The sequence below is a fragment of the Hibiscus syriacus genome, unplaced genomic scaffold (assembly GCF_006381635.1).
Source record: "Hibiscus syriacus cultivar Baekdansim isolate YM2019G1 unplaced genomic scaffold, ASM638163v2 tig00117040_pilon, whole genome shotgun sequence".
NCBI classification, from domain to species: Eukaryota; Viridiplantae; Streptophyta; class Magnoliopsida; order Malvales; family Malvaceae; genus Hibiscus; species Hibiscus syriacus.
Genome location: NW_024063535.1, coordinates 365,190 through 437,278, shown reverse-complemented (window position 1 = coordinate 437,278; position 72,089 = coordinate 365,190). Strand labels below are relative to the sequence as shown.

Sequence of the window (72,089 nt, the reverse complement as noted above, 5' to 3'; positions counted from 1 at the left end):
TCAACCCTGTATAGGGCCTAGTGGCAGGGTACAATAAACTTATCCTCTTTTCAAGCATTTCAATATTTTAGGTAAGGAGTGGGGGTATGACTTGTTATCCCTTGTTCTAGCATCTCAACGTCTATAGGTAGTATTTCTGTTATTTTGTTTTCGCATATATGTAGGGGGTGGACAGCCGGCAGAGTTTGGGTTGATCCACAGGTAAAGGTATGTGTCTTGTGAACACTATCAAGGGCTGCCCCTATGGCCTAATCGATGATGTGGGTGAGTCTTCTGTAACCCGATGTTTCTTTTTATTAATAAAACATATTTCTCTTAGAGAAGTCCGGGGGTTGAGAGGTGCATCCGCTATGCCCCACGGGCTCAGATTATTGGTCGAATGACCATATGGCTACAAAGATCTAACGTGATGTTTGTTTCTGTTTGATCAACTATACAAGATAAAGGATGACTTGGTTGGGAAGCGTCCCTTTCGAGTGTCGCACGGATTACCAACCGAACCAACAAGGCTAAGTCTGTGACACTTGGTATCAGAGCACAGAGGTGCGTGTTCGTTTACTAGAAGCACAGAGGTGCTCATTTTGTTGAGTCAAGCATGATAGTGCTTGTTACTTGCTTGTTGCACAGTGGTGCACAAATGCTAAACCTAGCACAAAGGTGCGTGGCTGTAGATCGCAGCACAGAGGTGCTCGGTCGGTTGTAAAAGCATGGAGGTGTTTGAGTTAGATTATAGTACAGAGGTACTCAATCATTCTAATGCACAGAGGTGCCAGATTTTAGACTTAAGCACAGAGGTGCTCAGTCTTTTTTAACTGCACAGAGGTGTCAGTTCTCGATTGAAGCACATCACATAGGTGCTCAATTAGTCTTAGCTACACAGAGGTGTCAGCTCCTGGCTGAAGCACAGAGGTGTCAGCTCCTGGCTGAAGCACAGAGGTTCTCAGTCTTTTTTAACTGTACAGAGGTATCAGTTCTCGATTGAAGCACATAGGTGCTCAATCACTTTTAGTTACACAGAGGTGTCAACTCTCGGTTGAAGCACAAAGGTGCTCAATCGTTAATTCAAGCACAGCGGTGCTCTTTTCCTTCCTAATTTGGGCACTATTGTGCTTATTTGTGTTGCAGGCATAGAGGCGCCAGTGAGTTATAGAGAATGGTCCGCACACAAAATGGTGGAGCAACAAGCTCTCACAGAGGTATAGAGCAGGAAGCTACTGAGCCGATTGTACCGAGAATGGTTCGCACACGAAATGGAGGATCGACAAGCTCTCATAGAGGTGTAGAGCAAGAAGCTATCGAGCCGGTTGTACAGGAGACTGGTTCAGTTGATCGACGAAAGCTAGAATAGATCGAAGCCGCACTAGCATCCCTTAGAGCTCATATGATCTCTGGTGATCGTATGAGGAGAGTTGAGGAGACCCTAGAGGATTTGCTCAAGATAGTGACTGATTTGGGCAATGAGGCAAGAGATGCCATAGGTGTTATACAACTTGGGTATGATGAGCTGAAGGCTCAAGTCAGTGTGCTTCAGGCAACTGTAGCTAGTTTGACCGAAAACCTATTGAAAGAGTGGGCGTACGAGCCAATATCCACAATCCTCAACGCTTTGATGGAGCGAGGGATGCTAAAGAGCTTGAGAATTTCTTGGTTGACATAGAGCAGTATTTTTGGGCTATGCGCACGGATTCTGATGAAGTTAAGGTGGCGATGGCTTCGATGTATATAGGTGGTGACGCTAAGTTATGGTGGCGATCCAAGTTTAAAGATGGGGTGTGCTCCATTACGACTTGGGATGCGTTGAAGAATGAGTTGAAGACCTCCTTCCTCCCCGAGAATGTAGATTACAACGCTCGTAAGAAGTTAAGGGAGTTATCCCATACAGGGACTATACGGGAGTATGTGAGAGAGTTCTCAACTTTGATGTTGGATATAAAGGATATTTTGGAAAGGGATAAGTTGTTTCATTTCCTTGAAGGACTCAAGCCGTGGGCTAGACTCGAGTTACAGAGACAGAAGGTTCAAGATTTTACAGTAACGATAGCTGCTGCTGAGTGCCTTAATGATTACAATGATCATCCTGGAAAGCGCAAGATGCCTTCTACGAGTGGAGCTAACACCCAACAGGTTAGTGAGAACAAGTTGGCTCGAGGGGAGAAGACATCGAGTTGGGGAGCGAATAGAAGATTCCCTGGAAGGGACCCCGCTCAAAATAGAGTCCCTACTAGTCCTGGATCGAGCAATTGAGGGAATAAACCCTCATTGAGGTATTTTATTTACAATGAACCTCATCGGGTTACAGAGTGTCCACAATGAAGTACTTTTAATGCTATGGTGGCAACAACAAAGGACGGAGAACGAGTAAACGCTCCCACGGGAGATATCAAGCCTAATCCAGCTAGAACGGGCTCCATCCGATTCATAACTGCATTACAGTCTCAGTTGAGTAACTTAAGGAAAGATCCAGAAAGGGGATTGATGTATGTGAACATCTCAACAAATGGGAAAACCTCTAAAGCTCTAGTCGACACGGGAGCCACAGATACATTTATCTCTCCAGAGGAAGCTAAGAAATGTGAGTTGATTATCACCAAGGAGGTGGGACAAATGAAAGCAGTTAACTCCGCTGCTTCAATGATATGTGGAGGTATGAAGAGGGTCAGTATCAAACTTGGGGCTTAAGAAGGAAGTGTAGATTTCACTATTTCCCACATGGATGATTTTGACGTGGTCTTAGGGCTCGATTTTATGATGGCAGCCCAAGTGATTCCTGCCCCGACATAAAGTTGTTTAATGTTCATGGGGGAGCAACCATGTGCGGTACCAGCTACGATTCTCACTCGTCTTGGGAAGAAGATATTGTCTGCTATCCAATTTAAGAAAGGGGTGAAAAAAGGGAGCATTCCTTCTTAGTCTTTCCAATTTCCAAAGAGGATGCCAATCATGGCACGGTGCCAAAGAATGTTCAAGAAGTGTTGAGAGACTTTGAGGATATAATGCCAGGTGAATTGCCAAAAGAGTTGCCCCCGAGACGGTTGGTGGACCATGAGATTAAATTAATCCCGGGAGTAAAACCTCTTGCGAAGTGCCCGTATCGGATGAGTCCTCCAGAGTTGGCAGAGTTGAGGAAACAATCGGATGAGTTACTCCAAGCAGGATTTATTCGACCCTCGAAGTCACCTTTTGGGGCGCTTGTGTTATTCTAGAAAAAACATGATAGGAGTTTGAGATTGTGTGTTGATTATAGAGCATTAAACAAAGTGACTGTCAGGAATAAATATTCTATTTCGTTGATCGCCGATTTGTTCGACCAGCTGAGTAATGCTAAGTATTTCACGAAGTTGGATCTCAGGTCGGGATATCATCAAGTGAGAGTGGCCGAAGGGGATGAGCCAAAAACGATATGTGTAACTCGGTATGGAGCATTTGAATTTCTTGTTATGCCTTTTGGACTAACCAATGCTTCTGCTACTTTCTGCACGTTAATGAACCAGGTGTTCCATTACTATCTCGATAAATTCGTAGTCATCAACTTGGACGATATAATGATATTTAGCATTTCTATGGAAGAGCACCTGGAGCATATTCGGTTGGTGCTGATGAGATTACAAGAAAATCAGTTGTTTGTGAAGAAAGAGAAATGTGCTTTTGCCTAAACACAAGTCCAATTTTTAGGCCACATCATTGAGCAAGGGCGCATTCGTATGGATAAGGAGAAGGTGAAGGCTATCCAGGAGTGGCCGACCCCACAAAATGTTAGTGAGCTTAGATCTTTCCTCGGTTTGGCCAATTATTATAGACAATTCGTGGAAGGTTATTCCCGTAGAGTAAAATTACTCACTGATTTGCTAAAGAAAGGTTGTGAGTGGGTTTGGTCCAAGGACTGTCAAGAGGCCTTTGATGATTTAAAGAATGTGGTAATCAGTTAACAAGTTCTTACCTTGCCGGACCTGGAAAAACCTCTAGAAGTAGAGACAGACGCATCTGACTATGCAATTAGAGGGGTACTCTTACAGGACAGACATCCTGTGGCGTTTGAGAGTATGAAGCTAAATTAAACTGAAGCGAGGTATACGTCTCCAGAGAAAGAACTTCTCGCAGTAATTCATTATTTGAGGACTTGGAGCCACTATTTGTTGGGTCCAAATTTGTGGTAAAGACCGATAATACAGCAGTTAGCCACTTCCTGACACAACTGAGATTGACAGCAAAGCAGCTACATGGCAAGAGTTTCTAGCCGAGTTTGACTTTCGCTTTGAGCATAAGGCGGGGGAAAATAATCAGGTCGTTGACGCATTGAGTCGCAGGGCAGATTTGGCAGCACTCCGATGTGTGGCCCATATATCCACTAGTAGAGTGTCCAATGAAATTCGTCAACTCATTGTGAACTTTTCCAAGCAAGATCCGCAAGTGGTGGATCTCATGGAGTTGGTTAAAAAGGGTGTTTCGAAATGCTTTTGGATAGAAAATGGTTTATTGATGACAAAGGGGCCACGAATGTTTGTTCCTCAAGCTGGGAATCTGCGACAAAAGTTGTTAAAGGAATGTCATGATACCCCATGGGCTGGACATCCCGGTTGGAGACGTACTGTTGCTTTGTTGGGACAAGGGTATTATTGGCCTCAAATAACAAGATGTGATGGATTACACCAAGACATGTCTTATCTGTCAACAAGATAAGGTAGATCGACAGAGTACTGCCTGGTTGCTCGAGCCACTACCGGTACCCACTCGACCTTGGGAGAGTGTCTCCTTGGATTTTATATCACACTTGCCTCGAGTATGAGATCTTGGATCAATTCTGGTGGTAGTGGGCAGGTTCTCGAAGTATGCCACTTTTATACTGGCATCGAAGTATTGTTCGGCGGAAGAGACTGTTAGGTTGGTGTTTAAACACGTGGTGAAATATTGGGGCATTCCTCAGAGCATAGTCAGTGATCGAGATGAAAGATTTATTGGGAAATTTTGGAAGGGATTGTTCCAGTTAATGGGGACACAACTCAACTTTTCGTCAAGTTACCACCCTCAAACAGATGGACAGACTAAGCGATTTAATGGACTATTGGAGGAGTACCTGAGGCACTTCATTCAGGCCAATCAGAAGAACTAGCATCCATTATTGGATGTGGCGCAGTTATGTTTTAATTCACAAAAGAGTTCATCTACTAATAAAAGCCCTTTTGAACTGGTGACAGGTCAGCAGCCAAGACTCCCACATATTATGGATGAGACCTCTCAAGGAATATGCCCCCGTGCCTCAAATTTTGTGGGGGAGTGGAAGCAGAATATAGAGATTGCCAAGGCTTCCTTGCAGAAAGCAACGAAACGTATGAAGAAATGCGCAGATCGTAACAGACAAGATCTACACTTTCAGGTTGAGGATTTGGTGCTTGTCAAGTTGATGCCAGAACAACGTAGATTTTTACACCAGAGGGATCATCGCTTGGTGCGAAAGTACGAGGGTCCAGTCTCGATAGTAGTAAAGGTAGGGAATGCTTCGTACAAGGTTGACCCTCCTACTTGGATGAGAGTTCACCTTGTCTTCCATGTGAGCAATCTGAAGCCGTTTCACACCGATCCTAATGTCACTAATCAGAGTATGCCTGCCAGAGAGTCGATTGGTACGCAACCACCCTCACAGCGTCATGTTGAAGAGATTCTTGCAGGAAGAATTGTTAAGGTGGGCGGAAAACAAAGACGACAATATCTAGTCAAGTGGGGAGGCTTTGATCAGGAAGAGAACACTTGGGAAAGAGAGTATGATCTCAGGGCATTCAAACAGAAGATTGAAGAGTTCCGAGCCATGCAGTCGATGAGAACGTCGACAAATTAGGTGGGGGAGATTGTCGTGGCCGTCCCTTTTATGGGTCCACAACCGTGTAGGCACACCAAGGCCAACCCTGTATAGGGCCTAGTGGCAAGGTAGAATAAACTTGTCCTCTTTTCAAGCATTTCAATGTTTTAGGTATGGAGTGGGGGTATGACTTGTTGTCCCCTGTTCAAGCATTTCAACGTCTATAGATAGCATTTCTGTTATTTTGTTTTCGCATATATGTAGGGGGTGGAAAGCCGGCAGAGTTTGGGTTGATCCACAGGTAAAGGTGTGTGTCTTGTGAACACCATCGAGGGCCACCCCTACGGCCTAATCGATGGTGTGGGTGAGTCTTCTGTAACCCGATGTTTCTTTTTATTAATAAAATATTTTTCTCTCGGAGAAGTCCGGGAGTTGAGAGATGCATCCGCTATGCCTCATGGAATCGGATTATTGGTCAAAGGACCATGTGGCTACAAAGATCTAACGTGATGTTTGTTTCTGTTTGATCAGATATACGAGATAAAGACTGACTTAGTTGGGAAGTATCCCTTTCGAGTGCCGCACGGATTAGCAACCAAACCAACTAGGCTAAGTCCGTGACACTAAGGTCACTTTTACAATGGTCCATAGATTAGAACTTTTGATTTGGACCTGAGAGAAGTGGAGCCTTTGATAATTGTTCCGTAATCATTAATTTTTCTTCTCTTTATGTCTCTCTGTGTCATGGAAATAACGGCGGTTGCACCGACGGTGCTCATTTCACTTCCCGAACTGGAAATATGTCGGTCAAACACATTGACCGGCGTGTTGGAGTTCGAAACCATATCTAATATAGATTCGTAGCCCTCCTTCGCTATCTTTTGCACCGAATTGAAGCATTTTATCATGTTTTCCTGCAGCCAATTAGCTGTTAACCCATTGGGAAAACAAATCATGATCTTCATGTTCAAAGCAATGTTTAATGGAAAACTATATTATTTACCTTATTTACATATGAACAACTGGAAATTGCTTTTCTAAAGCTTGGGAATTGCAAGGGAAAGAGTTCATGGCTAGCAAAGAGAAGTGCAGATGCTGCAACTATCGATGACTCGAACTCCAAAAGTTTTGTATCTGTTAATTAAACCCAATGGCTAAGTACAAGTATAGATTTTGGCATATTAAGTGAAGTAGACAAACATACCGATTTGAGCTTTGAAGATGAGTTGAAGAGCACGAGCTTTAATGGCTTGACTTACTGGAACTTCTTTGAGCTTGAACAACGAAATGAAAAAGGAGACGAAAGAGAATGGAGTAATGGAACGCATTCGCCATTTTAATGCTCCCAAGATCAAGTACTCCATTCGCTCTACCGCCTGTGCATCAAACGCGAAGCCCCCATCTACCTGAAAATCGTCGAGAGGGAACTCTAGTTTGGTCATCTTGGCGGCTAAAGAGAGACAAGAGATTGAAACAAGTCTCAAAATCCATGTCTGAGGTTGCTGCAGAACCAGTTTTGTTTGGCTTGATAAAAATGGGTCAAGATAATTGATAGCAAGATACGATGAAAAGAGGCCGAGCTTGCAAGAAAACTGAAACCAGAAAGCAAATCCAGCATAAGTGAAAATGAACACACAATAACATAGATGTTTAGTTATTTAAATACCTATACCTGTGAGATTGAAGAGATAGCTTCTCGTCTGAGCGAAATATGAAGATGACAAGCTTCCAGAGTGTTAATGTAATTCTGTGTGGGCATATGATCAGGTTCAAGCAGGAAGAGGGAAGAGTTGAAGTTTAACAAAGGGTTTTCAAGATCCAACTCCATGAATTGAAGTGTTAAAGGTCAGCCTAGTGGCGTTGAAGAGAGCCCAGCAATCTCTATATATACAAATTCCATTGTTAAAAGAGGTGCAACAATGAAGAAAGTTTACGGGTAAGTGAAAAACAATTTCATTATTTTAATTTCTAATTAACTTCGGGCGCGTTTATCATGTGTATAATAGAATATGACAAATATGGTAAATGCTTATTATATTCTGTTTTCGTGTGTGATATATATATATATATATATATATATATATATATATTAATTCTAATATTAATTTACTTAAAAGAGAGGGAAAAAAGACTTTTGGAGAAGGAATGATATTACTTTTAGTAGGTCTAAAACCATAACCTAAAAAAAATATGAGAATAAAAATAAACTTGATCAACCGATCAAATCTAAATATATTTAGTCTCATGTGTGTGATTTTTAAAAGTATTATTTAACCGCTATATAATATTTTATGTATTAATGTATCAACAAAATAAATACTAAAAGCTTAAGAATTTGAATGCGCTATATACACACCTTATACGCTTATATTCGACGTATACCATATAATTATACATTTTGACACCATGTTTATAGCAAAATTACGAATATATATGAACTCATCGAGTGACTTAAATGGTTAAGGACAATGTTTTTTTTTTTGTGGTCACGAGTTCGAACAACTGTTTTTGCATGGTGTATATGCATTGTTAAGGGTTAAAAATGATTTTGAATAAATATTATCAATATATATGAACCCATCAAAGTGGCCTTAGTAGTTAAAGTGAGTATTTTTGAACAAATATTATCGTATAATTACTTTAGATTATTAAAAAAAAATTACAAAGATTATTAAAAAAAATTACAAATACATATGTTACACGTTTAAAAAATTATGGCTAATTGACCTAGGACGCGGTAGGCCCAAGGAGTATAAATACTTATAGGACACAAAGTCTTAGAAGATTTGGTATTTTGATTTGCAGTAAGATTATTTTTAAGATATTTTTTTAAAATGTAAAATTATTTAATATATTAATAGAAATATTACATTACATTATTGGGTTTTTTTTCAAAAATATAAGATTATAATGTTTGACCAAGCTAAAAGTAAATTTTATTAAATTGTTATTACGATATCTACTGTTGGTACACCACTCCAATTTTATGTTTAATCTTTTTCACCCAGTTTGGTGGCGTTTGATAATAATAATAATAATAAATAATAATAATAATAATAATAATGCAAAAATAAAAGAATATTCGAAATCTCCATGTAAATAAACAGAGAGACGGTAATTCATACAAATATTCAAGATGTTTTATACTTTTGCATTGATTTATTTTCATCTCTCTATACCATAAACCCTAATACTTAATAACCCTTTAATTAATGTTGGCAAGCAGGTCCTCCTCCCATAAAAACAATTTAATACACGGTGTTTAATTTCCCAGTAGAAAACAAGTCCAGGTGAAAAGCATCAAATATTTACTATTCCAACCGTGGTCCTATTTACAAAATTAATTTAGCCATGCAATAATTACTGTGGGTAATCTACCATGGACCTACTTTGATTATATATCATGGCAGGCTAGCTGTCACCGGTGGTCTGCTTCGGTAAAATGCACAATTAATTGATATAAAAAGAAATAATAATGATTTATACTTTCAAATAGTATGTGATGTTAACAGAAATAGTACCCCGAATAAATCATTTCCATATATTGTGTATATGAAGATGTAAAATAAACCTTAATTACATAGTCGATAATGTGAGAGATACAATCAAATCTTATTCGTTCCATTTAGTTGGATCCGGATCCCAACTGACGTACCAATATGTAAAATCCTGAATTTTTGTGTGTTTGGACTAGGCTCGAAAATGGGTTGAGCCCACTAGCAAGAAATGGCGACAAACATGAACCATGGGCATGTGGCTTTGCCTGTCGCTGTATATATTACGTAAAATTAAAAGAATTTTATATTGTGTAAGTAGAATTTTTTTAAAAAATATTATATTGTATAAATAGATTCTAACTCTCTCTCTCTCTCTCTCTCTCTCTCTCTCTCTCTCTCTATATATATATATATATATATATATATGAGTTAATTGGTGGATGCAAAGCTTCTACAATTTGATTACATGCACATCTTAAAATCTGAATTTCTTTATGTTAATTGTTCATTTTATTGTTGATGTCCACTAGCCACCCTAAAATTTTATTTATATCTACAACATAAAAAAAAATTTTGTTATTGTCGCAACCGTCTTTCGGTTGGGCCTCGGAATTGGGCTTCGACTTGAAAAATGTGGATTGGAGTCGCCACCGATCATTTATTTAAAAATAAATGGGTTGATCGGATACCCTATTTCTTACCTGATCTGCGTCTTACCAGAAATATGTCGGGCTCGGGAGTCGGTTACGGTCAAGGAAGGATTAGCACCCTTGAACCGCCCTTTCGGTACTACGTAATTTCCAGTTGTCTTAATTAAGAAAAATAACAAGTTAAATTAAAAGGTAAAGTTTCGATCCTAATTACTTACCCTTGATTGATTTGAAAAAAAAATCGAGAAATGTGTTAGATAAACAAGGTAAAGAAAACAAATAAGATACAAGGGAAAAATAAAATAAATAAAATAATAAGTAAGATAAGAAAAAAAATAGTAAAGTAATAATTATATATAGTAATATTTGAAAAAAAGAAAAAGAAATATAAATATATATATATATATATATCAAAGTATTAATAAAATAAATAAGCTGTACGTGTACATCAAATACTTAAAAATAGAAAAGTTACCCTCCCAATTCACCGAAAGTGGGGGCTTTAGTAAGAAATAAGACAAAAATTGGGCCCTCTAGGTTAGTATATAATATAATGTTTAATAATAATAATGATAAAGACACAAGGTTTTTTTTAAAAATAATAATATAATAATGAATAAAAAACGAAAATAATAAAAATAATATAAATATATAAAGTTATAAGATATATTACATAAATAAAGAAATAATCAAATAAAATAATTAAGAATATATATTTAATAATATGTATATAAATAAACTATTAAAATATAAAAAATACATACGACTAGATAAAGATAATTATAATATATATATAGTAATATTAGACTTATAAGTAAAATATTAAAGAAATATATATATAATAATAATAATAAAATATAGTAAAAAATCGAATGAAAATAATTTAATATATATATATATATATACATATAATAATAATAACATGAATAATAAAAAAAATGAATAAAATATCCATATAATAAATAAAGGGACTAATATAGATTTTAAAAAAACTCTTCCCCTCCTTTAACCGAAATTCAAATCGGTTTTTAAAAATAAGCCTCGGGGTAGATCTAGGTTCGAAACATCGAAACCCCACCCATTTTGGTCATCGGCGCAACCCACGTTTTGGGTTATTCGAACCAAATTTCAAGAAAAATAACGTGCACATGCAAAAGAAAGAAAAAAGAAAATGCTACCTTTTATTTCCTTTTCGAATCCTTTACAATAGCTTTGCCTTTGTATCTTCCCGTGCTTTCCTTTATGTTTTGTGTCTAAATCGTCTCTTCCAATGGTGAGTTACAATGGCTATTTATAGTGGAGAAAATCGCCTCAGTGACAAAAAAAAAGTTATAATATACGATTTTAACCAACTTTTTTTGGATTTGCCAAAATGACCAACAAAATCGCAACGCGAAATAAAAATCGCAACGCGATCCCCAGAATTGCAAATCAGTGTCCAAAATCGCAACGCGATTCTTGAAAATCGCAATGCGATAGTCAAATTCGCATTGCGATTTTCCAAAATCGCAACGCGAATATGAAAATCGCAACGCGAACACATAAATCGCAATGCGTATCCGTAAATCGCAACGTGTATCCGTAAATCGCAACGCGTTTCCGTATATCGCAACGCGTATCCGTAAATCGCAACGATAATCCGTAAATCGCAACGAGAATCTGTAAATCGCAACGATAATCCGTAAATCGCAACGAGAATCTGTAAATCACAACACTGAAATCTTGGGTATATAACACTAAAATCATAAACTAAATCCCTAAATCGCAACTCATTCCATCTCCATCTATCACTCTCTCCGGCGACATCCGTTCCTATATCCAACGACATCCTTCCCAATCCGGCAACAGGTTTTAGTTTCGCAGCTCGTCTGTTTAGTAAATTAATTTACAACCATGAAATCATCTAATGTTGATCATGTTTGGATAGATTTGTGTTTTGGAGGGTCATGGGATAATGTTCATGGTGTTTTACAATATATGCCTTTACCCATGAATCTTCAACTAAAATTGTCTTTACAAAAGTTAACTTATGAAACTCTAATGCTACGTGTTTCAAATAAATTGAATTTAGAGCCCCTAAGTGGATTTAGGCTATCTTATCAGAGAAATGGTAAAGTTTATTTGTTAACCGACAATGAAGATGTTGAACGATTCATTGCTTACATTAGGGTTTCACAAGATGATGTTACATTGTATGTTGTTGAACCTAGAAGTAGTATTGTTGGGTCAGTAGCGGGTAGTAATCAACTAAGTTTTTCTCAAAACCCACAACCTTTCTCTAATCCAAATCCCAATCAACTTTCAGCACCAAATTCCGGTTTTCGTATTGACCAGTTAGACGATGATGAGCCAACAGAAAAAATTGTGAGTACTAGTCAGTATTCGAAATTTGGTCTTGGTCAATATCCGGACTTTGATATTGGTCAATACACGGATTTTGATGATGTTTCAGAAGAAGAAACAGACCATGCGTGTAATGATATTGATATTGGTAAATACCCGAATTTTGATGATGAAACAGCCGTTGCCGAAGAATGTAATGTTGATGATAATGAGGAGGAAGTTACGACTGTGAATGAACATGTTGAACATCCATTCTGTAATTCATATAATCCTGAAGAAGAAAAAGAAGAAGAAAAAGTCCCCGAAGAAAAGAAAATGCCACGGGCGTATAACTGGAATATGCCAGAATTACTTCAGATACCGGAAGAAGAGTTGATAAAGAAAGCAGTTGATTGTTACACAAAAGTTATTCGTATCAAGAAAGATGATTGTTTTGATACAAAGGAAGACTTGAAGATAGCTTTATATACGAAATGTGTGGAAGATGGCTATCAACTAAAAGTTAACAAATCAAGCAAAGATCGTTTCGAAACAAGGTGTATGATTGACAAAAACTGTACGTGGCGTATGATTGCAAAGAGAATAAAAGATTGCAAAATGTTTCAAGTTAGGACTTTTATTGATAAACATACATGTTCAAGAACCCAAGTTTTTCCTCACCATAGACAGGCAAACAAAAAGGTGTTGGGTGGTTTTCTGGCTGAGTTAATGTTTTTGAATGGCAGGGTATATCGGGGACATGAAATTATGACTGACATGAATGCTCGGTTCAAGATTAGTATATCATATTCTCAAGCTTGGAGAGCCAAATGTTATGCCTTGGAATTGTTGAGGGGGTCGCCAGAAGCATCGTTTGCCCAACTGCCGGCTTATTGTCACAATTTAAAGCTGAAAAATCCTGGGTCGGTAACTCATATCAAAACAGATAGAGATGGACGCTTTGAGTTGCTGTTTATCGCCATTGGTGCTACGGTTAGTAAATCAATATAATTTTGTTGACTCATTTTTGTTAGTTACATGCATTTCACATTTAAATGATTATATTTCTTGTGTATATTATTTTGTAGATTCGTTCGTTTATTACTTGCATGCGCCCAGTTATTATAGTTGACGGAGCACATTTGAAAGGTCGATACCTTGGAGTAAACTTATTAGCAGTAGCCATGGATGCTAACAATGGGATATTGCCAATAGCTTACGGGGTTGGCAAATCTGAAACCTCTGATTCATGGACATGGTTTATGGGGCATCTTAGGGATTGCATAGGTCCTATTAGCAATCTGACAATCATATCCGATAGGGCAAACTCAATTGACAACGCTGTTAGAAGGTGTTTCCCAGATGCTTTTCATGGACTTTGTGGTGTTCATTTGTATAGAAATCTAAAATCAAGGTCTGCTGGTATAAAAAAGCACAAATGGACATACTGGAAGGCTGTAAAAGCTTATCGGGAAGTGGATTTCAATAAGCATATAAATTGTTTAAGACGTGTTTTGCCTCAGTGTGCTCAAACACTAGAAGATGTCGGGTTTGAAAGATGGTCAAGAGTACATCAACTTGGAGCAAGATATGGTTTCATGACGTCTAATAGTGCAGAATCAATCAACGCTCTAAGTCGTCATTCCCGGAAATTACCCATTACTATGTTAATGGAGTTTTTTCGAGCCTCTATTCAACAGTGGTACTACAAGAAAAGAAACCATGCAGGTATTATTTCTTTGAATTCGTAACTTATCATATTTATATTTTACTAAGTATTGTTTATTTAAATTTACAGGAACATTGGAACATCGTGTTACACCATGGACTGAAAAAAAGATAACGAAACGTGTTGTGAAGTCAACGTCATGGAGAGTTGAACCATGTTCAAACACTTTGTTTCAAGTACTGGATAATAACTTAAATGGGCTAGTCGATCTAAATGCAAAGACGTGTAGTTGTATGAAATGGCAAACATCTGGTTATCCGTGTGGCCATGTTATAAAAGTTGCTCTTCATTTAAACCAAGATGATTCAAGCGCATACGCTATGGATTGCTACACTACAGAAGTTTATCGACAGACTTATGCCGAGATTGTCTACCCTATTCCACATCCTTCTGAGTGGGACATACCAGATGACTTACAAACAGTTTTGCCACCAGCCATGGACAGAAGGCTACCTGGCCGACCAAAAAGTCACGATCGTATACCGTCTAAGGGTGAAGAGAAGAAGAGATCGACATGTAGTCGGTGCAAGGAAAGTGGTCATACAAGGTTGACATGTGGATCACCAGTGCCATCAAAATCATCTTTTCCTCTACCAAAATATGGATCCTCATCAAAATCCAAAGCTCATATGGTGTCAAGCAAAAGGCAATCATCTTTAAAATCCCAATCACAATTGGCTTCACCTTTTGAGACTGTTAACTTAGGTGATTTTTAAATGCAAACGTTGTATTATGTGGATTTTATGTGTGAACTTTTAACATTTTCAGTTGAATTAATGACTCAGGCCAACCATTTTGACTTAACCAACTCTTGTTATTCAGTTGTTATCACTATTAGGCATGCATTTGACTATCGCAACACGGAAATTACAATCGCAACGCGAAATGAAAATCCCAACATGAAAATCGCAATGCGGAAATGAAAATCGCAACGAGAGAATCGCAATGCGAAATGAAAATCGCAATGCGAAATGAAAATCGCAACGAGAGAATCGCAATGCGAAATGAAAATCGCAATGCGAAATGAAAATCGCAATGCGAAATGAAAATCGCAATGCGAAATGAAAATCGCAATGCGAAATGAAAATCGCAACGACAGAATCGCAATGCGAAATGAAAATCGCAATGCGAAATGAAAATCGCAACGAGAGAATCGCAATGCGAAATTATAAACGCATTGCGATTTTCATTTTCGCATTGCGATTTTCATTTCGCATTGCGATAGTCATTTTTGCCTTCAACATAATGCAGATTGAAATCAACAAAATCAACCATTACATTTCAATCAATTAAACAAGCACAAATAAGAATTATGTTCGCATCAATTACACAAATCAACTTTTACAAATCATCTTTTACAAATCAATTAAACAATCAAAAAATAAGCAATAATTCTTATTTCCGATCATCTACTATTGAATCAACTTTTACAAATCAATTAAACAATCAAAAAACAATCAATTAAACTATTGAATCAACTTTGCAGCTCGACATCATTTTCACGCAGTTCACTTCTGAGATTAACCTGCAGAAACCAAACATTTGTTCAAACAACACTTTCTACACATCTAAAACCTACAAACAGCAAATTATTGAATTCTAGTTACTTAACCAAACATTTTCAAACCAAAAGTATATAAACTTACCAATTGTTTATGGACATTTTTATAACGCGGATGCAGGTAGGCAGCGTCTCGTATATATCGATTTAGCCATATAATGCCGAAACCACAAGCCTACTGCAGCTTTATCTCTATCGGTGGGAGGTAGATACTTGATGCTTCCCGTCGTCAAACGCTCCAACGCCAAGCATACGAGAGGACCACAATCTCCTCTGGCTCCGCTCGTTTGTTGTGGCGCGGTCTCGTCTCTAATAACTGTAATATTGATCTTCTTTGGCTTCTTGTTTCCAGAACGAGTCCAATAATTGATCGCATCCAAGAATTTAGCCAAATGAGAGCTCCATCCCTTAATAACATCTCTTAAATCAGCCAATGATATGTAATTTATCATGCTGTCATACACTATTGTCTTAAGGGATGGGAGCTGAAGCTCGACGAGAATCCAATGTTTACGTTCCAAAACAGGGATAAACACCTGCAATCATAAGTAATAATTCATTCATTTGCGCACTTATTTCATAAAACCTTTAAACTCAATCTAAAATAAATACTAACCTTATCGACCTCCCACCATGCAGGATAAAGTTTAGCTTGTCCATTGCCCAAATCAAATGATTCATCTCGTGCATTCTTCAAGTGAACGGCGTGAAAAGACGTCGGCATAATTGTATATCGTATATTTTTATTTTTCTTAAGTTTTCTTATTATTAGAAGACGTGTCACCCACGCATCGATATGCTGTTTTACAAAAAAAGACATATATTAGTGACTTACATAAATTTAAAAAAAAAATTAATCAAATTGAAATATAAGAAAAATATAAGACTTACCCCCCCATCGAAATAGCCATTGTCTTCGACCCCTAATAATACGCCCCACCAAGACCGATCAAGCAACAAATAGATATCATCGGTGAGCTTGCATATGTCAGTGAAACACCCCTGGCTCTGCTCATGTAGATAAAAATCAACAGCGGTCTTAGCCCAAAGGGTGTTATCCAGAATTGTGTCCGGTAGTTGTTCCCTCTCCTCTTCAGATACCGGTATGGTACTGGCCGGTAACTCATACGAGAGCCAACTTGAATCCATCATGTCCGGCACGTCAGAGGGTTTCTCAAGAAGCCTACATATGACGCCATGTAAATCGGGCTCTTGAATGGTGGGAGGGACCTCTTCAATGATGACAGTGGCCTCTTGAACGGTGGGAGGGGACTCTCGAGGAATGATAGGGGGGGCCTCTTCAACGATAGGAGTGGACTCTTGAGGGATGACAGGCGAGTCGGGCTTCTTCTTGCGGTGTCTTCGCACTATTGGGGTGTACGGAGACTTAATAGCACGTGCACGCTGTCTGATGCGTGAACTCCGTCGTGCAAGCATAACCCGACGTAAAGCATCCACTCTATCGGGCCGCTAAATAATTAAATACAAAAATCAGTAAATAAACAGACATGATATTTAAACAGTGAAAACAAAGACAATATGTTTCAAACTTGCATTGTATTCACCCAAGTCATTATTCTATCATAGTTCACAAAATGCATCAGATAACAAAGAAAAATATGTTTCAAACTAATACCCTGAAGTTAGTATTTGTCTTTGTTTTGTCTATTGGTTGAAGTAATGCAATCCATTCAAGTTTCAATTTGCAGAAGAAGAAATAGTTTACTTTCGCAACACGAAACTTAAAATCGCAACGCGAAACCAAAATCGCAACGCGAAATGAAAATCGCAACGACAGAATCGCAATGCGAAATGAAAATCGCAACGAAAGAATCGCAACGCGAAATGAAAATCGCAATGCGATTTTGGTTTCGCGTTGCGATCTTGTCGTTGCGATTTTGGTTTCGCGTTGCGATTCTGTCGTTGCGATTTTCATTTCGCGTTGCGATTTTGGTTTCGCGTTGCGATTTTAAGTTTCGTGTTGCGAAAGTAAACTATTTCTTCTTCTGCAAATTGAAACTTGAATGGATTGCATTACTTCAACCAAAAGACAAAACAAAGACAAATACTATTTCACAGTGTTAAAGAATACAAAGTTTAGCAGAATTGGCAGCAACCGAACAAATTTACTTTCAACCAAAAGACAAAACAAAGACAAATACTATTTCACAGTGTTAAAGAATACACAGTTTAGCAGAATTGGCAGCAACCGAACAAATTTACTTTCAACCAAAAGACAAAACAAAGACAAATACTATTTCACAGTGTTAAAGAATACACAGTTTAGCAGAATTGGCAGCAACCGAACAAATTTACTTTCAACCAAAAGACAAAACAAAGACAAATACTATTTCACAGTGTTAAAGAATACACAGTTTAGCAGAATTGGCAGCAACCGAATAAATTTACTAAGCAATCTAAGTGAAATGGCTAATCTAAGTGAAATTACGAGTAAATTTATCATTAAGTTAAATATGGAAAATCTTAAACTTACCTCGTTGCGTAGAGTATGAACCTCATTCTGCAACGATACTATCATCTCACGTAGAGCGGCAACCTCACCACGTAAAGTTGACACCTCCACACGCCATGCACCATCGTTATCGCGTAGAGTACCGATCTCCTCACGCAAGGCATTGACCTCATCACGTAACTCCCTTGACTCATCCCGTTGAGGTGGAGGTGGAGAACATGGAGATAGGAGTCGTGGCATCTTTGCCGGTCGCCTATCATGAGGTGATGGTGGAGAAGAGGCTCGATGATGTGACGGGATAGGTGATGGCTCTCGTTCTAGAGGTGTATAGTCGGGTCTATCGGGTGATGGCTCTAGGTGAGGTGATGGCTCTCGAATTGGAGGAAGTGGATGCTGCTCATCATCCGTGCCATCAAAAAAACTCTGACTAGCTTGCCACCAATCAGTGGCAAGCTCTTCCTCCGTGGGTGTCAGTCTTTGTAATGGAATGTTGGCCTCCTAAAATATAAAAACTCAAACAAAGTTAAACGTCTACTATTAATAACTTGTTTATATATTATATGAAAGTATTTGTGTTAACTTACATTATTTATTGTCGCATATGGTATTAAGTCTTCCCAATCCAACAGAGTTTTCCTCTTCCAGGAAATAGCCCTGGGAATATCATTTGACGTTTTTATTGCATATGTACGCATGCTGGGGAAAGCCTCGAATATCCAAATCTACAAACAATATAATAACAAAATTAGTAATTGTTAAATAATTAATTATAATTTTAGAAACATTATATAGAAATTCTTACCTTAAAGACCCAAACAAAGCCTGACAAAGTGTATTTGGACCCATCGCCCCGCAAACTTTTGCGGTCATCAAAGGCAGACGACAACTTAGTCCAGGTAGCTTTCCATATATACGAACCCCACGGAAACAGATTCCATGCATTCAGGTCCTCTACCAATATTATTAGCTCCCGATGAATAGGTTGTATGGCCTCTCTGCCTAAAAAGCCGGCATACACAAGTAGTAGAAGGCATACTCGGATAACATCGACGTCATCCATCCGAGTGAAACCAGCTTTCTTATTAAACAATTTCTTCAGGTCGTCGACATGTAGGTTCGGCTTCTCCATTGACTCATCCGGAAAAACCCGGGATAACCATGATGGGCGGGCGATATGACGAGTGTACCGGCCTACATCATCGTGTCCGAATCATAGACCAGTGATTAAGCAGAACTCCTTCCGCCCAAAGCAAGTATACGCTGGTGGAAAATGAAACCATATCTCTTCCTCACCACGTTGTATACTGTCGGGTAGATTTGATGTCATGGTCTGAAGCCACAAATGGGTCAAATTAGCATCTCCACCCGGATGCTGTACTCTCAGCCATGGCCCGAAGCAGGTTTCCTCAAACAATTGTCTTTGAGCAGGTGAAAGCTTCGAAGCAATTGTAGTGGCCAGGCTGACTTTATTTCTCAAGGTCAATTGAGCCGAAAAAAATTTCTACAAAAACAATAAACATACCAAGTTAGATATACCAAAAACTACACTGTGAAGATATACCAAAAACAATAAACATAAAAAGTAGTAGTTTATTCTTGAAACTAAAATTTGCAACACTGTTTTGTCTTTTGGTTGAAATGAAAATCGCAACGAGAGAATCGCAACGCGAAATGACAATCGCAACGAGAGAATCGCAACGCGAAATGAAAATCGCAACGAGAGAATCGCAACGCGAAATAAAAATCGCAATGCGATTTTGGTTTCGCGTTGCGATTCTCTCGTTGCGATTTTCATTTCGCGTTGCGATTCTCTCGTTGCGATTTTCATTTCGCGTTGCGACAGTCATTCTCTCGTTGCGATTTTCATTTATCTCGTTGCGACTCTTCTGCAAATTGAAACTTGAATGGATTGCATTACTTCAACCAAAAGACAGAACAAAGACAAAGACAAATACTAACTTGAAAATCACAACGAGAGAATAGCAACGCGAAATGAAAATCGCAACGAGAGAATCGTAACGCGAAATGAAATCTAAGTGAAATGGTTAATCTATTATTGAAATGACCAGTAAACTTATCATCAGTTTCAATATGAAAAACCTACAATAATGCAAACATTTCAAAATAAAAATAATTAAAAAAACTAACCCTCGGAGGTTGATTTTCCATTTCTGAATATTGTGAGGGATTTCTGACCGTGAATGGTTGTGAGGGATTTCGCCGGAGATGGGGACGGAAATCTTCGGAGATGGGGACGGATTTCTTCGCCGTAGAGAGTGAGAGATGGAGATGGGACTGAGTTGTGATTTTAGGTTTTAGGTTATGAGTTGCGATTACGGGATTTTGTCTTAATATTCGTTTTTGTAATTTGAAAATAAAATACGCGTAGCGATTATAATGGCGCTTTAAATATCGCGTTGCGATTTACGGATACGCGTTGCGATTTTATGTATTATCGTTGCGATTTACCGATACGCGTTGCGATATACGGATACGCATTGCGATTTACCCATACGCGTTGCGATTTACGGATACACGTTGCGATTTACGGATACGCATTGCGATTTATGTGTTCGCGTTGCGATTTTCATATTCGCGTTGCGATTTTGGAAAATCGCAATGCGAATTTGACTATCGCATTGCGATTTTCAAGAATCGCGTTGCGATTTTGGACACTGATTTGCGATTCTGGGGATCGCGTTGCGATTTTTATTTCGCGTTGCGATTTTGTTGGTCATTTTGGCAAATCCAAAAAAAGTTGGTTAAAATCGTATATTATAACTTTTTTTTGGTCACTGAGGCGATTTTCTCTTTATAGTGCTTGTGGATCCTATCTTTAGGAATTTAAATAATAGTAGAACTCTATCCTATTTTTAGGAGTTTGAATCCTAGCAAAATTTTATCCTATTTTTAGGAGTTTGAATCCTAAAATTCTATCATATTTTTAGGAGTTTGAATCCTAGTAGGACGAAAAATATGTGTTGACAGTTATTAATGTATATATGTCTAGGGATGGGCATGGGACCCGAGTCCGACGGGTTCCGACCCGACCCGATCGGGTTGGGTTTTTTTTATAGGTTTGGGTCGTATCGGGTCAGATTTTTTTAAAAGGTGATGCTCAGGTCGGGTTCGGTTTTAGGGTGAAAAATACCCAACCCGACCCAGGAAAAAATAAATTTACCTTTTATATTTATAGATAATTACAATAATACCCCTCTATATATTATTTTTTCAATTAAATCATTGTTTTATTAAATAAAAATAGTATTTTTATTATTATTTTGGGTCGGGTCTTTTCGGGTCGGGTGAATGGTATATATTTTCGGGTCTGATGAAGGATGTAAAATTTTCAGGTCTGATTGGGTTAGCCGAAACCCAAACCATACCCCTGCCCATCCCTATATATGTATACCCTAAAAAATATTTCTGAATCTTGTACCAGAGGTGATGATTTAATTTAGACGAAAAATAATAGATTGATTTTGTTATAAAAGTAAAGTATAATGAATTTCCTCTTTAATACGGAAAGAGAGAGACCTCTCTCTATTCGTGGTGTTTTATTATATCCTTCGAATATTCGATGATCTCTTTTGATGTGCAGTGGTTAAGTTGGATATAAAATTATAAGATACATGTTTAAATCCTTAGTTTAATAGTTTTACTCCATGACTCGTTATATAGATCCATTAGATAATATGGTGATTGGTTATTATGGCTTTACAAGGTCTGTTCAAGGCATAATCCCTCCGAAGTAATGGAGTACGTGTGGCATTAGTATTCCTGTTTTGTTTTTTGGTTTTTACTGGATTAGGGTTAAGTGTTAATAGTGATGGTTTCTCTTTTTATTTTCTTTCATTTATCAAATGTTAATTCTTAAAAGGGCAAATTATATTGATAGTCAATGAACTTTTAGGACATTTTTACTTTAGTCATTAAAACTTTTAGAACATTTTCACTACAGTAACTAAAATTTTAATTCGTTTCTATTACAATCCCTATCCTTAGTTTTATATTCAAAAATGTTGATATGGCACGTTAAATTATTCTTCAAAAAAAAAAAAGCTTTAATTTTCTAAATTGGTAGCCTCTAAAAAAGTTCAGTTTTCAATGAACAAAACGGTCATCAATCAATCCTAACGATGGAAAGGCTCTGTTTGACCAAAATGCTAACATAGTTTGGTTCCATGCTAATCCAACTGTTAATAGTGGTGGATCGAAAAATTAGCTTTTTGTTTTGTACTTCAATTCCAAGGCTTTGCCATGACTAATCTGGACCGATCCGCGTCGCACACCTGGTTTTGGTGGGTGAGTCTCCCAGCAACTCCTAGCAAGGATTTTCTGCATACACGATGACTCGAACCTAAGACCTTGCTTAAGTGTAATCAAGTTGTTTACCTCTTTTTTGTTGTTCATTATGATCTGTCATTCTCGACCGTCAAATCAACTTAAAATTGAATTATATTAATCTTTTGACCAAACGAAATCTTCCCACTATTGGAATTGATTAGTTACTGCTTCATTCATCGAAAACTTAACATTTATAGTTATGACCAGTTTGAAAAATTATAATTATTTTGAAAGAAGACTTTAATGTGTCATGTCATTATATTATAACCACAGTGATTGTAATGAAAGTGATAAAAGTTTGAGTAATTATGATAAAATTAAAAAGGAAGAAAATACTTGCTTGGTGTATGTGAATGTCAGGAAAGGGGAGCATCATCCTTTGGAAGATGATACCGCAAAGCGCAAAGCGACGACATTGGAACCGAAATCCACTCTTTTGAGTCTCCTCAACATGTTATCTCTTCTATATATTTTAAACATATTTCTACAAAAACAATCCGTCTTTTCTAATTACATAATCTTTTCCTTTGTATTCTCCAACTAGAGTTTACCCATTATCAAAACTATGCTGATCTAAACCCTTGTTTATAGTTGTTTAATTAATATTACTAGGCGACCAACATGCTTTTTCCTAGGGATTCCCTTCTTTGTTAACTTGTTCTCCATTCGAATCACTCTCGTTTTGAGAGTCCCAGAAGGCATCAGCCTTGAAAAATTATTGATTTCCATCACACGAGGTAAATGGTGCAATAATGTATATATTACAAGTAATGAAAGCGATTCAAAGGGATAATGGTGAAGTTGTGGGATGAAGAAATGACAGGCAAAAGTTGAATAATCATAGCTACATATTAATGGAAAATCGCTCCTTCACCTCGTCTGTTATATCATTTCAGACAAATCTGAAAACGAGCTGAAATTTACAGTGGAGAAGAAGACAAAAACCACCCCGCATTAGCCAGTTTCTGTTTGTCTGCTAGCTTAGAAAGCTTCACGTGATTCCACGACAGTCTCAGACGACTACCCAGAAAAAATAATACTAAACATCACCAGTCGAGGCTACCCGAATACTAAAACCAATATCATAGGGGGCAGAATCAGGAACGCAGAAGATTCCCACGACGGTGGTGACATTGGTGCCGACGATTGAACTTTCTCGAACTGAAGAGAATCAACGGCTAAGGGCATGTTCTCTTGATCCGGGCTGCACTTGGCCTCATGAGGGTGCGAGCTGTACATTATGGCCCTCAGTACGGCCGAAACGGTGGGTATGTACGCCGTTTTGTTGCGCGCGAGGAGCCAAGTGAGCCCCATCAGCTGGCAGTCTCGGTTGAACATCTTGTTCGCTCTCTCGGTCGTGCTCCTGTCTTGCGTTCCGTTCTTGTTGTGTCCACCTTTGAGCTGAAAATTGCAAAAACAAGGGTGTTTTAGAGATTCGGTTGAACTGAAAACTAGGCTAAGTTGGTGCACCAAAGGGGAAAGGCGATGGAGAAGTAAATCATGGCCGAAGGTCTAATTGTTTGCAATGTAAAGGGATAATAGCCTCATTCATGCACATGACAATGTCACTTTCTTGGGTCTACAAGAATGGCAAAAAGTATACCCTCTTTTGCCTTGTAAAGTCCATCTTCAACCCACTCCTCAAGTCATGTGGCCATCACAAATTTGCCCATCGCCTCTGAAGTTCTCAACTTTGAAGTTTTGGGTTGTGAAAAGTTCATTGCAACACATTTTTGTAGTATCGACCGAGTATCAGTTACTTATTAAATGCAAACTCATGCAACAAGAGGAGCTGTAAGACAATATTCCTAGAATTAATGTATTCGCATGAATGGGTTGTTGGGTATCATTAACTACGCAGCCAATATATGGACCCAAGAAAAGGAAACAACTTCCATTAATGATGACTTACCTTTTGAAGAGCGCCGAGGCATTTTGTACACCCAGCATACGAAGAGTTCCTGCAATTCCTCTCCAAATTCTTAACGGCAGCAGTGGGCGTCGCGTTCCGGTGACCGGAAATGTTAAACGCAGCCGGGCAACTCAAGGAACTAATCTGGTGTAGCCTTATCCCACAAAAACACAGAATCGCATCACAACTGGCGTTCGGTTGAGGAATCCTCACGCGCTTGCTTAACAATGCGCTTTGTAACGAGTTCACACACTTTTGCGAATCGTCCGGCCTCATGGGCTGGTCCGGCAGCTCAGATTCTTCTGTAGCAGGAGCCGAGACCTGCAAAGCATACCTGGCGTGAGCAGCAAAGAGCCACGCTGCTAAGACGGGACAGCAGCGGCTCCTATCTAGGTTGTGGCCACAGGCGTCGTTGACACCGCCGAATAGCTCGGCCGACAAGTCAAGCCGGCAAATTTGAGCTTGGGTTTGAGCAGGGAGTGCGGGGACCGTGTTTGGGGATGTGTCGGCTATGGGTACCGGTTGAGCTAAGAAACCGGCGAGGGAATGGTGGACTATAGCGGTAGCGAAAAAGAGTGAAAACGTGGAAACGAGGGAAAAAGAAGCCATGGGTTATTTTATCCGATTTCTACGTCTAAATGATGAGGCTTTTACCTTTTGAGAATATATTTTTCAAAGGAAAGAGAAGGTGGGGAAGGCAATTGCAAAGGAGACGACTTTGAATGGCTTCAATAATAATGCTTCTCTTTCTACATAGGAGAGGATATCTAAAAAAGAAGTGGTGCTTTGTGCCTTGTTCAGACCTAAAATTTCAAAACTAGCAGCAACTGCCAGGCTATTCAAAACAAAGCGGAAGTGATTGATAGGGAAAGAGCCATGAAGAAATGGAGATGGGATTCGGCATATCTCTTCTCTCTCTCTCTTTCTGCTGTTTAATCAGGTATTATAGAGCATCCTATTATCTTTCTGGTGAGAGGGAAAAAATTATGAAGTCCAAATTTTATATATTTAACATTAAACTTTATATTCGTGAATGAGTATAAGATTGAGTGTTGAAAATAAAGGCTATATTATGTGTAGTATGAGGATTTGGCAGGTGGTGTGATGTTCTTTTCCATTTCGTTCTCACTGTTTCCTTTGGCCCCGTAGCATAGTGCATGATACGAGACTAACTGCCCCCACTCTATCTCACTCTCATCCTTTCTTTTCCTAATTACTACTACCATTTTCTCATATTTTCTTATGGTGATATATAAATATCATTATTAATTTTTTAACTGTGAGTGAAAAAAAATTAAAATATAATATTAAATATAATTTTGAAACAAAAAATAATAGAGACACTAAACGTTAGTTTACCCTTTTTAATATGGGAATGGAGAGCAATAGCCAATAGGGCATGAGTTTGGGGAAACAGAAAAGACACAGACACTGTAAAAATGCAGAGGGAACGTTACCCTGTGGAAAGAGGCAAAAGCATCCTATGGATTTTGACGTCTCTCTGTTCAACTCATTTCGCCCCCACATTACCTGTATCGAACTCATAACCTATTATCAACATAAATAAAGTGATATTATTAAACAAACAATAATTATAAACACTCTTTAGCAAAATATACACTACCTTGTGGGAACTGGACATAGCAGAAATGTCCAAATAAGTCTACCTCAATATATACCTGTCAAAACTTAATCTTCCTTCCTTTGTTTATTCTGTTTACACATATTGACAGCTTCAAATTTAAAATTGAAAAAAGAAAAAACGACTGTCGAACACTCACAGCAGGGCAAGATCCATAGACAAAGACAAACATCCACGTATAATCAATCAATCAATCGTAACACAATTCAAACGAAAAGTTACATTTTATAATCCAAAAACCTACTAACAAATCTCCTTCCCCTATGCTTTTTCTTATTTAATTTGCCATGCATGCATGCACTTAACAGGCTTATGGAATATGCATATTTTATCTAAGACTAGAAAGTGGGAGATATCTGTATGTGGCCCAGCAAAAGCTTTGGTAAATGAGCTCTTTGGAAGTGAAAAGGTGTAATCATGCCCTTGCAATATAGGCTGACATTTCCCCACCATTACCAGTTTTATTCCAAGTTATGACCTGTGTTGAGTTTTAGGGTAAATTCCAATACATGCTAGTCAACTATGACTAATATTACATATAGGTTATTAATTTCCAAAGATTATAAACTAGTCATTAGATAGTTAAATATTAGATGTCGTTCTAACGTTAAATATTTTGTTAATTAAAAGTTTAGATTCAAAAGTTACAGTCACGTTAATTAATTATTGTAACAATCAAGCCACTCAAATAATAGATTGTAAGAATCTAGTCATTTATCATTGTATGTTTGTATATAGTGGTCCCTAAATTTCACTATAAGATTCATGTTAGTCTCCTTGTTCAATTCATTGGATTGGATTAATTAGAGTCTCTCTCAAAAGCCATTAACTCACCCGAAAACTTTTAAACTTGTTGAACTTCATCCACTATCAGATGGTCTTTGTTTCGAGAAATATTATTACTCTCACAAATGACAGCCTCTCTAGAGTTTATATCCTCATATGTATCCCTCGATCTTCAAGAAGCCCAAAATCCAAAATGACTTTTCCTTTTGTATTAATTAAGTGACTCATTTGTAACTGTTTGAAATTGTGTGACCTATTTGTAATCTTATTAATAACTGGATGACTCATTTATAATCTTACTAGTAATTGGATGACTTATGGTATAATTTATCTCATAAAAAATTATTTAAAAATATTTTCTAACTCTGTCTTATAAGATTTCCTTTTTAATGACCTAATGAAGTTGGGAGAGGAACCCCATGTTAGAAGAAGAAGAAGAAAATTGAAGCACGAGGGAATGAACGCCAAGACCTAGGAATACCTTCAATACACAACCACTACAGTGAACCAAAAACCTTTGTTATGTGATTACAAGTAAATGATTTTTTAATTTAAACGTATATTAAAATCAGGCTTAATGAAAAGTAAATACTCAAATTATATTTTTTTGTTAATTTTAAGTATTTAAGGTATTTTTCACTTAAAGTAGATGCATAATGTTTCCCACGCTACTCTAATGATATAATTATATGAATTTTTGTTTGAATAACTAAATTCATAACACTCTAAAAGTTATATGACTATTTGAGTAATTTATCCTATAATTTTCAATGATCTCGAATGATGGCTTGTTTTGTTTTATGGGTGTTTATTTTTCGATTTTAACTGAATTAACTAACAAAACAAAATTAGTTCGGTTAAAACAATCAACATCGAATTAGTTGGTCCGGGAACAATTATTTTTCCCCTCAAAATTGAGTTTAAATAAATGGTAAAAATAAATAACACATTTCAAATATATTTTTTAAAATATCAATAATTTTGTAACAAAAGGAAATGTTGTTCTCCATAAAGGTTTTGAGTTTAAATAAATGTATATGTAAGATGTGTGAGCATTGTTAATTGATTAAGAAAATTTTAAATATATATTACTTTATAACTATCCCAAATTCTACTTCCATTCTAAAACACTTTAATTGTTTATAATTATATATATCATAATCCTATCATGTATTTACCTCAACTATTCATATGATTCAAACTCGTCATTTTCTATTAAAAATTTGGTGATTGTATGATATTGATGTTAACCTGTTGACTAAGGTATGATAAAATATGATCCCATCGTTTTAGTTGTATTTGTACATCAAATCTCCGTTTACATTATGTCGTCGAGTCAGTTCTTGAAATATTATGTTGGTGAGTCAGTGCTTGAAAGCAATGACGGTGTCGGTAGTCATCATTAAGATATGATAAAATCATGTCTCAATCACCAAGTTGTGTATATTTATTTTGCATGTTGATATGTTTATGTATAAATATGTGAATGATTTATTTAGGAGTCACATAACATTATTTTGCATACTTTGTTACCTTCATGTGCATAACTTAACTCTATCATATAATTGGATTTAGGGTTTAAGGTTTAGGGTTTATGGCTTAGGGTTTAAGGCTTAGGGTTAATTACAAATACATTAATTAATCGACTTGGTACTAATTTATGAGGTAAGTACAATATAGTATATTGATATTAAATGCGTTACAATATGGTTTAGTTGTATTGTAGAATTTTTAATGTATTTTTTAAATTTTATAATTATCAATAATGTATTTTTAATATATTTTTTATAATGTAATGTTAAAAAATCTAAAATTATAATATAACATTTTTTTCGAGCTGCTCACGAGCTTTTCGAGTCGAATATCGAGTAGCTCGTTTCGGCTCGTTAAGAACTTGAGTCGAGCTCGAGCTCAAGTCGAGTCCATTCGATCTGAGTATTTATCGAGCCTTGATCGAGTCGATCTCGAGTAGCTCGCGATCTGTCTCGTCTCATTTACAACCCTAGCCAAGACCTATGAATACCTTCAATACACAACCACTACACTGAACCAAAAACCTTTGTTATGTGATTACAAGCAAATGATTTTTTAAGTTAAACGTATATTAAAATCAGGCTTAATGAAAAAATAAATACTCAAATTATATTTTTTTTTGTTAATTTTAAGTATTTAAGGTATTTTTCACTTAAAGTAGATGCATAATGTTTCCAACGCTACTCTAATGATATAATTATAAGAATTTTTGTTTGAATAACCAAATTCATAACACTCTAAAAGTTAGATGACTATTTGAGTAATTTATCCTATAATTTTCAATGATCTCAAATGATTAGTTTTTTGTTTTATGGGTGTTCATTTTCCGATTTTAACTGAATTAACTGACAAAACAAAATTAGTTCAGTTAAAACAATTAGCATTGAATTAGTTGGGTTCGAGAACAATTATTTCTCTCTCAAAATTAGATTAACGATTAATTCGGATCGAAATCGACTAGTTAACTGAATTAACCAAAAATATTATATATATTATATATATTAAATACATATTTTAAGTTCAAATCTATTAAAAATTAAGACCTAATTATTTTTTAATCACACTATACCCATTAAATTATAAAGACTTAATTAAATTTTAATCCAAATAAAAAATATCTCTATTAAGTTCAAATTAATCTAACTAAAAAAATTTGGTTAGGTTAATATTTAAAAAAAAAACTCCAGTTCAGTTAACAGTTAAAGCAAAAAGTTTAATTATTTCGATTAATGGAAATTTGATTCGGTCGGTGTCCAAACTAATCTAATGAAGACCCCTATTTGGTTTCCTTTGCTGAACATGTCGAAGCTATGGATGTTTATTGCTTGTCTTGCTAGTAATTAATTTATAATGTTAAACACCCCCAAAAAAATTATAATGCTGGCAAATTACGAAATTATGGAGTATTAAAAAAGGATCATGATTTTCGTGTTTAAAATTATAATTATTATTTTTATTAATTGTGTTGCTAAGATATGAATTTTGTATATAAAGTTATCTTGTAAAAACACATATATTTTATAACACAAAAATAATTACTAGCAATATTTTTATTTTATTTTGTAACCCATGATAACTCTAGTAACACATAAAAATTTAAAAATTTTATATAATATTGGTATGTTATATGTAATTTTTTATTTGTAATTTATTTTTGTTTTCTATTTTTTTAATTTATTATTTAAGATTTTATACATTTTTTTCTCTTGACATAAATTGTTTCGTTCACCGTAAGGTTAACTTCCTCAAATTCAACATGTGTCCCCTCTCATTCCCTTTTATAGGCCCACATAAAGAAAATTAATACATATCATTAAAAATATTTTAAATTTTAATAGGCATGTAAACGAATCGAATGCACACGAACGGATGTATGTTCATGTTCGTTCATTTAATAAATAAACGAACATAAATAAACACGAACATAAACGAACACATTTTTTTGTTCATGTTCGTTCATTAAGGAATATAGCTTGTTCATGTTCATTTATTTAAAGGATAAACGAACATAAACGAACGTAAACGAACACAAACGAACGAACATAATAAATGAACATAAACGAACACAATAAACGGACATAAACGAACAACACAAACACAAAAACAAACTTATTCGAACACAACAAATGAATGTAAAAAAAAGTAAACAACAAGAATAACAACTTAAAATTCATTAATATAACCTGCAACTTTAGAGCTAATTTATTTTTAGAGTTAATTTGTTCGAATACGAAAAAATATACATAAATCATAAATAAGCTATATGAACATAATAAAGTCTTAAAGTTAATTTGTTCAACGAAACAATCTTCTTGAAATCCAAACAATTTCAATAATCTTCGTAACATATTCAACTTGCCCTCTATTCGAACATAAATGAACATAAACAAACATATAATCGAACGTTCACGAACGTAAATGAACGAACGAGCCTTTTGTTCGTGTTCGTTCATTTAATTAAACGAACACAAAATCTTGTTCATGTTCGTTCATTTAATAAATAAACGAACATAAACGAACTTCCCGCCGCACGATTCATGAACGATTCACTCAACGTTCAGTTCATTTACACGCCTAAATTTTAACATAAAATTCTTCGTCCCTTACGAAATTAATTTTCAATTCGACACATATATTTTCTTATTCCCCTCTTTAGGCCCACATAAATGAAACGACTATATTCACCAATCTTTCAAATGTATAGAAAGAAAATATTTATTATAACTCAGTAAAATGTGCTTTCTTTTGTTTTTTCAAACAATTTCTGTCTACAGAGAAAAAGAAAGTAAAATTTTACTCTTAATAAGTATTGAACTCACAAACTAAAGAATAGAAGAGATGTCAACTGAAAATTTTTAACCATATATTCTAAAGATTGTTGACCAACAAAATGTGATTTCCTTAGCATCAGTGGGACAGGAAATTAATGTTTCCCATAGAACAAAAGTTCAGAAATCATTATGAAATAATGTCGGATTCAAAAATATTTTTAAAAGTAAAAACATACATTAATAATATAATTTTTTAATAGGATAGAATAAAATAAAATTTCATGATGAATTTTATCACTAAGATAATAATAAACTGAAAAATATTTAAATTTTAATATGAACACGAGTCCGTCGCTGCCTTGGAGACTTGGAAAAATGGTAAAGATGAGGTAACGATGCCAAAGCAAGGTATATAAGCCAGGACAGACCAAAGTCGACTACTTTCTACTACTAGGTTTCTATAAATGAAAGAGGGAATGAAATAACATCAAGGAATCAAATACCCATTCCCACACTGTTTATTGAATCGACTTTCAATAAATGATTACTAGTTTATGTGTTCTTTCTTGTTTTTTTAATTTATGTTCAATAAAAATTTTAACAATTTCATATAATATTGAAATTAGTCATTTTAGGGTTATATGAGGACCAACATGTAAAAGGTTAAAAATCCAACCAAAAGATTCAAGCAAAAAATAAATACGAACAAATCTTACAACATCGACAAACAAACCATAAAATGAGATTAAGCTATTGAAAGACCACCAAGAACCGTAAATCAGAGTCGAACGCCATGAGAAATTTTCTACAAATGCAAAATCGTGTGTTCAAATTTAATTCAATGGTCCATAGCAGGGAAGATTAACACGATTACAAAGAAGCTTTGACGTTGTCAAATCCAACCTTGAGAAAACATAAAATAAAAAAACGGCCAAACGACTAAGAAAAAAGACAAAAATGTGTCACGGATGAAGAGAAAAATGTGTCACAAATGCATAATTATTCTTATTTAAAAATTAAAAAAGAAACAAAAAGAGAAGAGAACCTACTGTCGACAACCAATATCAAAATTGATACTGTCGCCGGCTAAATAAAATAAAAAAATGATTTAATCTATGCATAACACTCTAAAGAAAAAAGGGGGCGGGGGAGTAAGTACGCGTTAGTTTTAAATATGCTTCAAATAATAAATTAAATGAATTTTCAAATCAAATTATAAATAAATCCCTTCGTAAGCAAAATTTACTTGATGAACGAGTTTTAAATAATATTAATTTATAAATAAAACATATATAAATAGAGATTAAACTCTTAGTGAATTATTCATCGAATTATTATTACATGCAAAAGACAAGATTGCACTTTCTCCGCGTTGATAAGAAATCGAAGCACAACGAAGTTTTGGTGACGGAATTAATTGTCATCGCTTAAGGATGAAGATGACTGAATGAAAAATCTCTAATAATTAATTAATTAATTAACGATAACTATGCTGGAGGGAAATATGCTTCTAGAATGTGATTGCTTACGTGTTTAACAGTAAAAAAATTCCATAATCATCTATCTCTATACAAGATTAATAGAATACGTAATTCATCCATCATCTGCAGCTCGTAAAAGTTGACATTATCGTACTGTATCATAAGTCCAAAATCTTAAGCTCCGCAAAAAACAGAAAACGAAATTCATAAACAATGATGGTGCATTTAGTTTACATGTCCAAAATATTAAGCATTACATTGTATATATAATATTTACATAAAATCATTGATATCTAAACCCTCGGGAATTTCAAATTTAAACAAGCTGCTGAAGTTTTCTATCTCGTCATCAGTACTGCATCTGTTCATGTACGTTGATGATGAATGCATAGGTGTTGGACTTGATGTCGGCGTCGACCTCACAGAATCAAAGCTGTAAATTTGGTTTCCATCCGGTGATTGCAGCTTGGGAGTTTCCGACTGAACTGGAGCTGTTGAGTTGGGTTGCCCGACAAATGCATTACTTAAAGTTGAAGATGTCAAATTTTCTTGGGAATTTGGGTAGCTGAAGTTTGTCATGTCGGAAGAAAAACCTTCTCCGGTGGCTTGCATGAGTCCTGATTGGTTGATCATCGAAGAACAAGGCAGGGCAGATGTGGTGCAGAGCTGGTTTTGGTTGAGATATTGCAGCACTAATTCTGGGTTTTCTTGCTTCAGAGACAGGAGCGTGTTGGCTAGGCTTAGCAGCTGAGGATTTAGGAGAGTTTGTGCACATAACAAGTTGGACGCGTTAACAACAGATTGGCTGCACAAAGTCAAGCCGAGAATGGAAGAAAGTTCAAGAAAATCAAGCCGTGGAGCATGTGTCACCGGATCGATTCCATTTCTCAATAGCCTTTTCCTAATATGAGTGTTCCAGTAATTCTTGATTTCGTTGTCGGTCCTTCCCGGCAAGCGACCTGCAATGACCGACCACCTGATATTAAATCCAGAACAAAAATTAGTAAACCCTCGAAAAGTCTAACATCATACCAGTATTATATATATGAACATGATCACCAAACTGTGCAACCTACTTGTTGCCCAAAACACCGTGCAGTTGAATTATAGTTTCTTCTTCTTCAAAGGAAAATCTCCCTCTCTTTATATCAGGTCTAAGGTAGTTTGTCCATCTGAGACGACAACTCTTCCCACATCTTTGGAGCCCTAAACAGTTCAAACAAACAACAATGAACAAAACACATTCAAGTGACATGTACTGCTGTGTGCAGACACGAGAGAAACACAATTGCATACCAGCATTCTTTGGGAGCGTACGCCAGTTTCCAGGTCCATGAATCTGAATATAGTTGGAGAGTTTAAGGTCTTCCTCGGGAGTCCAGGGACCTTTCTTAAGGCCATTTTTGTCACAGCAAGGACTTCTTCCCATTGGATTATAACAAGTTTCTCAAAGCAAGTATGAAGCGGATGCTGCAGTTTACAACGGAGAAGTTGAAGTGTAAGCTGTCGATCCCAAGGGAAGAATGAGCTCCATTTATATACAGAGAGTTGGAAACAAGAAGGGAGAAGGGGTAGCATGATTGAAGTCAATCTGATTTGGCGCCGGCCTTCTGACACATATACCTTCTTCTCAACGTATCACACGTTTACATACACCACTATTTCATTATTTATCCATCAATTTACGGAACGGTAATAACTTTTCAATGCTCCTCTCAAAACAATAATAATAGTAATAATTTTTCTTATGTGTTTATCACCCCTTAAAAAGATAAGAATATTAATCGCGTGTCATAAAGAAATAAGAGATTTAAAAGTTTAAAAAGTAAGGATATTATACATTTTGTCAAATATATTCCTTTAAAAAGATAATAGTAGTCTTACTGTACACACCCGTTTTTATCCGAGTCTTTTCTATTTTAATTCATTACTATTATTATTTTAATTATTATTTATTTATTATTATTATTATTATTAATACAAATGGACATATTTTGTAGGCTCAATTTGAAGCCATTGCAAGTGACCTAGCACTCAACCTGACCCGTCCTGGACAAACCACCAACCCAGCTGATGCTCATGCCCTGCTCCACAGCACCCCACGCCAACACCACACCTCACCCATGCCCTGCTACATTTACTGCAACATGTCAGCTCCCTTAAATCATGGCACCAAACACATCAACAAGAAGCAACATCAAATTTATATTAGTATTTGTAATGGGTTATAAAACCCAAAGAAATCAGTGTAGAGAGAAAGGGAGGGATTATCAGAAAAAACATAAACATTTTTCATCAAAAATGGAGGCAATGTCTTTTTAACAGCAAATCAAAAAATTGAAATCTTCAAGTAAATCAAGAGGTATTCAGTTCCTTATTTTCGGTTTATTTTACTAGATTCTTAGAATGTAACTAGAAAGGAGTTTATTGTTTAATCTAGTTCTTAGTTTCATGTGATTCTTATGCTTTTATAAAGTAAATAAGTTAGGGATCGAAGTTTACCTGGCTGTGGGGTTCGTCGGAGAAATAGGGTCGCCAAGGAGAGGGTAGAGATCGAGCTAGCTTTGTTTAGGTGGCAGCGCCACCGTGTGTGGTGGCCTGCCTTACGGCTTGGACCTCTCGACCAAGGGAGAGACAGGGGATTAGGCTTGGTTTTCGTTTGTGTCGGTTGGCGTTGGGTTTTAGGGCGTCGATGGTAGCTAGTCGAGGGGAATGGCCACCCGTGCGTGATGGCCTGAGCGTCGGGCTCCGGTTCTTCGGGGTCAGCCACCATGGGTGCACGAACAAGAGAGGAAGGGAGGTTGGAGATTTAGTAGTTTCAGGCAAATGAAGAAAATGAGAGGAAATAGTTTAGGTTAAATAAAAATGGGTTAAATACCTTTTAAAGTCTTGAGTTCTTGTTTCCTTGTGTTAGAGTCAACTATTATTAATGAAGTTCTGACTTTTCCTTTTCATTTTACCTATATTATGTTTTAGTCTTTTTGCTTGTTTATTTATATTTTGTGTTGTTTATATATTTGGTGCATGATTTTAATAATTTTTGTTTTAGTCCTAAATATTATTTGTGGTTTTATTACCATCCCAATGCTCCTGCTATATGGTATTTGTATAGGTATCATGACTCTTGCTATGTTAATTGTCAGGCATTTAAAGTTTAATTTTCTCTATTTAGTCACATGTTTATAAAGCTTACGTAGTTTATTTTATTCTCATTATGATCTACCATGTTTATATATTTACATTTCAGTCCATGTTATATATCCATGTATATTATAGAATGTACGTACATATGTAATATTATTTTATTTTCTATTTGTTCATTACATACCCATGTTGTATCATATATCATTATATATATATCTATAAATTTATTTTCTGTCCTTGTATATTCATATGTGAAAATGTATTGTAAATGTTTATTCTATTTCATTCATATGATTTATTTAACTTGTAAAAATATATAGTTGTCAATATTTTTATTTATTCAAACATTTTCAAGAACAACGATTTGTAGAATGGGCGTGGAAAGCATCGCTTTATTGAAGTGGTGTAATCCGATATGACATTCGAACAAGTGTGAACTTGAAATAAAATTGATTTTATTTTGTTAATTAATTATTTTTATTTAAATAATGCGATGCATGTTACTAAATAACGATGTATTTTATGCGAAGATCGATTTTCATTTATATTTGATTCACATTTTTTTAATATTAATGAGGAGGGAATATTCTTTAACTGATAAGAAATATTCGAGTTAGCTTTCCCGACGGAGGATTGCTAATTTTGATATTTATTTTCGAGTTAAAGATTTTTCTCTAATTATTTAATTCAAAGCAAATTAATCAATACTCGATAAATAGATCATATTTTAATTTTATATTCGATTTGTAATTTCTACCATTACGACAATGTGTAAGCGACACAGTACCAGTTTTTGGGCGTTGTGGGGTGTTAATCCTTCCCTACACGTAACCGATTCCCGAATCCATTTAATCAAATCTTTGGTGACGCATACCAAATTTTGTCTTATAAAATGATTTTTTTAAAAATTGTTTTAAAAGATGTTTTTAGGTATTCGACCTACCTAACCTAAAGGTCGATGGCGACTCTTTTCAATTTTATTCAAATCAATTCAAAATCACCCATTTTCCAAAATAAAAGTCATAATTGTTTTTTTAAATAATAAAAAAAAATTATAAAAAAATGGTTATGACACTTACCATAAGTGATATCACTGTATGATTTTATGTTGAACGTAATAATGAGTGATGAGGTAGATAGGGTGGACAACTATGACAATGTCCATGACAAAGTCGTCAAAGATTAAATAGGAAAGAAAGTCGGGATAGCTCCGGTGCAGCAGACTAAAAGACGGTTAAAATAAGGCGTTATCGGTATTGTTATTGTGTTAAATAATAAAACCGGTAAAAATTACCGGAAACATTATTAGGCGCTACCAATTTTGTTATTATTGGGTGTTTTTTATCGGATTTTCGGAAAAAAAATACCGAAAATATTATTAGGCTTAAAAAATGACCGGATTAACATAATATTTTAGGTAATTACCGGAAAAATTTAGGTAATTTTTACCGATTTTATTATTTAAACTATAACAAAACAGATAACGCCTTATTTTAGCCGTTTTTAAGCATGCCGCAATGTAGAACTTCCCCATGCCTTGGATAGGAAGAGATTTTTAAAAGAAAATATTATCATATAGAAAAATCCTAGCAGCTTACCCCTCCTTTTTTTTTCTTTAGAGTTTATATTGTTTTCTATAGATCATATCAACTTTTTCTAATTTGATTTTACTTAACCGGGGTGACACCGGTTTTGATGCTGGTTGCCGACTGTCGGTTCTCTTCTCTATTTTTTTTTAATTTTTTAATAAGAATAAATTTGTCTTTGTGGCACGTTATCTGCCTTTATGACACGTTTTTTTCTATCTTTGTGGCACGTTTTCATCTTTTTTCTCGATCGTTTGGACGTTCTTTTTAATTTATTTTTTCTCAGGCTAGAATTTGATGACGCCACGACTGATCAAGATGGCTGTTGAGAAGTTGAGAAGCATTTTTGGAAAGTTTGTTAGTAGTTAGTTAGCAATTAGTTATTAACCAGTTGATGTAATTGAAATGTATAAATACGATATTGTATTAAATATTTTTAGTAATAAAAAATAAGGTATTTTTTCACACACGTGTTTTAACATGGTATCATAGGAAAGGTCTCGTTTGGCTCTTCGACCTTTCTGATTTTTTTTTCTTTCTTCCGTAGTTCTTTCTTCCGTAGTTCTTTCCTTATCGGTTTCTCGATGTTTCTCCTCTTTCTCCATGTATTCCGTTGATTTCACCCATCCTCTTTATCTTCATCCGTCTGATACGCCTGAACTGTGTTGGTTTCGCATCAATTGAATGGGATTGAGAATTACAATCTCTGGAGTCGTTCAATTCGGATTGTGTTGTTGGCGAAGAACAAATTAGGGTTCATTGACAATGATTGCGCTCGTGATGATTTCAGTGAACTTCTTCAATCACAGTGGGATCGCTGTAATGCGATTGTTCTCTTATGTCTACTGAATACTTTGAGTGCTGAACTTTATGTTGGATTAGTGTTTGCCTCTACTACTTCATTTGTCTGGAAGGATTTGAGAGAATGTTTCAACAAAATTGACGGATCTCGAATTTTTTTCTTGCATCGTGAGATTGCTCTTTTTACTCAGGGAGAGTCTTCTATTTCAACTTATTATTCGCGTCTCAAGCTTCTTTGGGATGAATACAATGCGTTAGTGCCTGTTTCTTCCTGTAATTGTGTTGATTCTCAGCAAGTCTTGAATCATGTTCTTCAACAATGCCTGTTTCAATTCTTAATGGGTCTAAATGAGACGTATTCTGCTGTTCGGAGCCAGATCCTTCTTTTGGATCCACTTCCATCAGTTAATCGTGCTTATTCCATGGTGGTTCAGGAGGAGTCACAGCGGTGCTATTCCTCAGGTGCTTATTTGTAATCCTGTTGATCTTCCCTACTATGAACCCTCAGATTGAATTTGGATACGCGACTTTGCATTCGTGGATAGTTTCTCACGACGCTCGATTCTGATTTGCAGTTCTCTGTGCTCTTTCAAACCTAAATTCCCTTTTGTTGTTCGTTTGCCGATACAGTCGAATTTGTTTGTATCTATTTTTTGTTAGAGTTTTTAACCTTTTCCATGTGTGATCCTTATACGATCTAAAATAGCTAGTTTCAATGTTATAGGAAAATGTCCAAATTATGTATTTAATTTACGATGATAGTTGTTAACCCTTTTATAATTTTGAATATTTTTACTTTTTAATAAGACAGACGGCTTCTATTCATAAAAAAAGTGATGACATTGAACATTTTATTAAACATATCTTTTAGAGAAGAGGATAATGATCCACGTTATAAATACGAAAATTAAAGTCAATTGAGGTTATTGCTAAAAAGGTTGGTCATTTGGTATTTTTAATGTCAACCATTAGTTAATTATTTGTTGAGAAAATGATTTTTTTTACTTGAGGTATGGTAAGTACGGCTTCATCATTTAAACATTTTGAAAATGGAATGCCACCATTTTGCTCTCAAGTTGATTGTTTGAATATTGGGTATAGGTCCTTTGAATTTGAAGCCATGAATCACATCGAGTGTAGAGAAATATTGCTACCTAGGTCACCCTAAACCCAGATTTCATAATAATAGAGATGAATGTCAATTAGGCACTTTGAATTATTCGAGTGAATTTGAATTAGTGGTTCACATTTTATGTTTGGAATTTTAATTTTGATTTGAACAATCAAATATTAAAACTATGTCATTGTTTTGTGTTTAGCTAAATAATTTGATTTTTTTATTATTTGGTCCATAATTTTCTTATTTATCCATTTTTATCATTCTTTTGATTGTTTTTTACTAATTTTCAATCACATGTTCCTCGGACATTTTAGAATACTTGTGTTACATCAATTGTTCTTTTTGAAAATATTTTTTTTCAATTTAATCCTTAAACTTTGTATATTATTCAATTTGATCCTTCGATCAATAATTCCTTGATTCTTTTATACTTCCATCAATATTTTTTTTCTTCTTAAAATCTCTTCTTTGAAAAATAATATTATAAATATATTATATAATTTTAGATAATATTTGATTTATTAAATAAAATAACAAATCTTACTTACACGTGTAAAAGAATATAAAAAAAAAATACTCATGTATATTGTATATGGTTAGAGAGAATTATTTAAACTGAATCCAATCAATACCATAATCTTAGAAATAGGTTCAATTAACTTTGGAAAAATTAAAATAACATTTAAATTATAAAATAACACTTATCGACCCAATTAAATCTTTTTTTCACTCAATTTAATAGGCCCCTAAGTTTATTCACATTAATGTCGTAACCAAGAATACGAAAACACGACAAGCAAAATTATGGAGTGAGAAATTTCAGCATATTTTATACTTTCTATTGTATCGAATATTCCATTCAGCTTCAGCAAATTTTTTCCACTCAATTTAATAATACCTCGAGCTTTAAACTTCTGCTTTTTGTTTGTCCAACCAACAACTAGAACCTATCTATGGAAACTTAAACACAAGGCAACCCAGTTTAGCAAGAGATTTCCTATAACACTAAACACATGTGACAACTTTCCTATTTCTGAAACAGACCACTATATTTTGGGCACGTAGCAGGCATCAACTCAAGCCTCTGTCCACTTACAGCAACACATACAAATTACAAAGTCAACCATACCCTGAGTATTTCCTGTCTTTATATATATGTAATTGCTTTTGTTGGAGCATGGCAACGCTTTTTGTGTGCATAGTTTCATCCACCCCTATCTAACAGTTGTTACTCTAAAGCTAGAGGGGAAGCATAACATGGTTTTGGTACAGAAGCTTAAAGCTTCAAGGCCAAAACACTGAAACTGGGAAACTCAATTCAAAGTCATTGACAATGAGGTGCATAGTTTCATCCACCCCTATCTAACATCAACAATAAACACAAATTGGTCAGATGCGTTTTGTATTATCCCTTTTGCTATGGTCAAACCATGTTTGCTTAAACATATACATAAGTTTAAGTATGATGGAACTTTTTAAAAACTGTTTGTGAGAAAATAGTGATTATGATGGACGTAGGCACTTCATCTTCTATAATTTGAGTAGTGGTTCTATGAGACTGAGAAAAGGATATATATAGAGCAGGAGAGACTCTTGTCCCTCCCAAAATTTATATAATAGTATTTTAATTCTTTAATTATCAATATAAAAAAATAGACTTTTGTTTCGTCCAATTTTTTCAGATTAAATACATAATAAGGCCTTATTATTTTAAACTTAGATATCTTATCTCTCCTCATATTTGATCCTAACTACATCATGAGAGAAAGAGATGATGAGCTAAAGAATAAGATGAATAATAGAGAGAACTTAGATTATGTGAGGAGAGAGAGAATCTTTTTTTAGGATAGTTTATATATCTCCCTTTAGAGTTGGTGTCACCCCTAGAGTGATGATGATTATTTGTAGGTCGACATAATGAGTAAACTTGATCATCATATAATAAATTTAATCAGTGATGAAATTGACATCAATCAAATCCATGACTATAATATTTTTAAAAAAATAAAAAAAATAAAACTTCAATAAATAAAAGATTAACTATGAAAATATTATTTAAAAAGAATCTGAAAAAATATACAATAAAAGACCAAACTTTTACGGCACAACCAAGATCTTGTTACCTTTAAATATTGCGTGATTTAGTAAAACATGATATTAAATCAAATTAACTAAACTCTTGTCTCCCCATTACTCGTCTAGAAACATCTCACCTTCTAGATAAGTAGAATGCCTAACAAATAAGCTTAAGAAACGTTTACCATGACGACACATGCGAGCTCTCATTGTATGATTCGAAGACCAATAAAATAAACCTAGATTTCTGCTCATAGGTTTCGATCCTCATTCGCCATATGATATGTGGCTGTTGTGTCACTGCCTCCTTGACCTCCGTCGGTGAAACTTCATGCATTTGTTCGTCACGCCGATTTCCCTTTTGAAGCAATGATTAATAAATTAATTTAGTCGATGCTAAAATATATGACACATGTAAAGGTGATTACATGTCGCAAATATAAGGTTTGCTTGTGTGCCAAGAACCCACCTCTCCAAAGTTGACCCAAAATAAATATTTACTAATATAAGTATGCAGAGTAGTTAGACATGAAAATTTAGTTTGTTAATGTCTCGTTGGAAGATGTCCAAAAACTCCAACAAACTTTGAATATTAACTTAGTTCTTTTTGCAATCTTCATTGGGAAGTTTTTAAAGAGTTCACATATAGTGTATGTGCTTTTAGGGTTTGCTAAAATTGCGTTAGCTGAAGTTGGTACCAGTTGGTGGACGAGTGACGGAGTGAGAGATAAGGAAAGAGTTATACGATAACGATTTTTGTGGGTAGTGTGTGTATATAATATATTGTGTGGCTTAAAATGTGGTCAACTCAAAGCTTTTATTATTTATATTACAAGAATCAAGGCTCTAGATAGAAAAAGCTCCAGTTCAGTTGGTAGAACATAAGGTTCTTAACCTTGAGGTCGTGGGATCGAGTCTCATAGAAGGTATTTTCATAATTTGGAGGTCTCCTACGAGAGTTGCTCTAAACCTAGCGTTGAGGCCAGCCTACTATCTTACTTCCCCTTTATCCCATTACATATGAGAATAAGGGACAGCCATTTAAGGCTCTAGATGTATTTTGGGGAGATCCTACCTGGATCAGCCCACATATGTGAGCTATATATAGGGACATAAATGAATTAGGTTTGAACGAGTAAGATTGTGTTTGTATTTATTTATTTACTTTTATAAGTATTTTTTGTTTCTTTTAACTTAATAAACGAACACTATATGAATGTCCTATAAAGACATCCCTACTACTTTTTTTTTATAATTATCCTTTAAACATTTATTTATCTAAGTATCAACCGATCCCGCAAAGAAACATAAGTCTAGTGCCCTATGACGACATTCTTTAGAAACTCTTCCCGACTTGAACTCATAGCGTTCGAGTCCTCTGGATATCGTGTCAGCCCACGACAAAGGTGGCTCGAACCATTGTTTGCGAATAATGTCGTGGACTGGTTCTTCCAATTAAAAGCCCAACCCGCTATTTATTTGAGAAATGAACTCAAACCCAACTCAGCCACTTATTCAAGAAATATCAAAACGTAACATCTTTTTATCCAACTCTATATCTGGTATTTGCAGGACTGCTTTAAACCATGTCCTGCCTGCTGGTGTACCTCAGCCACATCTTCCAATCAGAAAAATTAGTGGATGCAAATTCATGGTTGAAATAACCAGGTTCGGAGAAAGGGTAAAACTTTACTTTAGTCCCTTTGAAAATTATGCAATTATAAATTAATACGGTTGTAAATTTATACTTTAGCCCTATAAAAATTAAAACTTCAGTTTTGGATACATAATCAATCTCCGTTTATACGAATGGAAAAGAAATTTGTAAGAAATCTGAATCCAGATAATAGCAATAATTTGGTTGCAGTATTCAATGTCCCATACTCGTAGTGCTATGTTGAAATGGATTGTATATATGATGTCGCGATGTTAATGATACAGAGACTATGAAGAATGAAAATTTGGATTCATCTAAACAGCTACATAGAGAAGATTTTTAACAATCTTTCAAATCATAAAGCACGCACGATGATTTCGGCGCATACACAAAGGAAGAAGACGAAGAAGAAGAAGAAGAAGAAGAGAAATATTTGAAAGTAACAGCCTTACATATAAACATACATAAGAGGAGAAACTAGTTTACACAAGGTCCGAAGCAGATGAGATGCATGAGTTTCTCAGCCTTCTCTGCTTCCCTTAGCTTCTGTTTATCATCTAACTCATCCTGTTTCATTGCTTGTCTTTTGCCCGACCCCGAGTTTGAGATCCATTCCACCTGAGTTGACGATTCTCCGAGTTCCGATCCCGGCCTGATCTCCTTCTCGTAATTAGCCTTGGCCCCTTCCATCATCCCTTTAGACTTACGCTCTTTCATCCCCTAAATACCTGTATATGCAATCTTCTATTGAAATGGTCTTATTTGTTTTACAAGTGAACCATATATTTTATATTGCATGTGATAATTGTAGTTAATGGGTTCTCCTTCAAATTAGATTATAGATTTTTATATTAGGATAAATTACATCCATAACCACTTAACTATGGGTAGATATTATTTTGACCACCGGTATTTTAATTTTGTCAATTAGATTATTTAACTATTTAAACATTGTCATTCAAGCCACCTATCGTTAACATTCAACGGAGGAGCTGATATGACAGTTAAAAATTTGATGAGAGGAGGTTTTTTAATTTTAATTTATTAATTTATTTTCACTCTAAAAAGGTGATGACATATGTTACTATATTATTGGATAATTAAATTTATTGAATTAAATTAAAATTAGGATAAAACTAATTGAATGTATAAGTAATATGGACCAATACATAAATATACTAATTTTTAACTAATACGTCAATTTTCTATTAAATGTTAATGACATGTGACTTAATTGGTAACATAAGTAGTTAAGTTGTCTGGTTGATGAAATTTAAAGAACGATGCTCAAAACATAATATTTTCATAGTTAAGGGGTCGTGAGTGTAGTTTACCTTTTATTTGAAGTGTGTAACATGATTTAAATAGAATAGTATGGTGAATCATTTTATCACATAATCTTATATCTATTATGGGCCTTGAACCAAGTCCGAAAATATTTGCCCATGACTATGCACCAGCCTCTTGATCGGCTGCATTCCAGGGGCTAGTTCCTGGCGTTAGCAACCCTGTATCCGCAATTGGATGGACAATCAGACGCCATTCGTTCGGTCTTCATTTTTTGTTTTGTTTTGCACGGAGTAATAGCCAAAACCAACCAAGGTTGTCATATGTCAACAACCATCTATTTCTGTAAAATGAGGTCACTTTGGTGTCCACATTAACTTTACGTCTTGTCCATAGTTACAAGGTGCTCAAAATTCAAAACCAAGGGCCAAACGAGGTTTGCCACTCGGGTTGCGTGTATTATGATCAGTACATAACGCCGGCAGCAATAACGGATCGCTAAAGACAAATTCCTTTGGATGATTAAACAATAAAACCAACGGCTATCAATCACCCTAATCTCTCTCTATATATACTGCGCCTGAGCATGGAGTGTAAGCAACGCATACAAGATACAAGAGAATCTTTTTGAGGTAAAGATGAGTTGGGGAGCAGGAAGCAAAGCGTGGTTTATAGCGGCAAGTGTTGGGGCCGTAGAGGGTTTGAAAGACCAAGGGTTTTGTAGGTGGAGTCATGCAATAAGGTCACTTGACCAACGTGCTAAGAATAATCTCAGATCTATTCTCAGGCCAGAACCTTTCCTCTTCTTCTTCGATTGTTCCTAGCGAAGTTAGAGATGAAAAACCAAAAGAGGCTGAGGAACCTCTGAGGAAAGTTATGTACTTTAGCTGTTGGGGTCCTTACTAATTCCGATACATATGGTTCTTATATTTTTGATATTTTTGTATATATTCAGAGTTGTATTATGTTAGGTTCTAGTGCTTCAAAATGACGAGGGAGTCTGAAATTTGTACACATAATTTGGCATCAATTTCCAGATGGCTAACAAAGCTTTCCCTTCAGATCGGAGACAAAATAAATAGAATTTTTCATAACCTAAATATAAAATATACAATTAATTATATATGTATATACATATGTATCAAAATTTATTTTCTAAATAGTCTTAATAATTATAAAATAGTGTACGTTCAAAAAATTTCTTAATTATTGACGACATATTCTATAAACTCAACGGTTCAAACCCAATCACAATTCATCAAAATTTATTACATATACCTAAATTTTATATTTTGTTATAAATTAAAATAAGTACGAGGTTAATTCGAGTATATACAAGTTTGATTGAAATATAACATAATATAAATATAATACGTATAAGATATGACTGTTTCAGAATGTTAAAAAATTCTATCGAGGCTTTAAAATTTAAAATATTTTAAGTAAATCTCTTCAAACTTAATATCAAAATTTACTATCGAAATTCAACAACATAATTTGTATGTTGAAAAAGTATAAAACATAAATCCTTAGATTTCTCTCAATATTTTTACTGCATTCTTTCCCTTTGGTTTTTGTTTACGGTAATCTTAATATTAATTATCGATTATTAATAATTATTATTTCTCTTGTTTTATATATTATGTACTTTATTTTTCTTTTGTTTTGAGTTTTTTTAATTTTGAATAATAATCATTATTATTATGACACGTTTTTTTTACTTTTATGATTTTTTTATGATTTTTGGTATGCTTCTTGCATACCTTTGCGATCGTTTTGGTACTAGCATAAAAAATTACATTACATTTATTTTTTATTGGTTTATCAATGATCACGTATAGTCAGATCATCTTTTTTATAAAAGGTTGTTTATCGATATAATCAAAACTGTATAGCGAAGTAGCCTGTCAGATAATTCGATTCATTCATCACTTCTTTATCACTTCGTAAAATATCTTATCTGACAGATATAAGAAACTTTTATAAAGATTATAAGGTTCTTTTAATGTTAGACGTCATTTTCAAGAGAATATTTCACTTTTCTACGTATCTTTATATTTAATATTTATGAGTTTTTTTATGATTATTGTCCCATTATTTTCTCTATACTTGTATAGATTATAATTCTTATTTTTTTCATTATTTTTTATTAATGAAATCACTATTTTTTTTCTCAACAACAAAAAGTCACTATTGATATTCCTAGCCCAATCTACTTCTCAAAACGAGGATTCTTACTTGTATATATGTTGGATTCTATATGTTTTGACACAGTAAAATAATTGATATTTTTTCATATATTTATTTGCATGAATTGTAAGTCTGTCAACCGATCCTGGTGCAAAGTGGATAAGACAACGTGTAAACACGTACCACTACTAAGTGATGAGGTAAGAAACATGTACCAAAATGTTTTCCTCCAAACTTTTAGCCTGTTTTCCATTTCCCAATACCACAAATGGTGTGGACTTTCGTACTCCCCCAAGCTAAACCCATGTGCCCACTACCCATTTTTTATCATCTTACCACTGAATATTATTCTAAATCCCACTCATTGCCCTCATCTACTTGTTGTCATCAAGTGAGTTTACATGGGCATTTATGTCATATCCACCAAATGCATCCAACCTATCCGCCCACCGAACCAAAACCATGAGCAAATAGCCTCTGGTTTTGTTTCTCTTTCCCCTAAATTTTGGGTTCCTTATAAATATAAGAGCCCCCTTTCAGTTTGCCACCAACAAAACAGCAAAATCACAGTGCATCTCTCTTAAACAAACTTATCCTATTTACAAGATGAGTTCAAGTAGCAGAGCGTGGATCGTGGCAGCTAGTATTGGAGCAGTGGAAGCATTGAAAGACCAAGGCATCTGCAGATGGAACTACACTCTAAGGTCAGCCCTCCAGCATGCCAAGAATCATCTCCGATCGGCTTCTCAGGCTAGGACTCTCTCTTCTCAATCCTCGGCTGCAATTTCCAAAGGACTCAAGTCTAAACAATCAGAAGAGTCTTTGCGGACGGTCATGTACTTGAGTTGTTGGGGTCCCAACTGACCCTTTACTCTCTCATCTCATCAATTCTTTGCAACCTTTCATAGTCTTTTCAAAGAAGGTTTGGGCATGGCATGGGTGGTTTCTTGCTTGCATAATTATTGTAAATAGCTTTAGAAAAAGAGCAATATTTGGCTATCATCGTATGTTCAACTCAATGAAAAGAGTTTTGAGAATTGCTTTCCTTTTCATTCTTCATGCTATTCTCTCCTTCAATCCATGTCCCTGTTTCAGTTTACTTGTTTTTCTTTCCACTTTGCAACTTCTTTTCTATTACAATTTTAGTCCTGGTAATTAAGCAACTCTACGAATCACAACACAACCAACTCTACGATACAACGAACTAATACATACAGCTGAGGCAAAACAGGTTTGTGCTAAACGCCTAGCAATTTAATCTACCTTACTATATAAACTCAAGACAACCAAATCCAATCAAAATCTGAACCCAAAATAGATCAATCCAAACTTCCTAACAACTCTCAACTCGATTACCACCTCTGGCTATTGAATCGGTCTTTGATATGAATTATGAGATTGGTATGGACTGATAGCAGTGTAAAATTGTGAAGATTATTGGAGAAAGTGTTGGAATGGTTATAATTATAGTTAAGCTTACAGGGATAATTATGGTTATTCGACACTGTTGTATCTTATCTTCTGCTTTTCAATCGTCCTTTTTCTAATTATCCCTGAATTGAAGAAAACGATAGAAAGAAAACTGAAGCAGAGATAAGAAGCAAGCAATTCTCAAAATCCCTTCATTTGTTACATTCGACGATACATAAATATTCCTCTCCTACATCTTTTTCTATACTATATACAATCATACGGACAAGACCAACCAATGGAAAGCTGAAAACCATGATCCACCGTGCTGATCCGTTCAATCCTCAAAACTTTGATCTGAATGATCAAACTTGAGTCAATGATTCACCCAAAAATAGCTCAATTTGGACCCCAACAGCTCAAGTACATGACTTTCCTCAAAGACTCTTCCGATTGTCTGGACTTGTCTTCCCTGCTCAGTCCCTTTGAAATCGCAGCTGAGGATTTAGAAGAGAGGTTCTCGCCTGTGAAGCAGACCTGAGATGATTCTTGGCATGCTGGACGGCTGACCTTACAGTGTAGTTCCATCTGCAGACGCCTTGGTCTTTCAGTGCTTCCACAGCTCCAATACTAGCTGCAACAATCCATGCTCTGCTACTTGAACTCATATTTTCAAATACTCGATTATTGTATCTTGATATTGAAGAAGATGGTGTCAGAAAGATGCACGGGATTTTGATGTATTTCGTTGATGGGGATAATCGATGAAGCTTCTTGTATGTATAGGAAAGGGGAAAATAAACCACTGGCTATTGCTGTGTGGCTCGTGGTTTTGAGTGAGTGGAAACAGCCAATGGTTTCTCTTTCTGAGCCGGTGGTTTGGACGTGCTTGGAACACTATGACTTAAATATCCATATCAAACCACTTGATGACATGAAGTAGACTGGGGCAAAAATGGGATTTCGTTGAGTGAAAATGGCAGTGGTTTGCCTTAATAATTTCCGGTAAGCATTGAGTATTAGTTTTTTAAATTTTAATAAAAAATATTTTTAAATTAATATTTGTCTTTATTTAAGAGGACGTGCTACATAAATAAAGATCTTATCCATATGAATGGACGCATAATTTCATATTAAAATATAATATATGGTTTTTAGTATAAAACTTTGGAATACAGGAAATGGATATGCAGAAAAGAATATTAAAAATTAATCTTATAAGATAATATATGGTTTCAGTAAAAAAATAATCTTATAAGATAATATATGGTTTGTAGTCCTCAACCCAACCCTGCATGCCTCCCCAACTCAGTTTGTTCGTTCAGTCCTCAAGATCAAAGTCTTCTTTAAAATGACCAAAGCTTGCACTCACGAGTAGTTAACCATTCACTTCACCACCCAAAGGATGTTTTCTTGTAAAGATTGATGAGCTAGTTAAACGATTCAGTTGGGACCCCAACAGCTCAAGTACATGACCTTCCTCAACGACTCCTCTGATTGTTTAGAAGCGTCATCCTTGCTCAGTCCCTTTGAAATCGCAGCTGATGATTGAGAAGAGAGAGTCTTGGCCTGTGAAGCAGGCCTGATATGGTTCTTGGCATGCTGCACGGCCGACCTTACGGTATAGTTCCATCTGCAGACACCTTGGTCTTTCAGTACTTCCACAGCTCCAATAGTAGCTGCAACAATCCATGCTCTGCTACTTGAACTCATATTTCCAACTACTCCTTGATTCTTGAATATTGAGAATGAAGAAGATGTTGTAAGAAAGATACACGGGATTTTGATATTTTTGTTAAGCGAAGGGGGGTTCATGTATATATAGGACACGCAAGAAACCACAGGCTATTGCTGTGCCTCCTGGTTTTCAGTGGCTGGAAACAGTCGATGGTTTTGGTGGGTTGTACACACTTGGACTTTTATGACTTCATCGTCCATTTAAATCATTGATTAAATGAAATATACAGTGGTAATGTGGTATTAGGGATCAAAAAAGGACAAATTTGTGAAGTCATGCGGCTTCATTTCAAGTTCCGAGACGGGCAATCCTTTGCCACGCACTGATATTATGTGAGAATATTGTAGTACGTGTTTCTATTTCGCAATCCCACGTTGCAGCGCTATTGAGGCATACTTAGGGTTAGGGTTAAGGTCGACCTTAACCCGACATGTTCCTACACAACCTGATCAGGTCGTGATTTTATTTAAAAAATTGAGTTTGAGTTTGAGTTGTTAGATTTTTTTAATATATTGTTTGGGTTTGATTTGATTTTATGGTGAAAACTACTCCAATTCGACTTAAAAATATATAATTTTATCGTATATTTAAAAATAATTATAATAATCTTTTTATATATTATTATTTTTAATTAAATAATTGTTTTTATTAAATAAAACTAATATTTTTTATTATTTTTAGGTCGAGTCAGATCGATTTTAATTTATATATCAAGTTGGATTTTAATCGGGTTAAATCTTATTTTGGTCAGTCGAATCAGATCTCGGGTGGAAATTATTGTTCTCGAGCCTCAGGTGGACCAAAAATCCAACCCAATCGACCCATAACCATCGCATATTAGTATACTCATTCAAATGAAATAAAAATAAATTTACAAAGTTAATAAAGAAGAAAAAGTATTTTTTTTAAAAAGTTGATTTTTCTATTATATAAAGTTGTTGGTTAAAGCAATAATATCTTATATGACGTTGGATTTTACTATTTATATTCAAATTTTAATTTTTATTGTTTTAATAATCTGACGATTATGTGATAATATTTATTTAAACTTTTAATTAATTAATAATAAATATGTACCATACAAACATAACTACTCAAATAGAAACATCTTAAAATGATACTTTCTCCTATATATGAATATTAAAATTTATTTTTAAAAGAAAACATTAAAAGTATTAGTATTAATCGGATATTTTTTTTGAATCTCATCGATAAATTAATAAAAATATTTTTAAAAAATTTAAAATTTAAAAGTACATAAAATTTAAAATTTAAGTTATAATATATCTATTAAAATTATCGGTCGGTTGAGGTGGTCGATTATAAAAATTCCAGCCCAACATGATCTAATTACTCAAAAAAAAAATCACAGGTTGGATACCCTATTCGGGTCGAATAAATTTTAGAGAACTATTTAATTTTTAAGATCAAAAAATCATTAGATCTGATATTTTTAAACACCTCGTATAATAAGCAAAACACAGATAAAGATGTTTGGCCCTTGGGGGGGGGGTCAACCGTAAAAAAATCGTCTAAGTATAATTTAATTACAGCGATACAATGATTTTTTTTAAATGAAATAATCTTTAAATCAAATGGGAGCGGCCGTGGAGCGTAATCGATTTAACGGCTGAGATTCAACCGATGTCTACTTTTGCGCAACGGCTATATATCCCAAGACCATAATTCATATTCCTTTTACCAAAATCCTTCAAACATTGATTTCTAAACTGCAATTTCTTTTTATTGTTTCGTTTTCAGTTTCTCCTCAATTTAAAGTGTATAATGATGAATATTCTTCAATATCCAGATTCGTTTAATTTCCAGAGCTTCAAGTTTGGAACAATGCGGCCTTCGACAATGGGGAGGCTGAGATGCTAACGCCGTCAAAAAATTTTGCTGTAATCTTGATTCTGGGTCGGTAAATCAGTCACTGAAATCTGATGGAAGCAAAGAAAACCAGAGTCCTCTTTGGTTAAAATCCCCAGTTTTTTTCACTACGTCTCTTGTAAAGCCTAGTTCCAAAAATGTTACCGGAAACCCCAAAGAGTCATTTTCTACGAAAGCAAAGGGTGGGATTTGCAAGGAACAAGACAAGAAGCGTGATGAGAAAAGATCGATATGGAAATTGAAGAGATAGAGAAGGAGGTCTCTCCTTTGTCATCGAAACTCGAAGCAATTCGACTTGAAAAAGCTGAATACTGTGCACGAAGTATCGCCATGAGAGGAAGGGATGTGCCTGCCAAATTCATGGAGCCAAAACAGAGCATCAAGAATCTGGAGACGGTAAAATGATTCGTGATCTTTCATTTTCAAGTGCTAAACCAAAATTGAATAGAAGGGGGGTTAGTTTAGGTCCAACGAGATTTTCTCAGCAACAAATCCAGGCATTCATGAAGCATGAATTCATAACCCCCATACAGTCAATACAGAGTCGCCGCAAATCATGCTTCTTTAAGCTTCAAGATATTGATGAAGGCAGGGTTACAAGAGAGAGAGGCAAGAGCTTGAGTCTCAGTCCTAAGTCACGTAAAACTGTTTACAAGGTCATTGCTCCTAAGCCGGCAGCAACAACGGTGGGGGCTAAAAGGGCGGTGAAGAAAGAAGAGGCGTTCTTTCTACAATTCAGCCTAAAAGGCTCTTCAAAGATGGAGAAAAACCAGTATCGGCAAGGAAACCATTGAAACATGGAGAGCCGTCGGTAGCAGGTACAATCAGATTCCCAATCAGAGCAATGTGAGTTTCACGGTGAGCGATGCTCAAAGCAGGAGAGCAACAAGCACGATAAGAGTGTGTTTCAAATGAACGGATAGTTGATTCGTGCAAGAATGAAAAGAGTGAGAACAGAATGAAGAAGAAGTGGGAAATTCCCAGTGAAGTGATCATTCTAAAGGAAGAATCACCGCAGTCAATAGGTAAGATCAATGATTTCTTCCAAAGATTAGGACTGTGAGGGTTTGGCATGAAAGTCCTCGGGATTCAGGGCCAGCCAAAAGAGTGGCAGAATTGATGGGAAGGAAACCATACTTTAGTATGGAGGAAGAAACAGAGAACTCTGTTCGTCAGGCTCTGAGTCTTGCAGAAGGGGATGGTGAGAAAAAGTGATTCACTTCTTCTTCTTCTTCTTTCCTTTTGTATTTTCCAGCTGTAGAGATTGGGGTTTCAGGATGCAAAGCATAACTATTGTCATGGGCTATAGTATTAATTCATATGTATATGTTACCGGTTGGTTAAACTTTCTCTCTGCAAATGCAAAAATAAGACGAGCTTTTCTCTTGCTTTTGGGTGAAAGCTACTGCAAGTAATAATGGACAGAACCGGAAGCAAAATGATGCACTTTGCTAGGTAAGTAGCTGACCGCAAAGCGGATTTATTATAAACACGAGACATTATTTAGGCTATATTTTTTATGGATATACTGAAACCATATACCTTCACAGTTGAATAATCATGGTTCCCATCTGTGGCAAATATATCTGTGTAGTGAAGGTTTATTGGCACAAGAACGAAGTCCCACTATTAGTCATTTGAAAATAGACAAAAAGAGTACTATCCTTAGTTCCTTACAAACAATGTGTGAAATAGATAACCTGCCTTCATACTATCATCCATGTCAAATTCCGGAACCAGTCAATTTAGAAAAAAGATGGATTCCAATGGCCAAAATTGTTCCTAATGATGGCACTGGGAGCTAACTCTGTGGCTAGCTACGCCTTACATTTCCTCCTCCACCTCTAAAAGCTTCTTTGACTGGTGAAAGATAGGTAGATATAGACGATAAGTAATCACTAGGATCCAAAGCAAGCGCTTCCCAATGAGGCAATGGTAGCCGTTACAGATGCAGCAGGAAGCGCTCAATGTAACATCATCATACTTTCTAGTTCTCAAAGGGTACAAGAAAATCCATGAAACTTCGTTGGTCTTGATCATTTAAATCCAACTGCTACCAGGAGCTACCTTCACTCCCCTTTCCTTCATTTCCAATCTCATTCTCTCAGCTTCCTCATATCTTCCAACACTAGCATATATCCTAGCCAATAACACATAATTGGCTGCATTAGACGGCTCTATCTCAAACAAAGCTCTCCCAGCAATCTCAGCCAATTCAACTTCTCTATAAGTTCTACAAGCACCAAGTAACGCTCCCCAAGTCTTTGCAGTTGGCTTCACAGTCATTTCTTTAATAACTTTGTAAGCATCATACAACCTCCCTGCTCTGCTCAATGCATCAACTAAACACGAATAATGATCAGCACTTGCTTCAACTTTGTAATCCGTATGCATTCTATCAAAATAATCCAATGCTTCATCAGCTAATCCAGAATGGCTACAAGCTTTTAAAACGCCAAGAAAAGTAATGTCATCAGTGTTGGTAAAATAGATTGCTGCAAAACGAGGCGTTAGCACTGACTGGAAAATATTAAATAAAATAATCAATCAGAATGATAACCGTGTCGTGGTAATCCACTGCCTTAGAAGCAAATTCGCCCCGATGTGTGTAATCGCTACAATGGACGAACAACCCCCTGAGGTTAACACGGCTCTCCAAGAATTCGTACACCCGAAAACTGGAGTGAACTTGGTGGTATTGCTCTTCTCTCAACTCAAACAACACTCAAAAGATAGGAGTGTTTCAAAGCAAATGTTTGCTTGGGATATCTCAAAGTGAATGAAATTGCCCTCTATTTATAGGCTAAATAGTGAGGGCAAAATAGTCACTTCCAAATCACAATTTAATTCTATTAAACATAGAATTAAAAACCTTTAAAAACTGTTACAAATTGAGCATTACCAACATTCCCCCACTAATGCGAAAGAATTCTTTCGTAAAGATGAGAGCAATGAAGTAAAAACATGAGAAGAGCAATAGCGAGATTTGTTGTTTAAGCACTAGTGAACGTATCTGGAACTAGTACATAGTGATGATGAGCAATCCTTCTCTTAGATAAGTGAAACTAGTCTGGAACTTTCTAAGATTGGGGTAAACTCACACAACTAACCCCTTCATCCACCAAAGTTCTCGATGTGTCTACAAAGAATATATACAAAAACGTATATATGTTTAGCCCTCTTTCCTCAGGATTCTAATAAGTGTACTAGAAAAACGGCCCAACGTTTTTCAGAAGGTGGCTAATCCTTCTCACTTACGTAGGTTATTTCATCAAGTTTATATCAACATAAACCACTCAAACTGAGCTATGAAATAATTAAGAGCTTTTATAATAGCTCAACCTCACAAAGAGTATGGTGACTTTCTTCAAGTTCATTATTAATGAACCACCCAAACTCTGGGATAAGAAGTCATTAAGAATAATATTCAGCCTCATAATTCGGTGAATTCAATATGTCCTTCTCACTAGGAACTCCCATTCAATATGTCCTTCTCACTAGGAACCTCTTGGGTTTGAATTCATTAAGAGTTTAATAAAACTCATCCTCTCAAACGGTAAGTTCATCTAGTCCTTCGCGATTAGAACTACCCACTCAACTCTGGGTTATGAACTTATTAAGAATAGATATTCAACCAAAATCGGTAATTCATCAAGTCTTTCTCACTAAGACCACCCAAAGCCTGGGCTATGAATTTATTAAGAGCAATTAAGCTCATCCTGGGCATGCACATTATTCATCATAGGGATAGGTAGTAGGAATGTGCACTATGAGTCTTTCCATGGTTTCGTTTGACCACATGGAACTTAGATAACTAAGTTGGGTATCCACCATGAATTCCTCAACCAATGGGCTTTAGGCCCATCCCCCTCGACGAATCTAGGACCAGCTTCCGACTTAACCCTTTGGTAAGCGGATCTGCTAGGTTCCTTTCCGACTTCACATACTCTAAAGAGAGCACTCCATTCTTTATTAAGTGTCTAACTGATTCATGTCTTATGCGAATGTGTCTTTTCTTACCATTGTAAGCTTGGTTCTTAGCCACACATATCGCAGCTTGTGAATCACACAACAATGAAACTGAAGGAGTCGGTCTTCCCCACAACGGAATATCTGCTAACAATCTTCTGAGCCACTCGGCTTCTTGCCCAGCTAGGTCAAGAGCTATAAACTCTGTCTCCATGGTAGAACGAGCAATACAAGTCTGCTTTGATGATTTCCATGAGATTGCTGCTCCACCCAAAGTAAAAACATACCCGCTCGTAGAGCTTACCTCATCATTATCAGAAACCCAGTTGGCATCACAATATCCTTCTAGTACCGCAGGAAAGCCAACAAATTCAAGTTTCCAATCCAAAGTACCCTTAAGATACTTCAGTAAGCGTTTAAAAGCAATCCAGTGCTCACCACTCGGATTATGAGTATATCTACTTAGTCTACTCACAGCATAAGCAATATCAGGCCGAGTATAGTTCTTTAAGAACATTAAAATTCTGATTAATTTAGCATATTATGTTTGGGAAACGCTACTTCCTTTATTCTTAAAGAGATATATGCTAGTGTCACAAGAGTTCGAACAGGGACGACGTCAAAACTGTCAAATTTCTTTAAACACTTTCTCAAGATAGTGTGCTTGACATAAAGAAATCCCTTTCCAGTAATTTTGACTCCTAAGATTACATCAACTTCTCCCAGATCCATCATCTCAAATTTAGTGGACAAGAAACCGTTTGTTTTGTTAATGGACTCAATGTTAGAACTGAAAATCAACATGTCATCAACATACAAAACTTATGATGACGCAATCAGTATCAAACATCATCGAATACACGCAAGCATCCGAACCATTCACAACAAAACCAAAACTAAGTATAGTTTTATGAAATTTCTTGTACCATTGTTCTCATATAGATCTCCTCATCTAGATCTCCATTCAAAATGCAGTCTTAACATCCATTGATGTACTTGCAACTTATGAATGGAGGCTAGTGCAAATAATGCACGGATCGTTGAGATGTTCATAATGGGAGAGTAAGAATCAAAGTAGTTTAAAACAAACTTTGAGTGAACCCTTTGACAACTAGCCTTGCCTTGTACCACTGGATTAAATCATCTTGTCTCATTTCTTCCGGAAGATTCATTTGCTACAGATTGGTTTAAATCCTCTAGGCAAGTCAACTAATTCCCAAGTATGATTAGACATTATCGATTCTAGTTCATCATTATAGTGCTTTTCTAGAACTAGTATCGATAGATCTTATAGCCTTTTAGGATCCTTATATAATATTTAAGCTATGATCAGAAAGAGAGTCTAAATCATTTATCTCAGAAATAAAGGAAGTGATAAAATTTGGTCCAAATAGCCTTTTACTTCTTCTAGTCTCGAATCAATTTCTTGAGAAGACCTAGCAGAAATACTAGAAGAAGTGGATATAATATTTTCTATTTGAGTTTATGCATTTAATCTACATTTTAAGACACCCCCACATTTCTAACATTTTAGGATATCCATAAGTGTCTTGTAAAACATGTAAACAAATACTCACTCATACTAGAGTAAAGTTTGTTATGAGTTTTAGCCATAAAACTATATTTTTAACAAACTCAAGTTTTGTTTACACATAATTCTCAAAGTTTTGAGAAGTTACAAATCATTAAAATGCATAAACCATTATAAAATAGATAATCTCTTTTCTTTCCTCTACTTAGGAAAATCACTTAGAGATTTAATAGCTACAACACACTTTTAGTAGCAATAGAGTCTATCATATACTCATTCATGATATTCAACATATTAGCCTTAAAGAGATCATCATATATTTTATTTACTATGACTAAATTTGGTATTCCACTCAACCAAATTAATCTCTACTCTTTTAACTTCTGCACTAAGTTTTAAGAGTTTTTATCTTGTCATAGTATTTTATAAATTGGAATAGTGAGCATAGTAATGAACAATGCACCAGGTAGGTTTCTATGAAAGAGAGGTGGTGCACTAGGCACGCTTAAGTACCAAGTCTTCATAGAACCAATCCTAGACATGCACTTTCATACTCATCACACTATTTTCCAATAAATTATTTATAGATTTTCTCTTTCTTAAGGCTTTCTTAAAGAATTATGCTTGACACTATCTTATTAAGCATATATATTTTTGGGCTCACACTACCACCTTAGCCTTAGTAGTACTATCTTAGTCTTTACTAGTGGTTTTATCTCATTTTATAGTATCCACTGAGTTTTAAAGACTATCTTAAAGGCTCATGCAATCTAATTCATATATTTAAAAGGCATGAATTAACAGGCAACAAGTCTAAACAATCTGACCTCACAGGTAGAATCACAATTCCAAATAGACTTGTTCATTCTCACCATGCATGCAACTTCATTCTTTGCATCATCATCTTCATGATTCTCCAAAATCCATCGTGACAATCACTTCATCTAAACCAAAGTCAAATGAAGAATATACATGGTTAGTCGCGAAATTAATTTACTAACAATAATTTTTAAAAAAATATTATTGATAGTGACAAGATCCTTATCTTTAGGATTTTGGTTCCTTATCTTCAAGAGATTGTGGAAATCAAACTCAAATTTAACAACTATTCAATTTGGAGAATCTCCTCGTTCAACATCATCACCTCACATGAAAATAAATAGTTGCACATCTCCACATGAACCAAAGGTTGTTATTCTCCAAGAGAATCAATTTCCATTATAATGGAGTCATTAAATCATACTCTTTATTGCACAAATATTAGCAATATATACCCATGTATAATAGCAATATATATTCATTAAAATGAGAAAATAGCTAATTCACCAATATAGCTATGTAAACACGTTAAAAGCAATAAATGCTTTTTAAAGCAGTGAGCACAAAGAATGCTAATATAGTATAAAGCTAATTGATTTATACATGAAAGGAACCGAAATAATATTCATACCAACATTTCATGCATTATTATGCATTAAAATCCCCAATGAATTATCAATAAATATTGCTTTATTATACTATTTGACTAGTATATATTGATAATAGCCTAATACCATTCGAAAGCAATAAACACACGTCTCCATTATCTTTTCAGTTTTGCAATATAAAGACAATTCATTAAAAAATTATTTTGAAAACTAAAACGTTTCCTTGCTTTAAACTCATAAAGTAATGACTAATTAAACGTTTTTTCCGTTCCTTTTGTCCATAAGACCTTATAATACCATTGATGCTTATTATGAAATCATAATACTATTAATGCTTATATAATATAAAATTTATAAATATTCAAATATTAATGGATTATAAACGACTGTTAAGAAGTATTTAACAGCTATAATACTAATGTTTCCAATTCCATGCATTTTCTCAACTTTAATTCATGCTTTAAAGTTTCCAATATTTAAATGCAGGAAAACAACCTTGTCATGCATGTTTACTGTTTGCTCTTAATAATTATAAATGAATCATGAAATTAAAGCATGACAAATTTCTAAACATTAGCAACCACAAGTTTGTTACCATATTTCTGATCATGGCACTATCAAAGTCCTTTTGATTGCAAGATTATTGAGAAAACATGGTAAATCAACAGACTAACCGAAATCGATAGCCTCAATTTCCTTCTTTAGATATTTTGGTAATCGATGCAAAAACATGTGCCTATCAGATTGTACTGTTGTCGTTTGTAGCAGCAGTATAGAATTTGCTTCTAAATTGTTGGTAAAATAGATTGCTGCAAAACGAGGCGTTAGCACTGACTGGAAAATATTAAATAAAATAATCAATCAGAATGATAACCGTGTCGTGGTAATCCACTGCCTTAGAAGCAAATTCGCCCCGATGTGTGTAATCGCTACAATGGACGAACAACCCCCTGAGGTTAACACGGCTCTCCAAGAATTCGTACACCCGAAAACTGGAGTGAACTTGGTGGTATTGCTCTTCTCTCTCAACTCAAACAACACTCAAAAGATAGGAGTGTTTCAAAGCAAATGTTTGCTTGGGATATCTCAAAGTGAATGAAATTGCCCTCTATTTATAGGCTAAATAGTGAGGGCAAAATAGTCACTTCCAAATCACAATTTAATTCTATTAAACATAGAATTAAAAACCTTTAAAAACTGTTACAAATTGAGCATTACCAACAATCAGGCCGCACGTTTGCCAACTCCATTTGCTGAAAAACTTCCAATGCAGCCTTTGCCTCGCCATGTAAAGCGTAAGCTGAGATTAAACTACTCCAAGCCACTACATCTCTTTCTCTTATACATCGGAATACATTCCGTGCATTAACAAGACTTCCACATCGCCCGTAAGCTTCCACTAAACCCACTTCTGAACTGCGGGTGAGGTTCTATGTTGTTTCGAAAAGCATAGCCATGAATTCCTTTAATCAAACTCAATGCAGCTACGCCAACGCAAGCAGGTAATAAAGCAAGAAGGGTAATCATATTCGGCCTCAACCCCATTTTCTGCATCCTTCTATAAAATTCAATAGCCTTAAAAGACCCATCTTCCAATTCATTCAAACCTGCTATGATGGCATTAAACGTCGACTCGTTCGGCTCAACATCCATAGACCGAAACAATTCCAATGCCACCTCCATGTCTCCGGAGCGCGCGTAGAGAGAAATCATGGAACTCCAAGAAACGGGGTTTCGTCGAACAACTTGCGTGCCAAAGGATGGAGAAGCATTTGCCATAAAAGTAGATAAGAGCGCAAGCGACGAATTGGTTGGAGAGGAGAGATGACTTGGTGGCGTGAGCGTGAACGGTGGAGCCGAGTCGAGGGCGGTGGATAGCGGAGCATGATTTGAGAACGAGGGGAAAGACGAAAGGGTCGAGAGTGAGCGACGGCGAGGTTTGCATAGTGTGGAAGAGAGAGAGGGCGTCCAAGTGACGACCTTGGTTCACTTAAGAGGTTAACTGTTTCGTTAAAGACAGTAATCGCATGTAGTTTGTAGTGTTGGAACTCATGTTTCGATAATTCAATGTCCAGTTTATGTAACGAGTTAGCTCAAATACTTAAATATTAAGTGACCCTGTTTAGTAAGTTTCAATTTATTACAAGTTATTGTAATATATTTAAAATTTTATTTTAATTTATTAAATATAAAAATATTTTTATATAATTTAGAGAATTGGAATATACATGAACAGTTGAATCAATGTATTTAATAATAATAAATTTAACAAAATGTGACACTGTCATCCTACTCTTATCATGCGTTGATCGTAATTTCAGGCAGTCTTTTAATGACAGATTCAACCAAAAAAATAAACAAAGGCGTAGAATGAAGGAGGTTGCTCACATGCCTAGTTTATTTAGGTAGTCTTTTCAGTATTGCAACACACCTTTTCGTCCTACTAGGATTCAAATTTTGCTAAGATTTAAAATCCTAAAAGTATGATAGAGTTCTACTATGATTTAAACTCCTAAAGATAGGATCCACAAGCACTATAAATAGCCATTGTAACTCACTATTGTAACACACGATTTACAGACAAAATACAGAGGAAAACACGAAAAATACAAAGACAAAGCTATTGTAAACGATTCGAAGTAATAAAGGTGAAAACTTTTTTTATCTTTCGTTTGTTTCTCTTTACTCTTCACTTGCATGTGTTGTTAATTGTGTTTTATTTGGAGAACCCCAAAGACAAATGTTTTAGCCGATGACCCAGAGGAAGTTTTTTCGAAACTTTGATTTCAGATCTACGCTCCCTAGAGGCTATTTCGTAAAAACAAATTACATTTTTAGAATGAGAGTACGAAAATCTATCAAAAAATGATTTTTTTTATTTTTGTCGGTTTTAATCTTCAATGTTCTTTGACATTTACCCACTTAATTTACATTCCTTTCATTTTAATCCCGTAATTAGTATATATATATATATATATATATATATATATATATATATATATATATATATATATATATATACTTGCTAATTTTATTTTTAATTTATCACTTTTTTAATTTTCTCTATTTATATACGTTATTACCCATATATATATATTTATTTTCTTTGCATTTTTATTATTACTATTATATTTATTATATTTTACTATTATATTTTCCTTTTATTCTACTTATTATATATATATGTATATTTTATATTTTATTATTATTATATTTTTTATTTTCTCTTTCTTTTTATTATTCTTGTATTATTACTTGTATTATTTTTATATTATTTATTTTGTTATATATATATGCGTATGTTCTTTTTAAATATTTTAGTTTTTATACCTATTATTAATATATATTTGGTTTTTTTATTTTTAGTGCTATTTTATAATATTATACATATATTTTTCTATTAATTTTTTATATTCTTTATTATCATTATATTATATTTATTTTCTTTTTTTATTGATATTATGTTGTTATATATACATTTTACTATTATTATATATATATATATATATATATATATATATATATATATTCTACACAAGTTAATTATATCTACCTACTTTGTCCCCACCTCTCATCATTTTTTTCTTCATGTCAATTATACTTCACCAAACCTTACTTTCTTTTCTTCCCTTTTCGGTGTGATTGTCTTTTTTTAACTACTTATTATCATTATTAGTATTGTTATTATATAATATATATATATTGTAATTATCTTTATTTTTTACCATTATATGTGTATATGTTCTTTTCGTCATTTAATTTATTAATTTATATATATTTACTTTTTATTTATTTATTATATATATATATATATATATATATATATTATTCGTACTTTGTTATTATTATTTTGTTTATTTGTTTTATTTATTTTCTTTTTCTTTTTCTTTTTCTTTTTAAAATATATTTTATTATTTGTTTTTTTACTTACTATTTTATCTTTGCTTTCTTCATTTTATCATTTTACTTATTTTGTTTTCTTTTTATTTTAATTTAATTAATTAATTTCTTACCATTTATCTTACATGACTTTTTTACTTTCTTAAGGGTACATTTTCAATCAATCAAATGTAAGTTTTGGATCGTTATTTTACCTTTCAATTTAAACTTTCAACTTTCTTAATTAAAGACAACTGGAAATTACATAGTACCGAAAGGGCGGTTCAAGGGTGCTAATCCTTCCTTGACCGTAACCGACTCCCGGATCCGACATATCACTGGTAAGATGCAGATCAGGTAAGAAATAAGGTATCCGATCAACCTACTTTTCGTAAAGTAAATGATCGGTGACGACTCTCAATTCACATTTTTCAAGTCGAAGCCCAATTCTGGGGCACAACCGAAAGACGGTTGCGACAGCTTGGCGACTCCGTTGGGGACACAGGTAAGTGAGTCAGACTAAGGTAATTTCCAGTTGTCTTTTTAAGGAAAAGGGTAAGTTTAAATTTTAAGGTAATATTTTGATCCTTTTTAATTACTTTTGATTATATTTTCGAGTAAATAGTTGGATTAATCGTTTTCTCAAGATTTCAGCCTTTAAAGTTTTTTTTTTCATCTAAGGCTCTATACCTAAGCTCCAAACCCTGTTTTAAGTAGGGGTGAAAGCGATGCCTTCGTGTGAATTTATTCACCGTGCGGGCCTAGCAAGTAGCCTTCGGGATTCATATACCTTATGTCTTCGTGTGAATTTATTCACCGTGCGGGCATAAGAGAATGTGTCCTCTCGAGTTTAACTTAGTCCACACAAGCCTGTGATGGGTTTAGGACTAAGGGTCTGGCAAGCCCAAGGGGGCACCGGCAAGGAGAACTCGAGTACCTTTTTTTAGAACCTAAACCCGGAGACTACAAGGAGTTAGGGCCCACCCCAAAACCTCGTTCTAAACCCTAGGATGCCAAAATTATTTTCTGTTTTACTTTCTGTTCAAAACATGTGAACTAGAAATTTATGCGGTTAGGACTTGTTCAAAATCAACTTGCGGGATAGAGATCATGTCCGGGTAGGAATAATAAGCATGTGGGGTAAATATCATGTGGGGTAGGACTTTTATTTTCATGATTGCTTTGATTATTATCTTTACCTTACTAACTCTTTTCATTTTTTTCCTCTCTTTTATTTTATTTACATCATCTGCATCATTCAAAAGAGGTGTTGATCCACAAAAAAACGTGTTCATTAACCATAAATAATCTGCATTAATGGACAAAGGTGTTGTAATACAGGAGATTAAAAACCCCGAGGTACGACTATGGTCCGAGAAGACTCAGAAAGAAAAGGGAGACAATCTTCAAGGAAGTTATGTGTTAGAGCTTGTTAGCTATGCCTCTATCAGCCTAAAATAGAACAATGTGCAAGAACTTCGAGACATCTGGGACAGTTGGAAGAATGATCAAAAAAAGAAGTTCAGTCAGCAGTATTGGTGACATTGCACTTTTGCTTCATGTTAAGACCGGTGAGCCCTTAATCAGAGCCTTGGTTTAATTCTAGAACCCGGGATACATTTGCTTCACTTTTAACAAAGGGGACATGGTACTTACCATCGAGGAGTATACTACACTATTGCACTGTGAAAGCATTAAACTGGAGAGAGCCTACATCAAACACATCAAGAGTCAGCCTTTCAAGAACACACTGGCTAAGATTACAAGGGTTGATGAAAAGTGGGTGACTGACCGACTCCGAAACAAAGGTAACGGGTAAGGAATTGAGTGGATCCACATAAGGAAACTAATGAATGACCACCCTGATGAATGGAAGACTATAGACCTTTTTTGCACTAGGTCTGTATGGCTTGATTATATTTCCGAAGATTTTGGGATGCATTGACGCAGTCGTGGTAGAACTGATTGAGCAACTTCCGAAACGAGTCAACCCAGCACCAACCATCTTAGCCAAGACCTTTCGGTCTCTCAACCATTGTCGAAGAGCTGGCGGAGGTAGATTCATTGGATGTGTTCAGCTCCTTTAAGTCTGGATTCACAGCCACTTCTGGAAAACTAATGGGGTTGCCTACCACCGATTTAGCACTACGTATTCACCTTTGAGAGAGTTCATCACCATGAAATGGCTTGAAGGCGCTTCGACGGAAAAATGGATGAAGGTCTTCACACATCTTCAGGATCGGGATATTACTTGGAGAGCCCCTGGTTGTTCCTCAGTGATGTTCTTTTTTGATTTGGGGATTTTGACACTATGACCATACTTCGACTTTGGGGTGTAGTTGTGTATGCTCCGTTGTTGACACTTAGATAGTATGTGGCACGTCAGTTTGTCCCAGCAACATACATATTATCTACATCAGAGTTTGTGTATCACGGTGACAGTATAAGAAGAAGATCAAAGAGATAGACTAGTCATGGAAGAAAGTATCCTGGATAGATGTTGTGGCTGCTAGAGATATGCTCACTCCGGATTATGTGGAATGACAAAGATTGAGAAAGAATGATAACATCCCGGTGCCAGACTGTGAGGACACACGGACCATGAAGGAGCATCTCAGGCATGTCCCTTCTGAACTTGAGATAGCTAAGGCGGAGTTTGAAGCTGTAAAAAATGAGTTAAAGAAGAAGGTCAGAGAACTTAAAGCCGAGCGCTATCAGTGGAATCTAGATGCCGACTCTCAGAAAGATCGAGCAGATAAACTGGAAAGAAAGCATAAAAGAGACTGTTTTGAGCTCGAAGATTTGAGAAAGAGGTATCAAGATGCTGTCAAGGATAACTCCAAGTTGAAAGTGTCCTCTAAGTACTGGAAAGATGAAGCCCATAGCCTGAAAAGAAAATTCGAGGGGCCTGATGAGAGAACTTGGAAGGAACAGATGAAGACTGCCCAGAGGCGCTTGGTAGACAGTCAGCATCAAAACCTACGTCTGAGAATCCAAATGGTTGATCTGGAGAAACAACATGAGAGAGATGGTAAAACAATAGCTGAGTTAGAAGCTATTGTAGATGGATTCAAAAAGCAAGCGAGCGAGCTTCAGATAATGCCTTTCGACGGGGGTTTGCAGTGGCGTTTCCGTTGGGAGCAAGCACAACAAAGGGTGAAGGCCAGAGACGCAGTCATCCGAGAATTCTTGGATCAAGTACAGAAGGCAGCTCGCCATCTACATGGCCTGACAAGGGAAGCTAGAGTGGTTCGACAAGGCATATAACCAGTGACAGATGAAAACAGAAGACTTGTCAATCTGCTGGAAGTTGTTCGGGGTCTAGAGGATTTAGTCCGAATATACATTTGATTGTTTTTATGTCTCTTACAAGATAAAACATTTTTGTCAAAATAAGGATTATTTATAATAATGGACATTTTTCTGGATCAATGCCTCGAACATTTCATGCATTTTTTTTTCATTTTGCGTTGTGCATCTACATTTCATTTTTTTCATAAACATGAAATTTCTTCATGGAGGATTCGATGAAGTGGTTTTAACCACATGACACCAAATGGAAGCAAGATTGTAACATCAAAAGAAAAAATTAAAAACAATACAGTGGGAGCCTGATCAGTTGATTGTAGGACAAAGCCTGCCAGGATGATCTAAGAAAAGAATCCCCATATCCTAAGAGCTACGATGTTGAAACTGTTAGTTGTTACCACATAAGAATCCCCAAACATTCCTCTGAAAACTGTAAGACGCTTGCCGAAGAAGGGGGCATGGCATATACCATTTGCACTTAGAGGATTGTTTTGTTTGAACACGTCTTTGATCTTTCATGTTTGCTTAATCTTTTAAATGATTGAATTTATGCTTCTTTCTAAGGTGGAGCAATTGAACAAATTTTAATCTTTAGTTCTTCGAATATTAAATGAATTAATGATTCTTTTAATTCTTCAAGAATTATAGATTTTTTACATATGGAAAGATTAGACCTTCTTACCATGTCTCAAACCCCATAATAATACCTTGATTCTTTGCCCAAACAACTCGTGGTCATTACCAAAAGACGAAATTTTGACATTACCTCCTTTTGAAATTCTTGAACATTGCCTTTATCTTTTTGATACACTCATACCTTTCTTTGAGTCAATAAGATCACACCACTGTCTTTTTTAGACTCAAAAATAACCTTTCTTACCATTAAAACCCAAGGCATTGAGTTGTTCATTTTAACATGAGCATTCTTCTAAAGAACCAACTTAGGGCATCTCGCGGGGAGCCTGAACATTGAGACATCTGGGAAAAAAGAAGAATTTATTCGAAATAATTCTATCATATATTAATTACACTGTTTTCATGTGAATAGAATTAATCTTGAAAATCTATCCCCCTGGGGATACCTCTTCTGTGAAGATTTACATGTATGAAATGATGAACGGCTTTCTTTCTTTATCCCTTCACAACAGGAGAAAAATATATCCCTTGTGTCCCCTTTTGAGTCTGTAGTATTTTTCTTCTGATTCAACCCTAACCAAGGATCACCCTCCATACTGGGGGGCAAGGTGGAAGAAATATGCTCACATGAGCGAAGACATTGATTCAGATGAGATACCAAAAGGTGAACCAAATGCCAAGTGCAAAGATTCAATCAGAACAAAAAGGGCAAAAATAAAAAAGGAAAAGAAGCTAAAAAGAAGAAAACAAAAAAAGAAAGAACAAAAATCAAAAAGAAAAGGGGACAAAAAAGCACATGCAAAGATTCCCTAAAGACAAATGGCACATCAAGCTTCAAACTATGAGATTGATCAAGCACAAACATTCCCGAATCACTGAATCACTTTACTCGAAGATCATAGAGCATTAAGAAAGGGACATTTTGAGCAAGACATGACTGAAATCATCAGAATGAATTGATCCTTGGTTCAACACCCTGAAACACTTGTTTGGGCCTATTTATCCTTTTCTTTCATAACCATAAACCCTGACCTACATTACGTGCCTTAAAAGTCCCTTCTAATCATACATGGATTTCTAAACAGAATAGACTATATTCAGATTTCATCCCGCCCATCAGGATTAATCTTTGTTTGCAAAAAACAATATAATTAATGCATGGTAGAGAAAAATAACAAATGGGGGTTCAAGATGTAAATCCTGAATAACATCTTGAAACCAAAGGAGGATTCGAGTTGAAAACCTGAAAAGGCAGCTCGAATTTAAAAATTATGCAACTGAGGCGATCACAAATTCCTTGATAAGGCATCGCACAATCCAAATGTGACCATGAAAGCTGGGAGTTGGAGAACATTTCCAGTAGATGAGCATGCAAGCTACCCCATCAAACCGTTGAGCATCAAATGCCAAACCTATGAGCATCAAATGCCAAGCCTTTGAGCATCAAATGCCAAACCTTTGACCAAACATAATAACCTGAGATTTTTTTATCCTTTCCTTACTTAACCACTTCCCAAAATAGCTTTGATCTTGGCACTTGTCAAATAGCTATAATTCATTAAAGGATTAATAATATAATTAATTCTATGATATCCGATGAACTCTAGTTTATGATTCGTCTCAATTGTAAAACCGTGAAAGTGACAATATTTTCAAAACTTTGGATCAAACATTTTTCAAAACTCTTTTAATTGATATTTTCATAACTTTGAAAATAAAAGAGAAAGAAAAATATTTTTTCAAACAAGACAGTCTCTCTAGAGTGGATCTTGGTAAATGACATGTGACTTTTAGACACAAAACTCATGCTCAGAATCAATGCTGAAGCAAGAAATGAGGAACATTTAGGGCATCTTTGAAGATTCAACATCAAATATTGGGATTTTTGGATATTGGAGCATCATTTGGGGATTCAACATCCTAATGAAATTATCAGACCTTTTTCAGGAGATAAAATATAATCAATTCATGTTACATGCATCTTATGCATACATTTTAGAGCATCATATTTATCATTTTTCATATACATAATTTTTTGCAGCTTTTAGAGTCAAGTTTCGACTTCAAGATGAAGGATACTCGATTCAAAAGGACCTTTAAAGATTCATGTTGGTTGCTTAACTCAGCAGCAAGAAGCTACACTTTGACCAACTCGACAGATTGAAAGTTTCTCTCGAACTCACAATTTGCTCGAGAGTAAATTTCAACTTCACAGCGAAGGATATTGGACTCCAGACAACGCAAGTTCAACTTCACAACGAAGGGACCGCTGGTTGTCAACAAACAACTTCTCAATTTCAGAGCCAATTTTAACTTCACAACGAAGGATATTGGACTCCAGACAACGCAAGTTCAACTTCACGACGAAGGGACTGCTGGTTGTCAACAAACAACTTCTCAATTTCAAAGTATATTTTAACTTCACAACGAAGGATATTGGACTCCAAACAACGCAAGTTCAACTTCACGACGAAGGGACCGCTGGTTGTCAACAAACAATTTCCCAATTTCAGAGCCAATTTCAACTTCACAGCGAAGAATATTGGACTCAAGACAACGCAAGTTCAACTTCAGAACGAAGGGACCACTGGTTGTCCATAAATAACTTCCCAATTTCAGAGCCAATTTCAACTTCACAGCGAAGGATATTGGACTCCAGACAACGCAAGTTCAACTTCACGACGAAGGGACCGCTGGTTGTCAACAAACAACTTCTCAATTTTAGAGCCAATTTCAACTTCACAACGAAGGATATTGGACTCCAGACAACGCAAGTTCAACTTCACGACGAAGGGACCGCTGGTTGTCAATAAACAATTTCCCAATTTCAGAGCCAATTTCAACTTCACAGCGTAGGATATTGGACTCAAGACAACGCAAGTTCAACTTCACGACGAAGGGACCGCTGGTTGTCAATAAACAACTTCCCAATTTCAGAGCCAATTTCAACTTCTCAGCGAAGGATCTTGGACCCAAGATAACACAAGCTCAACTTCACGACGAAAGGGCGGCTGATTGTCAACAAAATTTCATTCAGAGTCAATTTTAACTTCACAACGAAGGATATTGGACTCAGGACAACACAAGTTCAACTTCACAACGTAGGGACGGCTGGTTGTCAACAAATAATTTCACGGTTCCAGAGCCAATTTCAACTTCACGACGGAGGATATTGGACTCAGAACAATACTACTTACTTGGATTTCAACTTCACGATGAAGGATATCCAATTTCAGGCTCAACTTTACGACGAAGGGGCCACCCGCGGTTTCAACTTCACGACGAAGGGAATCATGCACACAAGCATCATCCATCTTTAGATTGGATTTTAACTTCACGACGAAGGATATCCAACTCAAAGAAGGAGTATCTGTCAACAAAGACCTTCGAGTTCGACTACGTTCAGCTCCAAGACACATCATTTACAGCATAACTCAAGGCTAGAAGAGTTATCATCCATCAAAATTGTCGAGTTCGATTCCATTCAGCTCGATGACACATCAATCGCACTACTTTCTGGTTGCAGTCGAGGTTTTCAAGTCGAGAAGAGGACCTGGGTTAACCGTGCTTTAGTGACAATCAACCATTTTCAAGCAAAAACTATCTGTCAATGAAGATTTCTGAGTTCGATTCCGATCCAAGGTCTTTAAACCGAGAAGAAGACCGAAGGGCAACGAGAAGCCACGTGCTGATTCAAATTCCGAACTATGGCTTCAATTTCATATCATTTCAAGATGAACTCGGCTTCAGGACGGAGGAGTCATCCGTAACTCAATTCGACAGGGAGTTATTGAAACATCATAGTCAATTTTCAACTCCACCGAACGAAAAGTGTGTCTTTTAATCTTTACCCTATCCCCGTTACACGACTATGGGCAAAGAGGGGCAGCTGTCAACACACCTTTTCATCCTACTAGGATTTAAATTCCTAAAAATATGATAGAATTTTGCTAGGATTCAAACTCCTAAAAATATGATAGAGTTCTACTATGATTTAAACTCCTAAAGATAGGATCCACAAGCACTATAAATAGCCATTATAACTCACTATTGTAACACACGATTTACAGACAAAATACAGAGGAAAACACGGAAAATACAAAGGCAAAGCTATTGTAAACGATTCGAAGTAATAAAGGTGAAACCTTTTTTTATCTTTTGTTTGTTTCTCTTTACTCTTCACTTGCATGCGTTGTTAATCGTGTTTTCTTTGGAGACCCCAAAGACAAATGTTTTAGTCGATGACCCAGAGGGAGTTTTTTCGAAACTTTGATTTCAGATCTACGCTCCCTAGAGGCTATTTCGCAAAAACAAATTACATTTTTAGAATGAGAGTACGAAAATCTATCAAAAAATGATTTTTTTTTAATTTTTGTCGGTTTTAATCTTCAATGTTCTTTGACATTTACCCACTTAATTTACATTCCTTTCATTTTAATCCCGTAATTAGTTTTTTATATATATATATATAAATACTTGCTAATTTTATTTTTAATTTATCACTTTTTTAATTTTTCTCTATTTATATACGTTATTACCCATATATATATTTATTTTCTTTGCATTTTTATTATTACTATTATATTTATTATTATTTTTACTATTATATTTTCCTTTTATTCTACTTATTTATATTATATATGTTTATTTTTTATATTTTATTATTATTATATTTTTTATTTTCTCTTTCTTTTTATTATTCTTTATTACTTGTATTATTTTTATATTATTTATTTTGTTATATATATATGCGTATGTTCTTTTTAAATATTTTAGTTTTTATACCTATTATTAATATATATTTGGTTTTTTTATTTTTAGTTCTATATTTTATAATATTATACATATATTTTTCTATTAATTTTCTATATTTTTATTATCATTATATATTTTTTTCTTTTTTTATTGATATTATGTTGTTATATACATTTTACTATTATATATATATATATACACAAGTTAATTATATCTACCTACTTTGTCCCCACCCCTCATCATTTTTTTCTTCCTATCAATTATACTTCACCAAACCTTACTTTCTTTCTTCCTTTTCGGTGTGATTGTCTTTTTTAACTACTTATTATCATTATTAGTATTGTTACTATATATATATATATATATATATATATATATTGTAATTATCTTTATTTTTTACCATTATATGTGTATATGTTCTTTTCATCATTTAATTTATTAATTTATATATTTACTTTTTTATTTATTATATATATATTATTCGTACTTTGTTATTATTATTTTGTTTATTTGTTTTATTTATTTTCTTTTTCTTTTTCTTTTTAATATATTTTATTATTTGTTTTTTTTACTTACTATTTTATTTTTGCTTTCTTCATTTTATCATTTTACTTAATTTGTTTTCTTTTCATTTTAATTTAATTAATTAATTTCTTACTATTTTATCTAACATGACTTTTTTACTTTCTTAAGGGTACATTTTCAATCAATCAAATGTAAGTTTTGGATCGTTATTTTACCTTTCAATTTAAACTTTCAACTTTCTTAATTAGAGACAACTGGAAATTACATAGTACCGAAAGGGCGGTTAAAGGGTGCTAATCCTTCCTTGACCGTAACCGACTTCCGGATCCGACATATCACTGGTAAGACGCAGATCAGGTAAGAAATAAGGTATCCGATCAACCCACTTTTCGTAAAGTAAATGATCGGTGGTGACTCCCAATTCACATTTTTCAAGTCGAAGCCCAATTCCAAGGCATAACCGAAAGACGGTTGCGACAGTTTGGCGACTCCGCTGGGGACACAGGTAAGTGAGTCAGGCTAAGGTAATTTCCAGTTGTCTTTTTAACGAAAAGGGTAAGTTTAAATTTTAAGGTAATATTTCGATCATTTTTAATTACTTTTGATTATATTTTCGAGTAAATAGTTGGACTAATCGTTTTCTCATGATTTCAGCCTTCAAAGT

General features: G+C 35.2%; 4 protein-coding genes, 1 long non-coding RNA gene and 5 pseudogenes across 5 annotated transcripts; 4 read left to right on the top strand and 6 right to left on the bottom strand.

The window, feature by feature from the left end:
* Positions 1 to 6,400: 6,400 nt before the first annotated feature.
* On the bottom strand, positions 6,401 to 7,619 carry LOC120197031 (annotated as a pseudogene).
* A 15,717-nt stretch (positions 7,620 to 23,336) lies between these two features.
* On the bottom strand, positions 23,337 to 24,906 carry LOC120197068 (uncharacterized GPI-anchored protein At4g28100-like). The gene is made up of 2 exons (XM_039198700.1): positions 24,283 to 24,906; positions 23,337 to 23,771 (listed from the first exon to the last, which is right to left on the bottom strand). The coding sequence occupies exons 1-2, from the start codon at positions 24,889 to 24,891 to the stop codon at positions 23,430 to 23,432; spliced, it is 951 nt and encodes a 316-aa protein (XP_039054631.1). The 5' UTR covers positions 24,892 to 24,906; the 3' UTR covers positions 23,337 to 23,429.
* Positions 23,684 to 51,464, top strand: LOC120197075. The gene is made up of 3 exons (XR_005523244.1): positions 23,684 to 23,808; positions 34,736 to 34,743; positions 51,455 to 51,464. It is a non-coding gene; the product is annotated as an uncharacterized LOC120197075 (long non-coding RNA).
* On the bottom strand, positions 32,769 to 33,934 carry LOC120197069 (transcription factor MYB41-like). Its single transcript, XM_039198701.1, has 3 exons — positions 33,792 to 33,934; positions 33,572 to 33,701; positions 32,769 to 33,471 (listed from the first exon to the last, which is right to left on the bottom strand). The coding sequence occupies exons 1-3, from the start codon at positions 33,922 to 33,924 to the stop codon at positions 32,769 to 32,771; spliced, it is 966 nt and encodes a 321-aa protein (XP_039054632.1). The 5' UTR covers positions 33,925 to 33,934.
* LOC120197072 lies at positions 44,788 to 45,117 on the top strand (annotated as a pseudogene).
* On the top strand, positions 46,889 to 67,880 carry LOC120197073. The gene is made up of 3 exons (XM_039198703.1): positions 46,889 to 47,225; positions 64,637 to 64,641; positions 67,869 to 67,880. Exon 1 carries the CDS (start codon positions 46,963 to 46,965, stop codon positions 47,218 to 47,220), a length of 258 nt encoding a protein of 85 aa, XP_039054634.1. The 5' UTR covers positions 46,889 to 46,962; the 3' UTR covers positions 47,221 to 47,225; positions 64,637 to 64,641; positions 67,869 to 67,880.
* On the bottom strand, positions 47,949 to 48,560 carry LOC120197070 (annotated as a pseudogene).
* On the bottom strand, positions 49,041 to 49,562 carry LOC120197071. Its single transcript, XM_039198702.1, has one exon. The coding sequence runs from the start codon at positions 49,477 to 49,479 to the stop codon at positions 49,210 to 49,212; it is 270 nt and encodes an 89-aa protein (XP_039054633.1). The 5' UTR covers positions 49,480 to 49,562; the 3' UTR covers positions 49,041 to 49,209.
* LOC120197029 lies at positions 51,532 to 52,609 on the top strand (annotated as a pseudogene).
* LOC120197065 lies at positions 53,367 to 60,374 on the bottom strand (annotated as a pseudogene).
* Positions 67,881 to 72,089: the final 4,209 nt, after the last annotated feature.

What these genes read in the sequence shown, in the direction of transcription:
- LOC120197068 (XM_039198700.1), bottom strand. Translation starts at nt 24,891, where the DNA reads ATGGCTTCTTTTTCCCTCGTTTCCACGTTTTCACTCTTTTTCGCTACC. An exon ending in GCCTCGGCGCTCTTCAAAAG is followed by an intron (nt 23,772 to 24,282) that starts GTAAGTCATCAT and finishes TGCAATTTTCAG; the next exon opens with CTCAAAGGTGGACACAACAA.
- LOC120197069 (XM_039198701.1), bottom strand. Translation starts at nt 33,924, where the DNA reads ATGGGAAGAAGTCCTTGCTGTGACAAAAATGGCCTTAAGAAAGGTCCC. An exon ending in TACGCTCCCAAAGAATGCTG is followed by an intron (nt 33,702 to 33,791) that starts GTATGCAATTGT and finishes TGAACTGTTTAG; the next exon opens with GGCTCCAAAGATGTGGGAAG. An exon ending in CACGGTGTTTTGGGCAACAA is followed by an intron (nt 33,472 to 33,571) that starts GTAGGTTGCACA and finishes ATTTAATATCAG; the next exon opens with GTGGTCGGTCATTGCAGGTC.
- LOC120197073 (XM_039198703.1), top strand. Translation starts at nt 46,963, where the DNA reads ATGAGTTCAAGTAGCAGAGCGTGGATCGTGGCAGCTAGTATTGGAGCA.
- LOC120197071 (XM_039198702.1), bottom strand. Translation starts at nt 49,479, where the DNA reads ATGAGTTCAAGTAGCAGAGCATGGATTGTTGCAGCTACTATTGGAGCT.